This window comes from Oryx dammah, unplaced genomic scaffold (genome assembly GCF_014754425.2).
Source record: "Oryx dammah isolate SB20612 unplaced genomic scaffold, SCBI_Odam_1.1 HiC_scaffold_29, whole genome shotgun sequence".
NCBI classification, from domain to species: domain Eukaryota; kingdom Metazoa; phylum Chordata; class Mammalia; order Artiodactyla; family Bovidae; genus Oryx; species Oryx dammah.
Genome location: NW_024070213.1, coordinates 9125536 through 9196420, shown reverse-complemented (window position 1 = coordinate 9196420; position 70885 = coordinate 9125536). Strand labels below are relative to the sequence as shown.

Genomic DNA, 70885 nt, shown 5'->3' with positions numbered 1-70885 from the left:
TGGAGAATCCCCAAGGACAGAGGAGTCTGGCAAGCTACAGGCCATGGGGTTGTAAAGAGTCTGAGCGACTAAGCACAGCACAGTGTTACTTTTACAAAGGATAGATTAACTTCTGTGTATAGGTTTAGATGCAGAGTACATCATGAGAAATGCTGGGCTGGAAGAAACACAAGCTGGAATCAAGATTACCAGGAGAAATATCAATAACCTCAGATATGCAGATGACACCACCCTTATGGCAGACAGTGAGGAGGAACTAAAAAGCTTCCTGATGAAAGTGAAAGAGGAGAGTGAAAAAGTTGGCTTAAGCTCAACATTCAGAAAACGAAGATCATGGCATCTGGTCCCATCACTTCAAGGGAAATAGATGGGGAAACAGTGGAAACAGTGACAGACTTTATTTTGGGGGGCTCCAAAATCACTGCAGATGGTGACTGCAGCCATGAAATGAAAAGACGCTTACTCCTTGGAAGAAAAGTTATGACCAACCTAGATAGTATATTCAAAAGCAGAGACATTACTTTGCCGACTAAGGTCCATCTAGTCAAGGCTATGGTTTTTCCTGTGGTCATGTATGGATGTGAGAGTTGGACTGTGAAGAAGGCTGAGCGCTGAAGAATTGATGCTTTTGAACTGTGGTGTTGGAGAAGACTCTTGAGAGTCCTTTGGACTGCAAGGAGATCCAACCAATCCATTCTGAAAGAGATCAGCCCTGGGATTTCTTTGGAAGGAATGATGCTAAAGCTGAAACTCCAGTACTTTGGCTACCTCGTGCAAAGAGTTGACTCATTGGAAAAGACTTTGATGCTGGGAGGGATTGGGGGCAGGAGGAGAAGGGGATGACCGAGGATGAGATGGCTGGATGGTATCACTGATTCGATGGACGTGAGTCTGAGCGAACTCCAGGAGTTGGTGATGGACAGGGAGGCCTGGCGTGCTGCGATTCATGGGGTCACAAAGACTCGGACATGACTGAGCGACTGAACTGAACTGAACTGAACTGATAGGTTTAGAATCATTTATGGGGTTAACTGTATCATCTCTTCTTCCAAGAACAAGTCTAAGGCTACACAGCAAGATGTATGCAAATTAACAAGAAGAAACTAAGGATGTGAGAGAAGGGAAATATGAAGCCCGAAAGGGATTGATGCCAAAAGCTCAGCTTCTCTGTATATACCGGTGCAGAATCGAATCACGCAGAGGGTTTTGGCTGAAGCAGGAAAGAAAAGCTTTATTGCTTTGCCAGGCAAAGGGCTTGGGAGTTTGGTAAGGAGTTTTATGGCAACAGATCATGGTGAGATTGCTGATAAGAGTAAGGGTGTGTGTAGGGTCTCTGATGAGCTTCTCTGATCCCTTTAATCTTTTTTTTTCTTTGACATATTTATTTATTTGGCTGTCTTGGGTCTTAGTTATGGCACATGGGATCTTTCATTGCAACAGGAACTTTCTAGTTGTGGCGCGTGGCTCCAGAGCCTGTGGACTCAGTAGTTATGGTGTGGAGGCTTAGTTATTTTGTGGCAGGTGAAATCCTAGGTCCTGGACCAGGAATTGAACCTGCATCTCCTGCATTTTGAGGCAGATTCTTAACCACTGGACAGTCTTTTTAATCTTTCCTCAGCCAAAGTTCTTGGCTGTACCTACCTTGATTAGCAACTGCTGGAACTGACCTTTTGGAACTCGGGGAAGGTCATGAAGGCTGGAGTCTTGCCTACAAGAAATGGGGGACAAAAAGGCCTCCATAACCGGGAACCTGACAGGGCACCACTCAGTTTCAGGATCACATCCAAAACACACATTATAGACCACTCTTCATGCCAGAGTAGTTCTTCCATTTGGCTTCAAGCCTCTTCCAGCCAAATACAAAAGATAAATATGATTAGTAACATGATTCACAACATCCACATGATGAAAACAAACAATGGCCAAAGGAGTCCACTGTGCCTGGAATAAGGCTTTAAAGAAATTTCTCAGGGAGATGGGGTTCTCCTAAAGGGATCAAAATGGGATGCATCACTCCACAGCGAATACACAGTTAAGCACATTTGTGCAGACCAGTGAAATCTGGGTGACACACCAAGCCCATCTAGGTGAGCTGTTTACAACAGGTCAAAACAAAGGAGTTAGGTTACTTGATCCCTGATTACTGATTTAATCCAAAGAAAAAATCCAGAGTCTGGAAAGAAGTGAACTGACTTTGTTCATAAATGGTCCTCTGTCATTAGTGTTTTCCAAAATGGAACTCCTAGTGAGGAATGGAAAAGGGTCCACGTTTTGCTCAAATCATTGAAGGGCAGTTATTTTCTACTGCTAGGTAAAACCCAAGGTGTGGACCAACCTTGGCAACAGGAGGTTAGGGGGACCAGAAAAGCAGAATGGAGAAGCACAGGGGAATTCCCTGCTGGTCTGGTGGTTAGGACACAGCTGTCTCACTTCTGGGGCCCCAGGTTCAATCCCTCTGCTTTCTTTCATAGCAGAGAGGAAAAAAAAAATGGAGAAGTATGAGGGCAAGAGGGAAGAGAGGACTTGAGTGAGGCAGTTTTGTCATGAGTGTATTTCAGTGTCCATCTCTCTTGTTGTTATTCAGTCCCTCAGTCATGTCTGACTCTTTGTGACCCAATGGACTGCAGAACACCAGGCTTCCCTGTCCTTCACCATCTCCCTGACTCAAACTCATGTCCGTTGAGTCAGTGATGTCATCCAACTGTCTCATCCTCCCTTGCCCCCTTCTCCTCTTGCACTCAGTCTTTTCCAACATCAGGGTATTTTCTAATGAGTCGGCTCTTTGCATCAGGTGGCCAAAGTATTGGAGCTTCAGCATCAGTCCTTCCAATGAATATTCAGGACTGATTTCCTTTAGGATTGACTGGTTTGATCTCCTTGCAGTCCAAACGAACCTCAAGAGTCTTCTCCAACACCACAGTTTAAAAGCATCAATTCTTTGGCACTCAGCCTTCTTGAAGATCCAACTCTCACATCCATACATGACCACTGGAAAAACCAATTTTGACTATATGGACCTTTGTCAGCAAAGTGATGACTCTGCTTTTTAATACACTGTCTAGGTTTGTCATCTCTCTTGCCAGACCACAAGCTTCATGGTGGCCGAGACTGCAGGGCCTAGCTCCGAGAAGGCTCGGGCTGTCATTTGTCAGATGTGGGCATGAACGCAGCGGGCCCCACCTAAACTTCATAGCTTCAAAGGCTGCCTCCCTTACCCACTGAGGCAATAATGCTCCCTCTTTGACAAGAGCTCACATCCTGACCTTTTGTGCTGTCACTGATTGTTGCACAACCACCTGGCTCAGCTGACAGGGCATTTGGGCCAGAGGGCCAGTTAATATGAGCTTGTGGCATGAGGGCAGCTCCATGCCCCCAGAACGGGAGGCTGGGCACAGAGCCTCTGGGTCATGAAGGCTCCTCTCCCAGCTCCTCCACCACCATCTGCCAAGGTGATACCCCACAGAATGGGAGGGGGCTGGCCCAAGGCACCTGGAAGCTCCTGCTCCTGTGTGGGCCCAGCCTGGTGAAATTCTACCGGCCGCTGCTGGGGCTGCAGGCAGCCATGGCAAACATGGCTTCCCACTGCCTGCCTCTCTACATGCTGGGCTTCTGCGTCTTCTGGGGCAGCAATCTACAGGTGACGGGGGTGCTCTTCCTGGCCCAGAAGCTGTGCATGGAGGTGCTGCTGCCCGCCCAACAGACCGTGTGGCACCTGCTGACCATCGCGCGGGGCTGGGGCCTTCAGCTGCTGACCACCCTGATGCACAGAGCCTGCCGCTGCGTCCCGTGGCTCCAGCGGCACTTGCGATGGGAGGCCCACCTCGCCCTGCTGTCTGCGGCCCAGTGTGCCTACTACAGCCTGGTCGACTTCCACCACGAGCACAGCAGGGCCTTGGAGCTGCTGCCACAGGCTGTGCTGCAGCAGACGGCCGTGTCCCTGCTGCTCCGCTGCCTGGAGAGGCTGGGGGTGGCCACAGGACAGGTGGCTAGAGCCATGTGGGGCGGTGGCCTGCGGTCCCTGGGATGGGCCAGGCTGTGCAAGGCACCCTCCGAAGATCTGGATGCGGTCACCACCGTCCTTCCAGTGACCACCATTCCTTTTAGCCAGCGCTTCCCTGGGCCTGACCCGGCCACCCTGAGCGGGCTCAGGCCAGCCTCCGTCAGCCTGTGCCTAGTGGTTGAGGACAAGGATGCCAGCGAGGGAGAAGGAGGCTGCAGTCAGGGGGCCAGCAAGGTGCCCATTAGCACCAGGTTCCATAGCAGTAGCACAAGCAAGATGGACTTCAGATCTTCATCCAGGCAAGCCCTCGCACAACAAGTCAAGGCGACCTGTATTCTTATTGTTCTTCTGTATATCTACGCCGCGTGTCTCTTTGTGCAGGTCTTAAAATAAATGACTAAATGTGAGCCAGCCTGCGAAATGTCCATGTTTACCTTCGTCAATGAGAGATTGACTGGCATCAGATCTGTTCACTTAAGCCTTTGCTGGGCCGGGGGCAAGGGTGGGTGGTACTCAGTATGCAAGACACATTGAGTGCCAGGGCCTGGGCAAGGGGGCCTGGTTTCAGCTCTGTCACTTCTATGTGTCCTTGGCAAAGTTCCTTGACCCTTCTGGGCCTGTTTCCTTTTCTCTAAAATGTGGATAAAAAAGCTCCAGGGGGAGGGGATATATAAAAATTAGTCATTTGTAAGTTGTAGAATGTTCTTCCCCCTCAATTATCCTAACAGAGCATACAAGGCCTTCTTGGAGAACACTTCAGTCAGTTCAGTTCAGTTCAGTTCAGTTGCTCAGTCGTGTCCATGGGGTCTTTGCGACCCCATGAATGACAGCACACCAGGCCTTCCTCTCCGTCACCAACTCCTGGAGTTCACTCAGACTCACGTCCATTGAGTCAGTGATGCCATCCAGCCATCTCATCCTCTTTCGTCCCCTTCTCCTCCTGCCCCCAGTCCCTCCCAGCATGAGTCTTTTCCAATGAGTCACCTCTTTGCATGAGGTGGCCAAAGTACTAGAGTTTCAGCTTTAGCATCATTCCTTCCAAAGAAATCCCAGGGCTGATCTCCTTCAGAATGGACTGAAAGGACATAAAAAGAAGACCAGAATAAAAAGGGACATAGTTCATGGGTGAACTAACCTAATGTCTTAAAGGAATCAATTTTCTCCAAATTATAAAGTCATTAGGATTGCAACCCAAATCCCAAGGCATTTGGGGTGGGCGGGGCGGAGGGGGGGGAATACTCATAAACTGATCCTAAGATGTATATGGAAAATCAAGGTCCTTAAAATTTTAAGGCATTTTAAAAAAAGCACAGCCAAGTTGGGAGCCTTGCTCTACCAAATATTAAGACATATTACAAAATCACAGTAATTAAAACAATGTGGCAGAAAAAGCAGGCAGACAAACAGAATAGAATGCAGAGTCAAGACATAAGCTGGCTACAAAAGGGAACTTGGTACGAATGGGCACTTGGTACATTGAAAAGGTGATACCACAAATGAATGGGGAGGGACTCCCTGGTGGTGCAGTGCCCAGGGGCCTCACTGCCAAGGTTGGTTTTCAGTGGCTAAGTTGCGTCCAACTCTTTGCGACCCTGTGGACTGCAGCACACCAGGCTCCTCTGTCCTTCACTGTCTCCCAGAGTTTGCTCAAACTCATGTCCACTGAGTCATTGATGCTATCTACCCATCTCATCCTCTGCCACCCCTTCTCCTTTTGCCTTCAGTCTTTCCCAGCACTGGGGTCTTTAATCAGCTCTTCACCACTGCCAAGGGCCTGGGTTCCATCTCTGGTTGGGGAACAAAGATCCCACAAGTCCTGCAGCATGGACAAAACAACAAAACAGTAGGGAGAGCAGGGATTATTTAGCAGATAGAGTTGGAGAAACTGGTCCACATATGAAAAAATGAATGAACGTGGGTTTTTCTAGGTGGTTCAGTAGTGCTTTCCCAAAGACCACAGTTCAGCAATTCAGTGGCTCAGTCGCGTCTGACTCTGCGACCCCACAGACTGCAGCACGCCAGGCCTCCCTGACAGTGAGGCCTGCTTAAACTCATGTCCACAGTGAGTTTGCTTAAACTCATGTCCATTGAGTCGGTGATGCCATCCAACCATCTCATCCCTAAGACATGCCCATCTAAAACCTGTGAATGTGGCCTTATTTGGGGAAAGGGTCTTTGCCAAAGATACTTTGAACTGAGGATCTAGAGATTAGGTTATCCTGAATTAGGATGGGGCCTAACCCGAATCACCCCACTCTAGTACTCTTGCCTGGCAAATTCCATGGATGGAGGAGCCTGGTAGGCTGCAGTCCATGGGGTCGCTAAGAGTTGGACACGACTGAGAGACTTCCCTTTCACTTTTCAGTTTCATGCATTGGAGAAGGAAATGGTGATCCACTCCAGTGTTCTTGCCTGGAGAATCCCAAGGATGGGGCAGCCTGGTGGCCTGCCATCTATGGGGTTGCACAGAGTCGGACATGACTGAAGCGACTTAGCAGCAGCAGCAGCAGCAACCCTAATGACAGGCATCTTAATAAGAGAAGCTAAGGGAGGAGAAAAAGAAGAGAAGGCCATGAGAAGAGGGAAACAGATTAGCCAAGGAATGCTGATGCCACCTGTAGCCACCAGAAGCCAGGAGAGGCATGGAACAGTCAGCTTCTTCCTCAGAGCCTCTGCAAGAAACCAGCCCTGCCGACATCTGCTTTCAGACTTCCTGTCTCCAGAACTGCAGTAGTTTCTGTTTTTTAAGCCACCAATTTTTGATAATTTGTTACAGCGGCCACAGGAAACAATAGATCTTATCTTGTATCTCAGCTCTATAGAAGGTTCAAAAACATTTATAGCACTATACCAATGCAAAGGTTAGTTTAATGTGCTCGAGGCATTCATTATTCTTTGAAATAAAATTGGCTGCCACTTATTGAGGGCGGAATAGTTTTTTATTTCATTGGATTGTTCAAGCAACTCACTCTTGTATCATCTCCATTTTAAAGGAGCTTTCTCAAAAGAAGTAACTTCCTGGAACTTCCCTGGTGGTCCAGGGGCTAACACTCTATGCTCCCAATGCAAGGGGCCTAGGTTCAATCCCTGGTCAGGGAACTAGATCCCATATGCCCCAATGCTCCTGCATGCCACAACAAAGGTCAAAGATCACGAGTGTGGCAATTAAGACCTGGGGCAGATGATAAATTATATCAATATACATATTATTTATATATAAAATATAATAATTATATTAATATAATATAAATATATATTTGTATATTTATATAATATAAATTATATATATATATTTGGGCTTCCTTGGTGGCCCAGCGAAAAAGAAACTGCTTGCCAGGGCAGGAGACATGGGCTTGATCCCTAGGTCAGGCAGATACCCTGGAGGAGGAAATGGCAACATCCTCCAGTATTCTTGCCTGGGAAATCCTACGGACAGAAGACCCTGGTGGGCTACCTCCATGGAAGCCCATATGAGTCGGACACGAGTTGGCGACTAAACAACAAGAATATACCTGTTTATTTTTTAAAAAAGAATTAGGTAACTCCCTGAGATCATCCAGTGGCGCGCTCTCCTTCAACCACAAACCTTCCCCTCCCGCTCAGGGTTTCTGTGGCCATTTTGATGCCTCGTACTAGCACGCTGGTGTCATGCACGCGAGCTCGGCTGAGCTCCCTCTGTGTTCCCAGGCCTAGGTCATTTACCCTGTGAATGAGATCAGATGTGGTGATCTTGTAGACTTTCGCCTGTGCCATCCCCATTTATTTGTGGTTAAGCTGATACTTCTGCCTCCTCAACGCTCAACCCACTAAAGCCAGACCACAGTTACCCACCACCTGGATTGCTGAACCCATCCCCACATGCATCCTCATGGTCCCCCTCCTGCCCGTTCAATACATTCTTTCTCCACCCAGCTGCTAGACGGCTTTTACACCAAGAATCAGACCATTATACCACAGATTAACACCCTCCAGGGACTTCCCTGGTGGTCCAGTGGCTAAGATTCTGTGCTCCCAATGCAGGGGACCCGAGTTCGATCTCTGGTCCAGGAACTAGATCCCACATGCCATAATAAAGACGTCACAGGCTGCAACTAAAGACCCTGCATGATGCACCTAAGACCTGCACAGCCAAATAAATAAATAATTAAAAAAAAAGAAAGACCCTCCATGGACTTCCCTGGTGGCACAGTGGATAAGAATCCACCTACCAATTCAGGGGACACGGGTTCAATCCTGGTCTGGGAAGATTCTACATGCCACAGAGCAACTAAGCCCAAGAGCCACAACTACTGAGCCTGTGTGCTGCAACTACTAAAGCTCATGTGCCTAGAGCCTGTGCTCTGCAAGAAGAGAAGCCACCGCGATGAGAAGCCTGCCCACCGCAAGGAAGAATAGCCCCTGCTTGCCGCAGTTAGAGAAAGCCCGTGCCACAACAAAGACCCAAAGCGATCAAACTTAAATAAGTAAATTAAAAAAAGATCTTCCAGTGTCTTCCCATGAGAGCTGCAGGACTGCCACCTGGGACCCACCACATCCCATTTTCCTCGGGTGGCCCCTCTCACTGATCTCCCTGCTTCCTTCCACCTGAGACCCCACCCAAAGCAGAACCTTGAGATCTGCTTCTCTTCCTGCCTGGAACACAAGCTGACTTCTATTCTTGTTAAAGCATAAATTGTAAAAGATGATAAAATCACGACACTTGTACAGATATAAAATGAACATATGTCAAAGATTTTTATTTAGCTCATTAATTAACGAGGGAACCAGGCATATGCCACAAATGGATCAAAGTAGAACACAGAATCACGTAGTTATATGGAGGCAAGAAATGTTTAAATGAATTTACAAATAGACATAAAACTGGCTTTTTCTGCTGGGCTGGAAGGTGTCATTTCTCTGGACAGGGTTTATTTGCATGTGTACAGATAAGGCTTATTTCTATGGCTATCCTTTATCTACAGTGTACAGAGCTGCAAAATAGTTTAAGGGCAAAGAAGAACCTTTAAACTACAAAGAACTCATCTCTAAGATTCTAGCTTGTCATTAAAAGGATAACTAGGGACCTCTCTGTTTTTTAGAAAAATAATTATTTATTTGGCTGAGTGGGATCTTACTTGGGTCATGTGGGATCTTTCGTTGTGGTGCAGGGACTGTCTAACTGGGGAGCACGGCCCTGGAGCCCTCAGGCTCAGTAGTGGTGGTTCACAGGCTTAGTTGCCCTGAGGCACATGAGATCTTAATTCTCCTACCAGGGATTGAACCTGCATCCTCTGCGTTGCAAGGTAGATTCGTAACCACTGGACCACCAGGGAAGTCCCAGTGATCTCTTTTGCTGATTCTTAATCTTTAACGGTAACCCACTTCGGTATTCTTGCCTGGAGAATTCCATGGATGGAGGAGCCTGGTGGGCTACAGTCCATGGGGTCGCAGAGAGTAGGACACGACTGAGCGACTTCACTATAATCTTTAAATATTCCTGTACTCTTCAGATTGTACCTTCTATATAATCTCTTAGGAAGCCTTCCCCAGTCACTTGATCTTGTAAACCAGTCTCTCTCCCCTCCTCAGACCTTATCCACACTGTGGATTTTAACTTAACTTCTTCAGTGCTAGTGCTAATGCTTAGTCACTGATGTCTGACTCTTTGCAACCCCATGGACTCCTTTGTCCATGGGGATTCTCCAGGCAAGAATACTGGAGTGAGTTGCCATACCCTCCTCCAGGCAATCTTTCCAACCCAGGGATTGAACTCAGGTCTCCCGCGTTGCAGGCGGACTCTTTACCATCTGAGCGATTAGGGAAGCCCAAGAATACTGGAGTGGGTAGCCTAGCCCTTCTCCAGGGGATTTTCCTACCCAGGAATCAAACCAGGCTCTCCTACGTTGTAGGTGGATTCTTTACCAGCTGAAGCCCAGGCTTTTCAGAGATGAAACTATTTTTTTGTTTTGTCCAGCACCAAGCACATAGGCAGGCTGTGTAAATATTTTGGACAAATGGAAGGGTGAGCCTTCCATTTTAGGGTATGTTTGTTTTAGCGTATACGTAGTTGGACCTCCTAGGTCTCTCTAACAAAAATACATTTCTCTTCCCTGGGGGTATGAGGATAAGGAGCCCTTTCTCCCAGAATATACAAAAGTGCAGTGTGTGTCCTGGCCTTCAAGTCTCTGGAACCTTCCTTTTTTGCCATCCCCCGGATGGTTGGATGACATCACCGACTCGATGGACATGAGTTTGAGTAGGGAAGCCTGGTGTGCTGCAGTCCATGGGGTTGCAAAGAGTCGGACAAGAGTGAGAGACTGAACTGAACTGAAACACCAAGCCCATCGCCCCCAGCATCTTAAGAGTTTAACCGGCTCTCCTAGTAGCCAATGGAGCCTTTGTTTCCTCAGGTGTAAAATGGGAAAAATCACGTCTAAATCAAGGAGTCACTCATTTATTCATTCAGTGAATACATGATAAGTGCCTGTTACCAGATGCTGTTAGACTCGTTATATGTAATTCATTATACAATTGTAGTATTTACTATCTCAGTCAATCTTCAAAATCTCCTGAAACTTTAGTAAGCAAACAATTCACCAGGCAGCTTTTTAGAAAATGGATTCCAGTTCAGGATAGGAGTGCCAAGGCTACTGGTTCGTGGAACACAGTTGTTTTTTTCTTTTTGGTTGTGCTGAGTTTTTGTTTCGGTGTGCGAGCTTCTCCTGTTGCAGAGCACAGGCTCTAGTACGTGTGGGCTTCAGCAGTTGTGGTGTACCGGCTTAGTTGATCTTCAGTTAGGGTCAAACCCGTGTTCCCTGCATTAGAAGGCAGATTCTTTACTGCTGGACCACCAGGGAAGTCCCAGGACACATTTTAAATAGCAAGGCCCTAAGTACGTCTTATTACTTATACCCATCTTATAGCCCAGGTCACTGAAGGTCAGAGTGGTTGAGGGGCCCACGGCTGGCAAAGGCGGAGAGGAGTTTCAGGGACAGAGTCCTTCACACTTGGCTGTACATTAGAATCATCCATGGAGATTTTTTTCACCACACCTCGACGCATGTAGGATCTTAGTTCCCCGACCAGGGATCAAACCCTTGCACCCTGCAGTGGAAGTGTTAAGTGTTAAGTCTTAGTCTTAACCGCTGAAGAACCACCAGGGCAGTCCCTGGACCACGTTTGGAACTGACAAGATTCCAGCTTGTGATTCATCCAGCCCAGCATTTCACATAATGTACTCTGCATATAAGTTAAATAAGCAGGGTGACAATGTATAGCCTTGTACTTCCCCAATTTTAAGCCAGTCAGTTGTTCCATGTCTGAATCTGTTCCTTCTTGACCTGTGTGTTAATATTTATACCACATAGACACATGGGAGAAACCCATGAGTAACTCAAAAGAGTGGCTCAACCTCAGGCTTATTTTGCACCTGCAACAAAGGACAACCGAGTTGTAGGGAAATGACGAGATGAAGGAAATGGCTGTAAGCTTCCAAGGTGGCAAATAGTGGGGAAGTAAATATTGGGTTAGTCAAAAAATTCATCTGGGTAAGATGCTATGGAAAAAGCTGAATGAACTTTTTGACCCAGTCAATATATGGGGGGAAATGAATGGAATGCAGTTTGTTTTCAGAGTCCTCCGGTGCTGTCTCTGGGCTAGGAGTCTAGAGTTGTCTCCAGGAAAGGAAAATTTATACCCTACAAGAGGGAAGGGGAAAGAGATTTTTCTGTATTTGCTACTTCTTAATTGTCTTAAGTCTTCCCTGGTGGCTCAGTAAAGAATCTGCCTGCAGTGCAGCAGACCTGGGTTCAATCCTTGAGTTGGGAAGAACCCCTGGAGAAGGAAAATGCAACCCACTCCAGTATTCTTGCCTGGAGAATCCCATGGACAGAGGGACCCAGTGGGCTACAGTCCATGGGATAGCAAAGAGTTGGACATGACTGAGCAACTAACACACACACACACACACACACACACACAGTTGTCTTATAAGTTCAAAAGGATTCTTATGTCAATGAGACGTGTTTGGGGGTGACATATTCTGGTTTCCTTCAATGATATTTCTGTATAGTGAAATAGTTTGCAGCCTGTTGACTAGAATTAGGTACATCTATAAACAGTGACTTGAGAAATACATCGTTAAGTAAAACAAGCAATTCATGGAACAGTGCAAATGCCATAATCCTACTTATTTAAAAACTAGATTAAAAAAAAAACTAGATGCATGTCCATGCACATATAGTGAGTAAATTAATAGAAAAATGACCAGAAGGTAACTTATCAAACTGGATACATTTGAGAAGTGTCATGGGCACAAGGGATGGGGTGCAGGTGTCTTTCCCAGATAGTTTTGTGTACCGGGCTCTATTCTTCACAAAAAATGTATCTGGTAATTATTTATACAACTTAAAAAATAAAAACCAATGCAAATTTCTGAGAAGAAACAAAACAAGAGTCATCTGGGCTTCTTCAAAATATAGATACCACCCCCGGGGCCTGCTGAGTCAGAAGCTGGGAGAAGGGGAAACACAGCTATGTGGTAAAGGAACCCCAGGTGATTTTGATGGGCATGCCCCATTAAGCACCACTCAGCTAGGGAAAGCATGAGCAAATCATTTAAGCATAAAATCCAAGTAACTGTATATGTCTTCGCTGTATACCAGAAAGCTCCTGTAGGATATTGCAAAGCTCATGATGGAAGCCTTGGTTGTTTAGTCCCTAAAGGGAAACAAGGGAAGTCGCTCAGTCGTGTCCCCACGGACTGTAGCCCACCAGGCTCCTCTGTCCACGGAAGTTTCCAGGCAAAAGGACTGGAGTGGGTTGCCATTCCCTTCTCCAAGGGATCTTCCGGACAGGGAACTAACCCCTGTCTCTTGCACTGTAGGCGGATTCTTTACCGCTGAGCTACCAGGCAAGCCCCAGGAAGAAGCCTTAGAGCAAATTCCTTTCCATCTCTGGAAAATGATGCAGTTGAACCAGAATCTCTTTCCTGGATGATCCCAGGCCCCTTCCGCTTACTTTTAGGATTCTAGATGGGCTGTGTTTCTAATCCAACCAATCAAAACCTACCACTGTGCTGTTAAGAACAAAACACCAGATAACAGCTCTCTTAATAAATACAGAATAAAAATAGAAAAATCACCCCTTGGTAATCCCTAATTGAATTAGGCAAGTATTGTCAAGAGACCTTAAAACCATTGGATGAAACACAGCTGAAAAACACTCTAGTCACGCAAAGTATCAGCTACAGATTGCTTATTAATCAGCAAGGAAAAGCGCACTTCAATATCAAGGAGAGACTGACGGTTAACACTTTAAGCCAACAGCAGATAGTGGGACAGTCTGGCATTGTCTCTCCCAGCTGGATGCACGCTGAAGTGCACGACATCATGTGTGAACTACTAAAGTCCAAATGTTTCAAATACATGTTGTCATGAGGAAACAGTGGAGAAGAAAATGGCAAAACACTCCAGTATTCTTGCCTGGAAGATCCCCACGGACAGAGGAGCCTGGCAGGATACAGTCCATTGGGGCGCAAAGAAGCGGCTGAGCACGCACTCACGCACGCATGAAGAAACAGACAAAGCATGCCTCTCTGGCTTTCACCTTCACTAGGCCCCTTCTCGAGCTCTCCCTTCAGCCCTCTAAATTTATTGCAACTCCCACAGACGAGGTTTGCAGTGTATGCAGAGGTGACACATATGACAACTACAACATAAAGCAGGAAGAAAGTGAAAGTCGCTCAGGTTTCTATTTTCACTCTTTGCGACCCCATGGACTATGCAGTCCGTGGGATTCTCCAGGCCAGAATACTGGAAGGGTTAGCCCTTCCCTTCTCCAAGGGATCTTCTCAACCCAGGAATCGAACCCAGGTCTCCTGCATTGGGGGCGGATTCTTTACCAGTTGAACCACAAGAGATTTTTTTTTCTTTTGGCTACACTGTGTCTTCGTTGCTGCAAGATGGCTTTCTCTAGTTTCAGTGAACGGGGAATGTGACATCCTGGAATGTGAAGTCAAATTGGCCTTAGGAGCATTACTATGAACAAAGCTAGTGGAGTTGATGGAATTCCAGCTGAGCTATTTCAAATCCTGAAAGATGATGCTTGAGAGTCCCTTGGACTGCAAGGAGATGCAACCAGTCCATTCTGAAGGAGATCAGCCCTGGGATTTCTTTGGAGGGAATGATGCTGAAGCTGAAACTCCAGTACTTTGGCCACCTCATGCGAAGAGTTGACTCATTGGAAAAGACTCTGATGCTGGGAGGGATTGGGGGCAGGAGGAGAAGGGGATGACAGAGGATGAGATGGCTGGATGGCATTACGGACTCGATGGACGCGAGTTTGAGTGAACTCCGGAAGTTGGTGATGGACAGGGAGGCCTGGCATGCTGCAATTCATGGGGTCACAGAGTTGGACATGACTGAGCGACTGAACTGAAGTGAACTGAGCGACTGAACTGAACTGAAAAGATGATGCTGTGAAAGTGCTGCACTCAATATGCTGGCAAATTTGGAAAACTCAGTAGTGGCCACGGGACTGGAAAATGTTGTTTTTTATTCCAAGCCCAAAGAAAGGCAATGCCAAAGAATGCTCAAACTACCACACAATTGCACTCATCTCACATGCTAGCAAAGTAATGCTCAAAATTCTCCAAATCAGGCTTCAGTGATATGTGAACCGTGAACTTCCAGATGTTCAAGCTGGATTTAGAAAAGGCAGAGGAACCAGAGCTCAAATTGCCAACATCCATGGATCATCAAAAAAGCAAGAAAGTTCCCCAAAAAAATCTATTTCTGCTTTACTGACTGTGCCAAAACCTTTGACTGTGTAGATCACAACAAACTGTGGAAAATTCTAAAAGAGACGGGAATACCAGATCACCTTACCTGCCTCTTGAGAAATGTGTATGCAAGTCAGGAAGCAGTTAGAACTGGACATGGAACAACAGACTGGTTTCAAATTGGGAAAGGAGTACGTCAAGGCTGTATATTGTCACCCTGCTTATTTAACTTCTATGCAGAGTACATCATGAGAAACGCTGGGCTAGATGAAGCACAAGCTGGAATCAAGATTTCCAGGAGAAATATCAATAACCTCAGACAGGCAGATGACACCACCCTTATGGCAGAAAATGAAGAACAACTAAAGAGTCTCTTGATGAAAGTGAAAGAGGAGAGTGAAAAAGTTGACTTAAAGCTCAACATGAAGAAATCTAAGGTCATAGTATCTGGTCCCATCACTTCATGGGAAATAGATGGGGAAAGTGTCATACTTTACTTTATTTTGGGGGGCTCCAAAATCACTGCAGATGGCGTTTGCAGCCATGAAATTAAAAGACGCTTACTCCTCGGAAGGAAAGTTATGACCAACCTAGACAGCATATTAAAAAGTAGAGACTTTACTTTGCCAACAAAGGTCCGTCTAGTCAAGGCTATGGTTTTTCCAGTAGTCATGTATGGATGTGAGAATTGGACTGTAAAGAAAGCTGAGTGCTGAAGAATTGATGCTTTTGAACTGTGGTGTTGGAGAAGACTCTTGAGAGTTCCTTGGACTGCAAGGAGATCCAACCAGTCCATCCTAAAGGAGATCGGTCCCGGGTGTTCACTGGAAGGACTGATGTTGGAGCTGAAGCTCCAATACTTTGGCCACCTGATGTGAAGAGCTGACTCATTTGAAAAAACCCTGATGCTGGGAAAGATTGAAGGCGGGAGGAGAAGGGGACGACAGAGGATGAGATGGTTGGATGGCATCCTCGACTCAATGGACATGAGTTTGGGTAAACTCTGGGAGTTGGTGATGGACAGGGAGGCCTGGCGTGCTGCAGTCCCCGGGGTTGCACAGAGTCGGACACGACTGAGCGACTGAACTGAACTGCGCTGAGTGAGCGGGGGCTACTCTCCAGTTGCGGTGCACAGGCTTCTCGCTGCAGGGGCTTCTCTTGTTGTGGAGCGTAGGCTCTAGGACACGTGAGCTTCAGCGGTTGCAGCACGTGGGCTCAGTAGTTGTGCACACGGGCTTAGTTGCTTCGAGGCATGTGGAATCTTCCCAGACCAGGCATAGAAGCCTCATCCCCTGCATTGGCAGGCATATTCTTAATCACCAGGGAAGTCCTAGGGTGGTGAGGTTTTTACATTGCACTTGTATCAGCCAAGGTCCTCCAGAGAAACAGAAACAACAGAACCAATAAAAATATATGTACAATTTATTTATTTTAAGGAATTAGTTCATATGGTCGTAAGGGCTGGCAAGTCTAAAATCTGAAGGGCCAGCCAACAGACTGGAAATTCAGAAAGGGGCTGATGTAATCTAAATTCCTTCCACTCTGAGAAGCCTTAAGGCTTTCACCTGGTGAGATGAGAGGCCCACCCACATTACTGAGGGTAATCTCCTTTACTTAGTCAAATGAGTGTATGTTGATCACATCTACAAAATACTTTCACAAGAACCTCTAGACCAGTGTTTGACCAAATAACTGGGCACCCTAGCCATTAGTAAAACTGCACCAGGGCATTTAATCACTCTGACCAGCTTCATCACTAATTCATTCCTCAGATGCATTCATGCTATTTTCTCCATCTATTGTGTTCTTTTTGTCAATGTTTATATTTCTCATTCAATACTTAAAGGAGTTCCCTGGCAGCCTAGTGGTTAGGATTATGGGCTTTCACTGCTGTGCCCTGGGTTCAATTCCTGGTTGGAGAACTGAGATCCTGCAAGCTGAGTGGCCAAAAAACACAAAGGTTCTGTTTGATTCACTTTATTTCTTTTTGGCTGTGCCAGATCTTAATTAGGGCATGCGAGATATAGTTCTCTGACCAGGGATGGAACCCAGGCCCCCTGCATTGGAAGTGTGGAGTCTTAGCCACAGGACCACCAGGGAAATCCCACCACCCTACCCCGGCCCCCGCCCCCTTCCCCACAACGGCAGCCTGTGGTTCTACTTTGTGATATTCAGCTGGTACATGAGTCAGTCTGGAGGGTTCTGGACAGTGGTGGTGGTGGCTGGGAAAGTGCTGAGTCCTAACCACTGGACCACCAGGGAATTCCCTCAACTGGGATTCTTGACCCAAGTGTGAACATGACGTCTCAGTGGTGTCAACACCGACTCCTTACATGACAGCTCAGGGCTGAGTGTTCCCAGAAGGGGAATGTGAAAGCTGTTTTTTTCCTTAAGTCCTGGCCAGGAAATGGCACGATGTCATCCTATTGATCAACGAATCTCAAATCTACCCATATTCAAGGGGAGGAGAACTGGACTCCGCTTCTCTGTAGGAGGAGTATCAAAGAGACCATTCTTCAGTGACCTGGTGCACAGTGGTGTTACATATATATGGAACAAATGATTCTGAATGTGCAACCGAGGCCTGGAGCTAACTAGATCTGTATGCGCCTCCTACCTCCCCTCCTTGGGAAAAGAAAGGGATTGCTATATCAAAAGCCATCAGTTGTTTTTTTTCAAATAAACTTTTTATTTTGTACTGGAGTATAGCCGATTAACAATGTTGTGATGGTTTCAGGTACACAGTGAAGGGACTCAGTCATACATATATATGTATCCATTCTCCCCTAAACTCCCCTCCCATTCAGGCTGCCATGTATCATTGAGCAGAGTTCCCTGTGATATACAGTAGGTCCTTGCTGGTCATCCATTTGAAATATAGCATTGTGTACATGTCCATCCCAAACTCCCTATCTCTTCCCTCCATTCTCCACACCCCTCTCACCCTGCCACCTCAACCATAGGTTCCTTCTCTAAGTCTGTGAGTCTGTTTTGTAAATAAAAGGCACATTTTTGTTTATTCAGTTGAAAGACACTGCCAAACAGCTCCCCAGAAAGGTACCTTTGGCAAATTTTTAACATTATCGTTAGGCTTTGGTTCATCCACTCAAATACAATGAATGCATTTTTTGCCCAGGCAACTCCACATTCAGAGAAAACAGACCTAACACCTACAATACTAAAGTAGCCTCCAGGGGGCAGGAGAGAAGGAGCAAAGGCGGGTTACAGCTCGGTCTGGGCTGGGAACTGGAATGTCCAGACAGAACAAGGCAGCTCTAGGTTTGCAAAAGCTTGACCTACAAAGGACAACCTGACTTCCTCCTTCAGCTTTGCTGCTAATGCAGAACACATAAATACAGACAGCAGAAGAGGAAGCTGTTCCTCTGACCTGTGACGATAGGTAAAAAGTAGAGGTTCCTAGTAAAGTCAGGAAGCCACTCCCATGTAGGGCTTTGTTTAAGAAAATACCTACCTACCCTGTCGTACACACCTACCTTGAAGACCAACGGGGCTGGGAGGCTAAAAGCCTTTGTGTCAGGCACTATTCCAAGCACATTTTGTGCATTCTCTCATTTAATCCTGGCGGTAATCCTCAGGGATAGGCACTAAGCTTATTTCCAGTTTTCAGATGAGCAAACAGGCACAGAGAGTTGAAGCCATTTGTCCAAGGTCACAGAGTGAGCGGAGGAGGGTCGGGGGAGCCAGGATGCCCACCCAAGAATATCTCAGTCTGAAGTTCAAGTTCCTAAATACTACCCTTTCTGAGATTTTTTTCATTAGTGTGATCAAACTTTACTGCTGGAAGGGCTAGGGACAGTCTCTAAACTCTTCACACTTATGGTCCTATGCCTAGCAACAAGCCTAATGCAAGGTGGGCTTCAAAGAAATATTTACTGAATAAATAAATAAATGAGCATGGCTCACTGATCTGAATATTATTCACGGATTCAGACCATCAACCTTGCTCACTTTTCTCTCCATAAAAAAATATAGGAATAACTTAAACACATTGAAAATCACCCTTTTTATGGACATTTTTGCAAAATTTGACAAACATATATGGTCAATTGTGTAACCATCACCCCAGACAAGATATAGGATGATTCCATCATCCTCCCAAATTTCCCTGTGCTTCTTAGTAGTAAACTCTACACACACACACACACACACACACACACACAACCTCACCCCCAGCCCCTGTCAACCACTGGTCTGTTTTTTGTTCCTAGAGTTTTGCTTTCCCAAGAATGTCACATGTAGGAAGTCACACAGCCTGTAGTCTCTTGTGTTTGACTGTATTAATTGTTCATTCCTTTTGATTCCTGACTAATATTCTATCGTATGAATGTTCCACAATTTGTTTATACAATCTACAGTTAAGGAGCATTTGGGTCATTTCTGGGTTTCAGCTATTCCCAATGGAACTTCCATAAACATTCCTGTGCAGGGCTTTGTGTGAACATAGCTTCTCATTCCTCTAGGATCAATATCTAAGAGAGGAATTGCAAGGTCATATGGCAAATGTGTAGTTAATTATATAAGAAGCTGCTAGCTTGTCTTCCTAAGTGGCTGTACTATTTTGTATTTCCACCAGCAAAGTACAAATGTTCTAGTTGTTTTAAATCCTCATTAGCACTCAAAATTGTCAAATTTTAAAAATGTTAGCTATTTTAATAGGTGTGTGAAATTACAGTATCTCATTCTGGTTTTAATTTGCATTTCCCTAATGACTAATGATGTTGAGCATCTTTTCGTGTGCTTATTTGCCATCTGTATATCTTCTTTGGTGAAGTGTGTCTGTTAAAATCTTTTGCCCATTTTTTTTAAAGGATTGTTTTCTTACGATTGACTTTTTAAAGTCCTTTATATATTTAGGACACAAATGCTTTGTCATAAATATGCTTTGCAAATATTTTCTCCCAGACTGTGGTTTGCCTTTTCAGTCATTCTCTGAACAAGGTTTTTGGATGAGTGTTCTGAATTTTGATGAAATCTAACCCATTGATTGTTTTCTTTTATGGATCATGCATTAGGTAATATATCTAAGAACTCTTTGACTAACCCAAAGTCACAAAACAATTTCTGTTTTCTCTTAGAAGTTTCATACAACCATAGAATACGATTGCTGTATCAAATGAGATAACGTATGCAAAGCCCTTAGCTCTGGGCCTGCTGCAGAGTTAACATAAGAATCAATAAACAGAGTCTAAGATGGATATTTGTGTATGAAATGTTTATAAGAGGTACCCTCACACCCACCACATTTCCTCTGCACAGATCTGGTGTCCTGTCATCACAGAATTCAAGATATTCTGTCATCACCCGGACAACAAAGGCCCCTGCAGATAGATACCCTTATCCAGCCACCTCCTGGAACCAGTGGGGACAAGGAGGCCCTGGGGACTACAAGTCATCCTAAGAGCCAGACTTGGAAGCCATCATCCTCACCGCAGTGAACAGTCTTCCATCCAGCCTCTGTTTCCATGATACCTGGAGCTCTAGGCCAAGCAGTGACAGGGTGATGGGGGCTAGGGTCTGTTTACTGAGCACCTACTGTCACAACAGACTGTGGAAAATTCTTAAAGAGGTGGGAATACTAGACCACCTTACCTGACTCCTGAGAAATCTGTATGCAGGTCAAGAAGTAATAGTTAGAACTGGACATGGAACAACAGACTGGTTCCAAATCGGGAAAGGAGTACGTCAAGGCTGTATATTGTCACCCTGCTTATTTAACTTATATGCACAGTGCATCATGCAAAATGCCAGGCTGGAGGAAGCACAAGCTGAACTCAAGATTGCCCGGAGAAATATCAATAACCTCAGATACACAGATGATATCACCCTTATGGCAGAAAGCGAAGAACAACTAAAGAGTCTCTTGATGAAAGTGAAAGAGGAGAGTGAAAAAGTTGGCTTAAAGCTCAACATTCAGAAAACTAAGATCATGGCATCCAGTCCCATCACTTCATGGCAAATAGATGGGGAAACAGTGGAAACAGTGACAGACCTTAACTTCTTGGGCTTCAAAATCACTGCAGATGGCGACTGCAGCCATGAGGATAAAAGATGCTTGCTCCTTGGAAAAAAAGCTATGACCAACCTAGACAGCATATTAAAAAGCAGAGACATTACTTTGCCAACAAAGGTCCATCTAGTCAAAGCTATGGTTTTTCCAGTGGTCATGTATGGATATGAGAGTTGGACTATAAAGAAAGCTGACCACTGAAGAATTGATGCTTTTGAACTGTGGTGTTGGAGAAGACTCTTGAGAGTCCCTTGGACTGCAAGGAGATCCAACCAGTCCATCCTAAAGGAAATCAGTCCTGAATGTTTATTGGAAGGACTGATGCTGAAGCTGAAACTCCAATATTTGGCCACCTGATGTGAAGAACTGACTCCTTGGTAAAGACCCTGATGCTGGGAAAGATTGGGGGCAGGAGGAAAAGGGGACGACAGAGGATGAGATGGCTGGATGGCATCACCTATGCGATGGACAAGAGTTTGAACAGGCTCTAGGAGTTGGTGATGGACAGGGAGGCCTGGTGTGCTGCAGTTCATGGGGTCGCAAAGAGTCAGACAGGCCTGAGTGACTGAACTGTGTGCCAGGCCCTTGGTTACAGCAGTGAACAAAGTAGACAAAATCCACACACTAGCAGAGGAAGACAATGAACAAATAATAATAATTACTGGAAGCATGGTGGGCTGCACGCCCAGTTCTGTCCCACACTTTGCAACCCCATGGGCTGTAGACTGACAGGCTCCTGGGTTCATGGAATTTTCCAGGAAAGAATACTGGCGCGAGTTGCCTTTCCTCCTCTAGAGGATCTTCCTGGCCTAGGGATTGAACCGTCATCTCCTGAAATGCCAGGCAGATAATTTACCACTGAGCTACCTGGGAAGCCTGCTGGTAGGGTGGGGGTAGGCAGGACCCCTCCAAAAGAATTTATTGTCCTTCTTCTGCCTTTGCTTCTGAGCCGAGTATCGCTGACCCCTCCAGGCTGGGAGTGGAGGACACACAGGACTTGAGCAGTGAGCGTAAAAGCAAAGTGGAAGGCTAGGAGGTTGGGCGAGGCGTGGGGAGCTGTGCTTCAGAAGGCTCTCGAGAGAAGGGTTATTCATTCGCGGTTCATTCATTCGAAAAGTCTTCCTGCGGCACCTCCTGTGTCCCAAGCACCCCATAAGGAGGACAAGGGCGGTCCCTCCTCGCTCATTATATTGGGGGCAAGACAGATCGCCAGGAAACCAGCAAACAAGTAAGGAAGGTGGTTTCATCCCAGACCCCGTAGGCTCGGAGCGGGCAGTGATGGACGCAGGGCTGCCCGGTCCTGGGGGACGGCGACAAGTCCTACATTTGCTGCACACACACACACACCCCCTCTTCTTCCCCCCGCCCCCTCTACTTAGCAAAGAGGTCACCACGCCGGCGACGAGCGCGCCCTCCGCCGGGACCGCAGAACCCGCGCCCCCGCGATCGAGGGCGCGCGAGGCCCACCCCCGCGCCCGCCCGGCTCCCTCCGCGCACAGCGCCCCCTCGCGGGAGCCCTCGACCACGCAGGTGGCGCGAGCCGGGGAGGGGGCGGGGGCGCCGCGCACGCGCACGGGCCGGCGGCGCGCGCCGAACGGGGGGCACCGCGCGGGTGCAGCCACGATGGAAGGGGGTGCGTACGGAGCTGGCAAAGCCGGGGGCGCCTTCGACCCCTACACCCTGGTCCGGCAGCCTCACACCATCCTGCGCGTCGTTTCCTGGGTAAGGACGGCCGGGTGGCCCGGCCGGACTCGGGGTGGGGAGCCGGGGTGGGGGGTGCGGGCAAGGGCCGAGCGCCCGGACTGACGCCAACTCCCCCCGGGGCACCGGGGGACCCGGGTGCGGCCACTGGTGGGGAGCCGTCCGCCCAGGGTTCTGACGCCCGCCCCTCTTTCCTTCCCGGGCCCCCGGACGGGGGTGCCCAGCGCTCGCGGAGGCTTTCTTGCTCCCCAACGCCTGGCTTCCCGGTGACCCTACTACTTCTCCCCCGCGTCGCGGTGACCTCCAGGCCGCGACCAGGCACCTCACGGCTCAGGCTGCGTGCGGCCGCTTGGGTGGACTGGCGACCGTGGGGACCAAACCCTGGTTTCAGGTGGCTTTTTTTTTTTGACGGGGGTGTGTGTGTCCGTGAATCACCAGGTGGCCTTGTTTTTGAGAGTGGGGGGGGGGGTGAATCAGGGCGTGGATCGTCTCGTGGGGGTGCACGCGCGCTTGCCATGGACGTTCAAGGAGAAGAGGGCAGGAAACCGGGCTTTTGTGGCTTAACCTGGACAGTGTGGAGCGACGCGGCGGGAGCCGGATTCCTGGCTTCCACTGGGAACTGCCTTTCCCGCAGCGTGACCTTGGGCTGGAAGCCACCGGAGACATGTTCACGGGAAACGAGTAGTTAAATTCCGAGATGGGCAGCGTCACCTCCTCTGGCTTGCCTCAGTTTCCCTATTTGTGGCGAGATGGGAGGAGCCTCCTTGAGACCTCCTTGGGCTGGGGACAAGCCCTGAATACACCTGGATGCCCCAGCAGTGGGGCGTGGGAGCCAGAGAAAGGACCCCTGCCCACAGAGAAGGGCAGAGAGGCCCGATCTGGACCTCCAGCCTGGTGAGGGCAGAATACCCCAGTGCAGAGAGCTGAGTTGGGGGACCCTGTTCAAAGCTGGGGTTGGGGAGAGGATGGGACAGAACCAGCACACGGCGAAGGGTCCACATGGCCTGGGAGGCGCCCCCAGGGAAGGGAGGCCTGCCCCTCTCTGGAGATGGGTATCTGGGGCTCCCTCGGGTTGCCCAGGCCCACTCACTAGAGGCTCTTGCCTCTGCAGGCCTGGGGCCCCTGCCTGTGGGCCTATGTTAGAAGTGCCTGGACTGGGGACGCTGGGCAGGGGCCCTACCAGCCACCCCAGGGGGTGCACCTAAAGCCAGCTGAGGCCAAGGCATGCTCAAGCTCCCTCACTTCCTGGATTTTCAGGGCCATATTAGCGTGTGATGGGTGGGACCGTTGGGTGTTTATCTCCTGGCCTCCCAGAGGAAAAGGGAGCTATTTACCTTTGCTTTGTCTAAAAACGTTCAAACCTGCCTCTGGTGCCTCAGGAAGCGTCATGGCAACATTTACACTCCAGGCTTCTCAAGTGCCCCCCAGATGGGGAGCTCTCTGGGGGCAGGGAAGCCCGGTGATGGCCCACGGCCAGGCACCCCAGGGGTACATCTTGGAAGGTTTGTGGTGCCAAGTTCATTCATCCATGTCGTCTCCAGCTCCGCAGAGACCCTGGCAAATCCTCGGCAGCTCTGGGGGACACCTGCCTGACCAGGTGGGCTGGCTCTGTGCTCTGTTTCCCTCACCTGGCCTCTGGGCCGCTGGCCTGGGAGGGTGAAGTCACCGGCTTTGTGAGGCGGTGTGGGTGTTTTGTCTGCCTGGGTCACTTCTGCTGGTGATGGCTTCATTTAGCAAAGCTTTATTGAGTTGGCTAGGCCCAGAGGGAAGGTGGCATGACTCAGACACATCCCTTTAGTGCCAGGGAGCCTCCGGTCCTGCCGGGGAGTGAGCCAGGCACCCCCAGGCAGAGAGGCTGGGAGCGCTTGGGGAGGAATCAGAGAAGCTTCCTGGAGAAGGTGATGTCAAATTGGGCCTGGAAGAATGAGGAGGGTTGACAGGCGTGCACATCCAAGCACAGGGAGGACCTTCCAAGCAGAAGAGAGAAAAGGTCACTACGCACCTACTGTGTGCAGGACTGCACTCACGATTGCTCACCTATTTCCCCCGGAGACACACTTGAGGCATCCGAGGTTCGGAGAGGCCCAGGGTTGCTGAGCATCGCAGTGGCAAATGGAGAGGGTTTGAACCCAAATCTTTCTGTCTCCAAAGCACAGTGCTTTCCCTGGATCAGGAAGCATTTGGAATCCTGAGCTCTCAGATTGGGGAAGGATAAGGGTCATCTGCGTCCACACACCCCCATCCAATACCCCAAAGGCCCCCACAGCCTCCCAGCCCTGCTCACTACCTTTGCGTGAGCAGAGGCGTCTGATACAGGCTGATTGACACTTTTTAAAATGTACATAGGTTTTTTTCCTGATCATTAGAAGTAATATCTGCCAATAAACAGAAAACACAAGTCACTTGTGATGATTGTACAATGATATATACATACTTAGCACCACTGATCTGTACACTTAAAAATGGTTAAGGTGGTAAATTTTACATTATGTGTGTGTGTGCTCAGTGGTGCCCGACTCTTCGTGACCCCATGGACTGCAGCCCAGCATGGCTTCTCTGTCTGAAGGGTTTTCCAGGCAAGGTTATTGGAGTTGCCATTTTCTATTCCAATGTTGTATGTATCTTACCACAAAAAAGGAAGAAAGGCCTCTGTAAGAAGGGCCTCGTAAGAAGGGCCTCTGTCTCCTTCCAGTCTTTCTCAAAAACACGTGGTGTCCTGAGACATTTTAACACGCTGGGGTCATGTCCTGGACACATGTGCCGACCTGTCCTTTGCCCTCGTGTTCCTTCTGCTCCCCACAGAGTCTGGCAGGTCTTAAGCTTCACCTTTGAGCTAGTGGAGTCTGAGCATCCATCACCGATTTTCCCTGGTTTGCCAGAACTTTCATGCCTTCTACACAGGAAGTCCCATATCCTGGGAGCAGCCCTGTCCCAGACAGACAAGACGGCCGGTCACTCTGTCCAGGATTCCTGTGCTCCCCAGACCCTTCTCGCAGCCCTGGAGAGCCCCTGGCATTGAGAGCACATGGGCTCTTGATTTTGTAAAAATCTGTAGAAGATCTTTGTTATTTCTGTTATTTATTTGAAAGTGGGCCCCCAAAGCATGTAAGCTTCAGGGAGTCACCAAACCTGGACCTACCCTAGAACCGGAGCCCCCAGGCCCACAGGACCCCCTGATCTCATGACTGAGGCTTTTTCATCTCCTCTCCTCTCCACCCCTGTTCGCCTTCCACTCCCCTAGCTCACGCCCTCCCTCAACATGTGAGGGTGATTACTCACCACTGGGATTGAGAAACTGACCCTGAGGGTTAAGGTAGGGAGGGAGCTGATGAGTCCTCTGGTAGATTCCAACTTGGATCCTTCCTGACCTGGGCAAGGTGAAGTTCAGGTAGAGCAGGTAGAGCTCAGAGCTGCCTCCTCTGTGCTGCCTGGGGGAACAGGAGGTCTGGTGCCAGCCGTGGCCCGCCCTGTGCTTCTGTCTCCCCGTCAGAGGTGCCCAATCTGGCTCTGATCCGGCAGCCCGTCAGTGACCCCTTTCTTTGTCCAGAGCCAGGTGAGAACAAAGGAGTTTTAGCAGGGAGCTGCTGCTGCTAAGTCGCTTTAGTCGTGTCCGACTCTGTACGACCCCAGAGACGGCAGCCCACCAGGCTCCCTCGTCGCTGGGAGCTAGCTGATTTCATATGAAGGCCCTCCTTCTGTTTGAAATGTACATCTTTACTTTTAGAGCATTGAAATGACCCATGGGAAAAAAAATAGTGGCGCTGATGAATGAGAGGTTTTCTTTTTCTTTCTGGATTAATGCTCTGTTTTGACACAAATTAAACAATAAACTGTTTGAGGTATTGCTGTTTGCAGAGTTGATCTCGTAAGGGCTTTGGCTTATAACACTCAGGATGCTGTAAGTAGAGTGGGACATCTTTCCCGCCAGGACAGAAGTCAGGGGCAAGCTGGAGGTGACTTGTTTGCTGTCTGGAGACAGAGACTGGGCCTGGGCCTGTCAGAGCCGCAGTTCCAGCCCAGCCCACTTGGGTCCACGTTCAGTGTACCACCCGTGGCTTCCCTGTCTGAGTTGCGGGGGCGTCAAGGAATGGCTTGAGGGAGCAGTTTTACACCCTCATTTTTATCAGATTCCCTCAATCACTGCAAGCAAACACTGAGTATAAAAGCTGAATTGGCAGGATATCCCTGGAGGTCCAGTGGTTAAGACTTGGTGGGTGCTTCCACTGCAGGGAGTCCAGATTCGATTCCTGGTTGGGGAACAGAGACCCTACACGCCACGGACTTGGACAAAAAAAAGCCGAGTTTGCTTTGCAAAGGCAGCGCCTTCAAAATTAGACCCCCTGTCTCTATTCCCAACCATTTGCCCTCCCTGTCCTGCCTAGAAATTCTGGAGCCTGCAGTGGCAGTGGGTAAAACAGGTCCAGGGTGGTGACAGAGCCTGTGGCCAGCTTTGGCGTTCATTCATTCCACAAACACCAAATCCCTGCTGGATGCCTGCCTGTATGTCCCACCAGCAATCCTCTCGTCCAGTGAAAACAAAATTGAATCGACAGGAACCATCCAGAAGGCTTGGAATGTGTCAAGGAAGAGAGGAGGAGATCCAGTGCAGAGTGGCTACCTCTGCCTGGGGGCGTGATTCCTGAGCTGATCCTGATAAAGAAGGTAGGGGAAGTGTATAGTCCAGTTGGGAGGAACAGCAGGTCTGAGTGGGCTTCAGAAACGATGCTGAGCTCTTGGGGACCCTGGGTGTGTGAGTGAGAGTGAGAAGTTGGTCCAGAGGCATGGGGGCAGGCAGGGGGGCAGCGCAGGGCAAGCCTTGGATGCCAGTTTCACAAGCTGCGCCTCATCTGAGAGCCATGGAAAGCCTCAGAGAGGGAGTTCAAGCCGAGAAAAGAGGCGTGTTTTGGAAGCTTCCCTGCAGTGGGAGGTGTGACTTTGGGTCAGGGTGGAGGTGTGACTTAGGGAGGATTCTGGGGGAAGGAGGCCCAGCAGGAAATGTGTGGAATGGTCCAACCTGTCCTCTTCCAGCACCAGGCAAGGCCCTGCCACTTACTCAGGGAGCTGGGTCCGGGGCTCCTTTGGCATTCATCGTTGAAGTTCTTGAAATCTTCCTCGCCTGTGGCTGACCTCTGACTGGCTGGTCCCATCACTCTCAGGCCTAGGAGGGGGTCAGGAGAGGGCTGGTAGGTTTCTGCGTGTGTCTTGGGCATCTCGCGTCCTGGGACGGTGCAGGAGCTTGAGGAGTCTTGGGTTTGGCTTCAACCACAGGGCCGCCAGAAGGGGACGGAAAGTCCCAGCCTCATCAGTAGCATGGGATTGGGGTACCCGGGCTCCAGGGGATACCCGACTCGGTTTGTGAAAATGGACGTATAAAGGGCCTGCCGCCCAGTCCGCTCCTCTGGGCACAACATCCCTGTCCAGTGGGTTTCGTCCCTCCCCCCCCACTTTAAGTGAGATTGCAGCCTGCACCTGACTTTCAGGACGTGGCCCCTGCTTCCTGCTTTGGGGAGTCCCCAGCCGCACGGGGAGTCCCACATGGCCACTTGTGCAGAGCTGTTAGGTGGACCTGAGCCTGGGGAGAAAGAATGAAGACTGGGGGAGTGAGAGCGGAGAGAAGGAAAAGCCAGGCGGAGGGGGTGGGGAAGGGAAAGGGCAGATGGTAGAACTGGCATGGGAGTCGCGTTGGCACCTCCACCGGAAGAAGCAGCTGTCTGGTAGGAGGGGAGGCCAGGCTGGGCGTCAGGAGTGTCTGGGGCCCAAGGCCTGAGGCCACGTTCTGCGCCCACTCCGACCGTGACGGGTGGTGTGACTTGAGTAACAGGCCAAGATGGGGCCTCCGTTTCCCCATCTGTCAGATGGGAACAGGAGACAGGTTGGGCTGGTGAGTTCCCAGCCTTTCCACCCTCCAAGAACCCTCCTCTTGCTCCTAGCACATTGCAGGTGGGGAACTTTGAGACCAGTAAGTGTTTGAAGAAGCGATGTCAACCTCCCCCTGTCCCCCACCAATGCTTTGTGGGGGTCTGCAGAGCGGGCCTGGCCCTAGGGCCAGAAACGTGTGAGCTGGACAGTGTCAGCTGGAGCTGGCAGGGTGGCCCACGCCCTCCTAGTGTTTCTGGGGAAGCCCTCCCACCCAGGAGGGAATCGTGTTCACGCCCCCTCTGCTGGGGAAGATGCATGGGGGAGGGGCACCGCGGGGAAGGGGTGGCCTTTTGGCTGGGACAGTCCCAGGCTGTTTAGAAAGCAAGCGTCCAGGAGCCCCAACCTTCCCAGGCTCCTCAAACAGCTCAGGGTCCGGGGGTCAAGAGGACATGGTCTGTTCCCAGATCTCTGGCCCTCCTCTGAACACTCCCTGACCCCTTCCTTAAAATTGCAGGGTAACCTGGTCCTGCCCGGCCCTGCTTGCCCCAGCACAGGCCGCCTTCTTGGTGGGGACTACTCTTTGCTTCATGCCCTCCCTCCGCTGAGCCTGGAGATGGGACAGAGTCCTCCTGGCTCCTGAGGCTGCTTGCAGACCTTTCTCCCCCAGCTTGGAATCTCAGGCCAGCTCCGGACTAGCCACTGCCCTCACTGTTGCCCAGCCCCCGGGTCACTTCCCCTGTCCCTTGAAAATGCAGAGACTGCGCCGCGCCTGCCCGCCCGCCCCAGCACCGTCCTGCCTGCCTTCCTGGTCTCTGCAGCTCCCTGCTTCTGTGACCCTTCTCTCCGGCTGTCCTCCTTCCTCTCCACCTCAGCCACTCTCACCCGGCATACCCTGGTTCTGGCTGTCATTCTTGGTGAGAACTCAGGTGTCCGCCCCTCCCCTCCCCTCCCATCTTCCCAGCTCTCTCCCTCATGTCCTTGACCCAGGACCCTCCCGTGGTGCCCTGGCCCTCACCCCATCCTCTCTGTGCTCCTCTCCAGCTTGGGCTCCCGGGTGGTCTCACCCACCTGCTTTGGGCTCTAGCCTTCTTGCGTCGCTGCTGCGCTCACCTGGCAAAGTCCTGCTGGCATCCACCCTTGGCCTCCGCTCGCCCGCCCTCCCCCAGGCTCTCTCCCGTTCCGGTGGCCAGGCCAGCCTCGCAGGGTCCACCGGATCCCCCTTGTCACCTGCTCAAGGACTCGAGTTTCCTCTCTTCCTCCTTCCCTCCTTCCCCACTCTCGCCTCCATCCTCCACTCTGGCTCTCAGCTTACAAGCGCGTGTTCTTTCTACCCCCTCGCCCAGTCCTCTGGTTCTCCAGAAGGTTTGGCTGTGGTTGCTGTCCCGGTGTTCCTCGCTGGTTTTCTCTCACACGTGCGCCCCGTTCAGGCCCTTGCCCCCACCCCGCCACCTTGTCAAGATCGTCCGTGACCTTCAAGTGGCCAGATCCCACGGCCGATCATCATTAATGCCTCTCTCGGCCGCATCTGGCCCCGTGAGGGGTTTGTACGTCCTCCCGGTGGTTCCAGCAGCCGCAGGACTCTCACCTCCTCTTTAATGTGCCCGGTCTGTGCGAGGCTCACAGTCTAGCAGAGGGAAATGCAGCAGAGAAACCACTTAAGATCCGGAGGTGAGCGCAAGACCTAGAGTGAGGGGACGAGAAGACACTCAGGCCCGGGATGGGCTGGAGCGATGGGGCCAACCAGGCAGAGGGGGGATGTTCCAGGCAGAAGGAATGGCAGGGGTGGAGGTCGAGGCCGAGAGGTACCACGTGGTGATGTAAGTTCTGGGGGCAGGGACCGTGTCTATCAGGTCACAGTCACGTCCCCAGTACTAGACGGCGCCTGGCATTCCCGTCGGGGTTCACATGTAGGTGAATGAAGCTGGGAACTTCCCTGCCCCACCCTCCTTCCACCCACGTTCTCCATTCAAGTCTCCAGGCTTCAGGGCGAGTGGGTCTCAGTTTCCCCATGTTTAAGGGGGCTCCCTGCCCCACCGCGGTTGTGCAGCCACAGGAGCGGGAAGACGGGACGCCTTCGGATCAGCAGGCTGAATCTCAGTGCCTCAGGGACAGGGCCCCTGCCCAGCAAGTCCACTCCCACCCCCACCGCAGAGAGCACACATGGGAACAGCTTGCAGGAAGATTACGGCCTAATCTGCCGCAGGTCGCTTCCAAGGCTGCAGAGGGGGCGGCCGGGCCAGGGAGGAGAGAAGGGGGCCTGCCTGCCCCGCCTCGGCCCCGCGGCTCTGCACGAGGCTCTTGAGGAAGCCGAGTGCCCGCCCGGTGCCCGTCACGCGCCGCTGTGCTGGCTTAGGCCCTTCCCCTCACATGACTCCGGGGGAGGCAGGGCCCATTTCCAGGAAGGGAGCCTTTGCAGCCTGACTGGTCCCTCAGATGCCTGGCTGCCCCTTCATCCACCCTTCCCCTGGAGGCCCAGGAGGCAGAGATTTCACAGGGACGCTGGCAGGAAGGTGGTTCGGCTCTCAATGAGGGAGAGGACTTGGCAGCCTGTTGTTAGGGAGCGAGCTCCCCGTGGTCAGAGGTGTGTAAGCCAAGGTGCCAAGGAGAGAATACTCTTTCCACCCAAGTGCTGCCTGCAGCTCTGCCCGTCGTCCAGGCTTGCTGTTCACTCCCAACCCTCCCTCTGGGTCTGAGTTAGAGACATACACCCAACCACGGAAGCGATACATAAGAAAAAGAAAATACATAATGATGTTATCAAGAAAATAAATGGGTGTATTGGCAAATACTGGGAGTCAGGTCTAGAGGGCTTCTCTGAGGAAGTGGCTCTTATTGAGATTTGGATATTGAGAAGGAACCAGCAGGAACCAGCTTGCAAGACCTGGGGGACTCTAGGCATCCCAGACAAAGGAAACAGCTGTGCAAAGGACCTGAGGCAGGAATGAGCAGAGGAGCGAGCGAGAGGAGAATGGCAGGAAAGGAGGCCGAGCGGAAGGCAGGAACCCTGGGGGTTGTGGTGGGGACGGGGCTCTCTCCGTGGAGGTGTGGGATGCAGCAGGGGGTGACGTGATCTGGCTTAGGTCTAAAGAGAGCTGTCCAGCTGCGGTGAAGTGGATGGGGCAGGGGGCAGGAGTGGCGCACAAGGCCTGGGAAGCTGCTGTCATCGCCTGGCGACGGGACGGTGGCCTGGACAAGCGTGTGGGGCGTAGAGGAAGCAGAGTTGTTTGGGGAAGGCTGAAGAAATAGGCCCACGAGCCAGGTTGGATGGGGTTTGAGGACACGCCCACTCTGGGGTCTGAGCAGCAGTGTGCAGACGGATAAGGGGCTAGAGGTCGCTGAAGACTGGGAGAGACCAGAGATGAGACCAGAGGCCCAAGTAGGGGGACCTTGGGAATCCATCTTAGGGACTGGACTTTTTGCTCAGCCCAGGAGGGACTGAAGGCCTCCCTGGTAGTTGGGTTGGTAAAGAATCCGCCTGCAATGCAGGAGACCCCGGTTCGATTGCTGGGTCCAGAAGATTCCCTGGAGGAGGGTATGGCAATCCACTCCAGTGTTCTTGCCTGGAGAACCCCCGTGAACAGAGGAGCCTGGCAGACTACAGTCCATAGCGTCACACAGAGTCAGACAGGACTGAGCGACTAAGCACGGCACGGGAGGGACTGATGAGAGTTGTGGGGTGGTGAGTGCCCCCTGGCGGCCATCTGGAGCTGGCTTGGAGGAGGCTGGAGAGGTGGCGGCCTGGGTCAGGCAGCAACATTGCGGCCTGGGAGTGGAACATTGCGGCCTGGGAGTGGACAGCAGCCCAGACCGAGAAGTGGAGAGCCAGCAAGCAGGTCAGCTGGCTGCCTTGCAATGTGAGGCTAGGACCAGGGACTCTTCCCAGCCGCCCAATTTGGGAGCAGACGTCCCTGTACAGGGTGAGGCAGAAGATGCCATCCAGAAATAGCAAAGCTGGTGGGCAGTATAGGCTCCCGACCTCATCTCTCCATAGTTTATGGGGAAAGACTCAGCAGGTGCCTAAAGGTGTTTAAAGCCAGCCCTCTGGGAAGTTCCTGGCAAACAGCAGTGACCTCTGCCCCCACCTCCCCCTGCCACCCCCCCCCCCCGCCCACCCCACCAGCTGGGCCAACTCTCCCTGGAGCCCAAGTTAGCCTTATGCCCGGCAGTGGGCCAGGCCCAGGCTGCCAGCTCCGTGTGCAGACGTGGAGAAAAGTGGGCCAGGCCCCTCCTGCACTGTGGGTGGAGACAGGCGCGGGATAGCAACTGTCACTCCTGGGGCTCACCTGCTTCTGGAGTTTGGGGTCTGGAATTCACTTCCTCATGGGGAGGCAGCTGAAGGTTAAGGGTTGGCTCACATCCTGGGATGGGGCTAGCAGGGGCACTGAGCCTGGGAGACCTGGTGCCACACTGACCTGCTCCGGGTGGGCTGGCCATGGGCAGGCCAAAGTCTAGAGAAGCTTCAGCTTCCCTCTCTGTGAAATGGGCTGAGTAAACCTGCTTTGGGGGGGGGGGGGGGGGGCGGTGTTTTCTTGCTGCTGTTTGTTTATTGAAGTGTAGTTGATTTACAATGTTGTGTTAGTTTCTGGTGTGCGGCGGAGTGATTCGGTTTTACATATATGTTTATGGATTTTTTCAGATTCTCTTCCATTACATTATTACAAGATATTGAATATGGTTCCCTGTGCTATCCTGTAGGACTTGATCTATTTTATATACTGAGGTGTGCATCTCCTAATGTGTCGGGGGGTGTTTTTAGGTTTGTTTTTTTCCTTAGAGGTTTCGATGGGGATTAAATAAGATGATTTTCGTCGAGCACTCCCAGTGGATGCAGGGCCCCTGTGGAGGCTGTGGGTTGGCTCAGGGGCTCAGTGGGGGACAGACCCATAGATGCCTCCCAAGCAGGAGTATGTCCAGGGTCAGGGTCGGGGAGGGTGGCTAGGAAAGAGGGTGTCCCAGAGGGCGGCTGCAAGTTGCCACCTCCCAGCAGGGTCTCAAAGGGTGTGAAGGAGTTCTTTCCTATTTGAAAGATGGAAAAGGTGGGGAAGGGCGTTCTGGGAGGTGGGAACTGCTGGGGCAAAATGATCAGACAGCCTGTGGCTTTGCCCACACTGGCCCTCTGGGATGGCTCAATTGCGGGCTGGGAGAGGAAGAGATGTGAGGCCAGGCAGGGTCTGGCAGTTCTGGAGTCTCTGTCTCTGTGTGTCTGAATCCAGGAGCCTGAGATGCTGAGGTCCCTGCCAATTTATTTTTCTGAGTTTGGCATAGCTCTGCTCTAAATGCCATCTGGAATCTGGGTTTTCTTTTTTTTTAGACACAGGATTGGATTATAAAGATGGTGGGAAAAAAACAGCGTCTTGGCCCGGTTTACTTTGGTGCTTTTTTTAAAAAAAACATTTTCTTTAGTGCAAGGGAAGGATGTTGTTTTTCCTGTGCCTGCCAGTAACCAGGGGCCCCCCGAGGCCCCCGCCCGCATTTTCTCTTGTTTCCCAGCTGCTGGTTCTGCCTCCGCAGACCTGTCTCCAGTCCCTGCAGCAGATCTGCTCTTTGGGGTGAGCGTCTCCCTCCCATGCCTTTGCGGCTGTGGCCGGCATCAAATTTCATTTGGGTTTCATTTCCGGTTCTCTGGTGGCTGCCCTGTGTACACATTGCCGTCCCCGTAGATCCGGCCTCAGCAGGTTACCCCAGAGGATGCCCGACACAGGGCACCAGCCTTGGATTCAGAGAGACCCGGGTTTGAGTCTGCATCCACCCCAACCAGCCATGTGACCTGGGCAGGCCCCCGGGACGCAGGTAGAATGAGAATAAGGACAGGGACCTCGCGGAGTCAAGAGCATGTGCTTCAGTCCCATCGTGGGTCTGGAGGAATCCCTGTTCCTCCTCTGACTGTGGAACAGAAACCTGAGGCTGGGGCCTGCTTTTAGTGGGGGCTTCCTCCCACCCTCCCTGATCCTGACCCTTCACACACTCCTGCTTGGGATTCATCTGTGGGCCTGGCCCCCACTGAGATCCTGAGCAGCCCACTGAGTCAGGCGGGGAGACTGCGGCTAAACAGGAGTTCACCTGGGCTCAGAATGTCTGTAGGGAGTGTGGGCAGACTGCAGGGGCCTGCTTGTGTGTTCATAGCCATACTTCTTCCCTTCCTGGAGCCTCAGTTTCTTGACCAGCAGACTCTCAGCCTGGCCCGGGGAGGCTCCCTGTCCTGGCCCAGCCCTGCAGCCGGGGGACCTGGCATGACCCCCCACGTCCCCCTCCCCTCCCAGCAGTGGGCCTCTGTCTGCAGGTTCTGGTGACGTTCCCTCCACAGGACAGTCCCCTCCCACCCCTTCACCCCATCCCTTGACCCACACCAGCCCTGCCCCCTCATCTCTCACCTGGTCCCGCTGGTCCCCCTGCTTTTACCTTTGACCCATAGTCTTTTCTCCACCTCTCTGGGGTGATGCTTTTTAAAACCTAAGTCAGATCAAGTCACTCCCCTTCTCCTGAACTCCGCCTTTGAAGCCCTGGGTGACCTCACCTTGCTCATTCCCCTCAGCCATACTGTGTCCCTCTTCAACCACCAGACTCATTCCTGCCCCAGGGCCTTTGCACTTTCAGCTGCTTCTCCATGGAGCGTCTCTCCCAGATATCTCCATGGCCTTACATTCCTGCAGACAGGCGTCTGTTCAGAGCTCACTGGGTGACCCCCGTTCACCCAGTCTGTCTCCTCCTGTCCCGCTTGATGCTCCTTTAGGCTCCTTCTTGACTCAGCTCAGAAATCACTGCTCAGGGCTCTCTCTCTGATCGCTGCCACTTCCCTCCCATGAGTCACGGCCTGCATTATCTACTCCACTTGTTTAGGGTCAGTCTGGCACCTTTTGGATGCTCCAGGTAACAGGTCACTCCGGGTCACAGGCTGATCCTTGCATGCGGGACCTCACTCATTGCTCACAAAACGTCAGTGGTTTAGGTACTGTTATTGCCCCACTGTGCAGACTTGGAAACCGAGACTCAGAGAGGTTAAGTGACCAGCCTGAGGTCACCTGCTAGACAAGGGGCCAGGCAGATTCAGCACCCAGGCTAATGTGACCCAGGCTCTTGCCCGCTTGCTCCTGTCCCTCCAGAGCTGGTCAGCTCCTGACAGCTGTGTCTCCACGGAGGTGGTCACCCCTGGACGCCCCCTCTCAGCCCAACGTGAGGCACCAAGAAGCCTGTGACCTGTGATGAATGCCTTCCTGATGCCGCGTCTGTGGAGAAGAGGGCGGGGAGCTCTGAAGGACAGGCGGCTGGGAGCTGGCCCGAGGCCCCCTCCTTCCGCTCTGCCTGTGGCTCCTCCAGGCCCCTCGGAGGCTGTTTTGATCTTGCTTCGTCCCCTCTTGGGGACACGTCCTCGCCAGCACTTTCCTCTGGCCTCCCTGAGGACGCCCTGCTCCTCTCCCCAAAGAGGGCTTGTCTTAATGGTTCCTCCTCTGCGGTTGCCAAAGCCCAGACTTCCGCCAATCTGCTCCCCTCCCCCCACAACCTCCTCGAAGGCTGCTTTGTGGGGGCCCACCCTTGTTCCAGCCCCCAGGAGCATGTCTGTCAGGAAGTGTCCAGGGCCTCTGGAGAAGGCAGTTAACCCTACGAAGTTCCGGCCGCTCTGCTCCAGGTACTCGCTGATGTCGTTCTCCCATCAGCCCTGGAGGGAAGGTTAATTTTTACAGAGGACCAAGCTGAGGCTCAGAGAGGTTATGTATGTCATTAGCTGGAGGCCACACAGCATGAGGAGCAGGCTTGGGATTTAAATCCATCCGGTCTGTGTGACTCCTCATGTCTGAAGTCTCTCTCTAATCAAGAGGCTTTTAAGACCCCGGTTCGATTCCTGGGTCGGGAAGATCCACTGGAGAAGGGATAGGCTACCCACTCCAGTATCCTCAAGCTTCTCCTGTGGCTCAGCTGGTGAGGAATCCGCCTGCAATGCAGGAGACCTGGGCTCAATCCTTGGGTTGGGAAGATCCCCTGGAGAAGAACCCACTCCAGTATTCTGGCCTGGAGAATTCCATGGACTGTATAGTCCGTGGAGTTGCAGAGTCAGACATGACTGAGCGACTTTCACTGTCTTTCCATTTTGCTGGATCGGTGGTGTCTAGTGACCGAATCTGAAGACAGGGCCTCAGATTCCTGACCTGGCGCTTTCCTGGTAGGAGACTTAGACTGATCTCGGTCACAGTCCAAGGGGCTGTGCGAGTGGTGGACCCTGGAGCTGTGCAGTGCACGGCCCAGGCAGCCGGCTGTCAGAGCCCGCCTTCAGCTCGCGTTGGTGTCTGCCTTGCTCCTCTGGGCTGTGTCAGTAGCCCAGGGATCCGTCTGACAACCGCTTTGAAGTCAGGACTTCCTGCTTCTCCCCTCCTGTGACCCCGAACGCCAGACCTGCCACTCTGGCCCCACAGCCTGCTTTCCTGCTGATCCCCTGGGTCTCTGGAAATAAAGGGTCGCCCCTCCTTTAGGGGTCTACCTCCTGAGGCCGAGCCAGCTCGGTCAGGTGGAAGAGGGCCTAGGGCTGAGACTGAGGGGAACTGGGCTCCGATTCAGCCTGTACTCCCGACAGCAGTGTCACCTTCTCTTCCGGAACCTCAGTTTTCCTGCTCTGTAATTTGGGGGCAGTAGGGATCGCCCTCACTGTTCCATGGGGTGATTGTGAAGACCAGAGCCTATGACTGGGCAGAGCTTTGAGCCCGGACGCCTCCACAGGCCTGGGGTTGTGGTGACGTGTACTTTCCCAAGTCAGGATTGGCAGACGTGTGGCTCACGGGCCGCCACTGCCCACTTCAGTGCCCGTGGCTGAACCAGGACACAGCCTATCAATCCTTTCTTTTTTTTTTTTTGAATTGCAGAAAAAAATTGACATTACCCACAATGAGCCATTTCAGAGTATACAGTTCAGTGACCTTCAGTGCGTTCAGTGTTGTACAACTGCTGCCTGTCTAGTTTTGAAACTCTTCCATTACCCCCATAAAGTACCCCCATGCCCGTTAAGTAGTCACTCCCCATTCTCCACTTCCCCAGCCGCTGGTGATCTCTGGTCTGTTTGCCATGGTTTGCCTGTTAAGGGTATAATACATAAAAGAAATCATAATACTGACCTTTCACGTCTGGCTTCTTTCGCTTCTTTCTTCATCAGTTTCAAGGTCCCTCTAGTTGTATCAGAACTCTGCCCCTTTTAGTGGCCGAATAATATTCCGCTGTATGGATGTGCCACAGCTTGCTTCACCACTCATCTGGTAGTGGATATTTGGGTCAGAATCCTTAACACACAGTGTCATGAACCAGTGATCTCCAAACTTTAGATCATGCTCTCCTTTAGGGAAAAAATTTTGAGTCAGTCCTCCCATGAAGTGTGAGTGAATCTGAAACCCATGCACTTATGGTCAGTTAGCCTATGACAAAGGAGGCAAGAATATACAGTGGAGAAAAAGCAGTCTCTTCAATACGTGATGCTGGGGAAACTGGACAGCTACACATAAACGAATGAAATCAGAGCATTCTTTCACACCATATACAAAAACAGACTCACAATAGATTAAAGACCTAAATGTGAGACCAGAAAACATAAAACCCATAGAGGAAAATATAAGCAGAACACTCTTTGACATAAATCCTAGCAATATTTTGAGGGGATTTATCTCCTAAAGCAAAGGAAATAAAAGTGAAAATAAACAAATGAGACCTAATTAAACTTGAAAGCTTTTGCACAACAAAGTGAAAGTCGCTCAGTCGTGTCCGACTCTGCGACCCCATGGACTGTACAGTCCATGGAATTATAAACAAAACAAAAAGACAGCCCCACTGAATGGGAGAAAATATTTGCAATTGATAAGGCTGATAAGGGGTTAATACCCAGCATAGGTAAACAGCTATTACAACTCAACACACACACACACACAAAATCCTGTAAAAAAAAAAAAAAAAAAAAAACGCTGATTAAAAAATGGGCAGAAGATCTGAATAGACATTTCCCCAAAGAGGACATGCAGATGGCCAACAGGCACATAAAAAGATGCTTAGCATCACTAATCACCAGGGAAATGCAAATCAAAACCACAATGAGGTATCACCTCACATCAGTCAGAATAGTTATCATCAAAAAGAACACAAATAGCAAATGTTGCTGAGGATGTGAAGAAAAGGGAATCCTCATACACCTTTGATGGGAATGTAAATTGGTGCAGCTACTGTGGAAAACAGTACGGAGGTGTCTCAAAAAACTAAAAATGGAAGTACTGTATGACCCAGCAGTTCCACTCCTGGGCATATATCTGAGAAAACCAAAAACACTGACTTGAAAAGATACATGCACCCCAAGGTTCATAGCAGCATCATTTACAGCTGCCAAGAAATGGAAGCAACCTAAAGTGTCCATCAACAGATGAATGGATAGGAACTTTCCTGGTGGTCCAGTGGCTAATTCTATATTGCCAATGCAGGGGACCAGGGTTCAATCCCTGGTCATGGAACTGGATCCCACATGCTGCACTAAGAGTTTGCATGCCACAGTGAAGATCCCACGTACCACAACTAAGACCCCCATGCAGCCAAATAAATAAAAATAAATATACTTAAAAAAAAAACAGATAAATGGATAAAGAAGATGTGGTATATATATGCAATGGCATACTCAGTTCAGTTCAGTCACTCAGTTGTGTCTGACTCTTTGCAACCCCATGAACTACAGCACACCAGGCTTCCCTGTCCATCACCAACTCCTGGAGCCTGCTCAAACTCATGTCTGTCAAGTTGGTGATGCCATCCAACCATCTCATCCTCTGTTGTCCCCTTCTCAGGCTGCCTTCAATCTTTCCCAGTATCAGAGTCTCTTCCAAGGAGTCAGTTCTTCGGATCAGGTGGCCAAAGTATTGGAGTTCAGTGTCAGTCCTTCCAATGAATACTCAGGACTGATTTCCTTTAGGATGGGTTGGTTGGATCTCCTTGAAATCCAAGGGACTCTCAAGAGTCTTCTGCAACACCACAGTTCAAAAGCATCAGTTCTTCGGCACTCAGCTTTCTTTATAGTCCAACTCTCACATCTGTACATGACTACTCGAAAAACCATAGCTTTGTCTAGACAGACCTTTGTTGGCAAAGGTCTCTGCTTTTTAATATGCTGTCTAGGTTGGTCATAGCTTTTCTTCCAAGGAGCAAGCGCCTTTTAATTTCATGGCTGTGGTCACCATCTGCAGTGATTTTGGAGCCCCCCAAAATAAAGTCTGTCACTATTTCCATTGTTTCCCCATCTATTTGCCATGAAGTGATGGGACCAGATGCCATGATCTTAGTTTTCTGAATGTTGAGTTTTAACCCAACTGTTTCACTCTCCTCTTTCACTTTCATCAAGAGGCACTTTAGTTCCTCTTCCTTTTCTGCCATAGGGTGGTGTCATCTGCGTATCTGAGGTGATTGATAGTTCTCCTGGCAATCTTGATTCCAGTTTGTGCTTCATCCAGCCTGGCATTTCTCATGACATACTCTGCATATAAGTTAAATAAGCAGAGTGACAATATACAGCCTTGACATACTCCTTTCCCAATTTGGAACCAGTCTATTGTTCCATGTCCAGTTCTTACTTTTGCTTCTTGACCTGCAGACAGATTTCTTAGGAGGCAGGTCAGGTGGTCTGGTGTTCCTATTTCTTTAAGAATTTTCCACAGTTGTGACCCACACAGTCAGAGGCTTTGGCGTAGTCAATAAAGCAGAAGTAGGTATTTTTCTGGAATTCTCTTGCTTTTTTGATGATCCAGCGCACGTTGGCAATTTGATCTCTGGTTCCTCTGCCTTTTCTAAATCTGTCTTGGAATGGAATACTACTCAGTCATAAAAAAGAAGGAAAATTTGCCATTTGCGGCAAAATGAATGGCCTTGGAGGGTATTATGCTAAGTGAAATAAGTCAGATAGAGACAAATACTGTGTATCAGTTATATATGGAGTCTAAAAAGTGCAACAAACTAGTAAATACAACAAAGAAGCAGATTTACAGATATAGAAGATAATTGTGGTTACCAGCAGGGAGGGGCAATATAGGGTTTGGGGATTAAGAGGTACAAACTGTTATGTATAAAATAAGCTACAAGGATTTATTGTACATCGTGGAGACTATAGCCAATATTGTATAATAACTATAAATAGAGTATAACCTTTAAAAACTGAATCACAAGTATATATTATATACTTGTAACTTATATAATTATACTTCAATTAAAAAATGTAGATTTGTTTTATATATATATTACTACTACACTGATATATCTAGTATGTTATAAAATCCATGTGTAGACATCTTAAAAATACAATTAAAAAAATGATGCTTCTCATATTTTTTCTCACACCTGCCATGGAGTCTCTACCCATCCAAGGTGTTAGCTAAGGACAAAAATGTATCTGGTTCACACTGAAATTATAGTTCCTCATTGTGGAAAAATTGGAAAGCAAAGTGAAGTGGGAAATGGGCAATTAAAATCCTCTGCATTAAAATGGATAATGAACAAAGACGTACTTTATAGCACAGGGAACTCTGTTATGTGACGACCTGGATAGGAGGGGAGTTTGGGGGAGAATGGATACATGTGTATGTGTGGCTGAGTCCCTTTGCTGTCCACCTGAAACTATCACAACTCTGTTAATCAGCGGTGTGCTTAGTTGCTCAGTTGCCTCTTCGCAACCCCCTGGACTGTAGCCCACCAGACTCCTCTGTCCGTGGAATTCTCCAGGCAAGAAGACTGGAGTGGGTTGCCATTTCCTTCTCTAGAGGATCTTCCCAACCCAGGGATCGAACCTACATCTCCTTTGTCTCCTGCATTGCAGGCAGATTCTTAACCCGGTGAGCCATCGGCGAAGCTTAATCAGCTATGCTTCAATATGAAATAAAAAGTAAAAAAAAAGTCCTATGCAGCTGCACCTCAGGTTCACTGCAGGCCACATCTGAGGCTCTGTCTTCCTGTCTTGTGTTTGTCCATTGACTGTTTCATCCTCAGAGTTTCAGGGGAGGTGAGAGGCAGGAGGAAGAAGCATAGACTTCAGAATCAGGTCGCTGGGTTTGAAGCCAGCTCTGCCGCGTCCCAGCTGTGTGACTCTGGGCACATAAACTGACACCTTCACCTTCCCTGTCTCATCTGCAAAACCCCAGCGATACTGATTGTATTCGTTAGCTGTTTCTGCGCCACAGCACACCCCCAAATGTAATGACTTAAAACAGGCAATGTTCGGGGACTTCCCTAGTGGTCCAGGGGTTAAGACTCCGTCTTCCAATGCAGAGGACGCTGGTTCAATCCCTGGTTAGGAAACAGATCCCACATGTGGTGCAGCAATTAAGCCCACACACCAAAACTAGAGAGAAGCCTGCACGCGGTAACCAAGATCCTGCAGTAACCAAGATCCTGCACGCTGCAACTAAGCCTTGATGCAGCCAAATAAGTAAAGCACACGTTAAAAACAACAACAAAAGCGCCTGTATTCTCTCAGTTTCCATGGCCAGGAGCCTGCTTAGTGAGGTGCCACTGCCTCGCACATAGAGATGTTGGCCAGGGCTGTGGTCTCATCTGAAGGCTGAGGGTAGCTCTGCCGTCAGGCTCACTTACATGGCGCTGGCAGGCCTCATTCCTTGTGGGCCGAGTTCCCTGTTGGCTGTTGCCTGGAGACTTCCCTCAGTTCCACATCCGTATGTTTCTTCATAAGGCAGCTCCAAACCTGGCAGCCGCTTCCCTCAGAGTGAGCAAGGAGGGGCCGGAGAGGATGAGCTTGACCGAGGCCGGGTCTTTGTAATCTTCTCACACAAGTGACATCCATAGTCTGTTTTGTTGAGAAGCAACTTGCTAGGCTCAGCCCTCAGTCAAGGGGAAGGAGATAGCACAAGGATGTAGATACCAGGAGGTAGGGTCAGGAGGGACCACCCCTGCTGGCAGCCAACTCAGCTGAAATAGACCCGTCTTGGAGATTGTTGGGAGCGTTAAAGGAGGTAACGCCTGTTACGCTTGGGGTCCTGCAGGTTGCCCTGTAATTGACAAGGTTGTAACTGGTGTATTTGTTCCTTTGTCATTCTTTCTGCTTGTCAGTGCCTGGGCATCAGGGAAGGGTGGGACCAAAGACAGGGCCTGAAACCCCAGAACAGCCTGTCATTCCACAGAACCCATGATGGGGCTGGCTCATGCCAGAATCAGCCAGGGGTTTGCAGGCGTGGCAGTTCACCACCTGGAGGGCTGAGACTGCTTCTTCTGGGAGGCTGGGTCCAGTCCTAGAGGAACCTTGGTGTCAGGGCCCAGGAAGGCCTCTTAGCACCTGACTGGAAGGGGAGTGGGGCCACATCTGTGGTTGGGGGGGCGGGTCCTCGGTGCCTCCAGCTGGAGAAGGAAGTGATTGACCCCACCTGTGCTCTGTGACCCCAAGCAAGTTTCCCTCCCTCTCTGGGCCTCCCCCTCTGACCTGCGTGCCACACCTCGGCCCTGTGACTGTTTGGGATGAAGAGGGCTCACAGAGGGGCAGGCAGCCCCTAGGAGGGGCCTGCCCGGGTCTCACGGCCACCCCCACCCCTCCCGTCGCCACAGGTGTTCTCCATCGTGGTGTTCGGCTCCATCGTGAATGAGGGCTACCTCAACAGCCCCTCGGAAAGCGAGGAGTTCTGTATCTACAACCGCAACCCCAACGCCTGCGGCTACGGCGTGACCGTGGGCGTGCTTGCCTTCCTCACCTGCCTGCTTTACCTGGCCCTGGACGTGTACTTCCCCCAGATAAGCAGCGTCAAGGACCGGAAGAAGGCCGTCCTGTCCGACATCGGCGTCTCGGGTGAGCCCCACCCCAGTGGGTACTGTGCCCCCTCCCGCCGCCAGCAGCACAGAGTCTGCCGGGGGCTCTCCTGACCGCGGTCCTGCTCAGCCTCACACACACCTGGGAGGTGGCTGCCACCCTTCTGCCCATTTTCCAGATGGGGAAACCGAGGTGCAGGTGGTTGCAAAGGGACAGACTTGGGGTCACAAGGCTGGCAGCAGGGTTGTGTAGGACCAGGGCGGGGCCCTAGACCCCAAGACAGCTCACAGCTCATGGCAGAGTAGGAACACAATATCCGGAGGGGGTTCCTCTGCTTGCACTGGCCTCCTCTGGCCCCTCTCCCTGGTGGAGCCCTGTGAGTACTAAGCTGAGTGATGGCCGAAGGCCCTGCACACATTAGGTGCCCTGGGAGGGTCAGGACTTGGGGCTGGGGAGCTGCCCTTGCCCTTCAGAAGCGGCTTTGGCAGAGGTGCCCTGGCCTCTGTCTCAGTGAGTCTGAGAGGCTGGAGGAGGCTTGGGCTTGGTGTCCCTGGCCTGGGGCTCTTGAGTCTCTGTCTGGGGCCCCTCCAGCCACTTCCAGGACTCTCAGGATGTGCCTGGTCTGCAGGCAGTGAGGCCTGGGGCCCCTTTGATTTGAAGGTACAGATATGCCGCGAGTGGTTCTCAAATTGTGCTCCACAGAGCCCCAGGGCTCCCCAGTAGTGCCTCTGGGAGGGGCTGGGCTCTAGATGCCAGCCCTTGGGCACGCATGCTCTTCATCCAGAGCAGCTTTGGGCCTCTCTAGGTAGACTGTGGGCATCCAGAGAGGAACTTGTCCCCACAAGGCTCCCACCCCTAAAACTCCCAGACCTGGACTCTCAGAGGAACCCTCAGCCACCTCAAGGCTCCGTGGGACTGTAAATAGACGTGTCCCCTCGTCCTCCCCGGTCCAGTTCTCTGGGAGGCTGCAGCCAGGTTGGGGGTGGGCTCAGGTGGCCGCCCCTCACAGAAGAGCTGCAGGCCTCAGGCTGGACCATGGGTCAGTCAGGGATTAAGCCGGGAAGCCTGTGCTGGCTGAGCTTAGAGCAGCGCGGCCGAGGCTCACTGACTTTTCTCTGTCTCTCCCTCTCTCCATCCCTCCCTTTCTCACTGCCTGCCCCTCCCTGACTCTGGTCTGGGCCTGGCCGCCTCCTTCCCCGGGGTCTCTCTCCTGCTCCGGGTCTGGCCGGCCTCTCTGTTCTCACTTGTGCTTCCCCGCGCTCCCCGCACTCTGACCCCCCCACCTCCTCTCCCTCTGTGGATGGGGAGCGTGGGAGACGCACCCTTGAACCTTCCCGGTTCCTCGTTTTTTTTTCCGTCTCCTCCTCCCCACCCGCCCTCTCCGCCCACGTGGGCTGCCTGGTCCTGTGCCCACCCCAGCCTTCTGGGCCTTCCTCTGGTTCGTGGGCTTCTGCTTCCTGGCCAATCAGTGGCAGGTCTCCGAGCCCAAGGACAACCCGCTGAACGAGGGGACGGACGCGGCCCGGGCCGCCATCGCCTTCTCCTTCTTCTCCATCTTCACGTGGGTGAGTATACCGTCCAGCCATCCCACACCTGCCCGCCCCAGCCAGACTTCTGGGCCTTTGAGCACAGCCAGGGTCTCTGTTCTGCTTCCCGCCTCAATGCACACAGCGGGGCTGTTCCCTGAGGAGGGAGACCACTGCCCTTTGCCAGCCAGGACGGTCGGGGGTGATAGCAGACCCTGGCTCTGGTGCAGGGCACCCTTCCTGTGGAAACAGCTTCCCCTCCTAACCACTCTGGTCATTGGGTGGTAGTTATTTACTGTTCCCTTTTACAGACGAGAAGGTTGAGGCCTAGATGGGAAGATAAGGCTTTGAGGTTCAAGGCTGAGAAAGAGCAGAGGCTGAAAGTCAGGAGACCTGGGTTGAATCTTGGGGCTTCTCCTAATTTTCTGGGCCTCTGCCTTCCTGTCTGTAAAATGGGGAGATTGGGTTTGCAGTGGGCTGTGTCACAAACACAGGTGTCCATCTGGCAGGCAGAATGAGAGAAGGCGTGAGTGGACCGGGCAGCAGGTGTACAGCATCCTGAAAGGGCACCCTCTACCCAGGCCCTGTTCTGAGCAGGAATGGGGACCCACAGAGGCCAGGGCTTCTGGTTTTCCCAAGGAGGCCAGGAATCTGAACTTCTATGTGGATTCTGATCTTTGTGTGTTAAAAATACATGTATATTTGACCTCCACATATATATGTAGGTCAAAAAAAGCATGTCTCTGGGCACCCCTGGCCAGAGGTCACCCCCTTTGTGGATTTTGGATCTGATGGTCTCGCGCGCCGGTCGGCATGGCAGCGTGACTGTCCCCTCCTCCCACTGGCTCCCTGTCCTCTCAACATGTTTTTTCTTCTCCCATCTCCCTCCTGCAGATGTCTCGGGTCATGTAGGCTCACTTTCCCCTTCCCAAGGGTTCTCCCTTCCCTTCCCACATCCCCCTCCCGTCCAGGCCTTCGAGCTGTCCTCGGCCTTCTGCAAGCGCCCCCCCTCCCCCCGCCCGGCGCTGTATATAGGCACCGGCGCCGGCCACTCCTGTGAGACTGTGCTGCAGCCAGCCTTCCCTGTTCCCCTCCTGGGCCCATCCTGGCCAGATTTCTTCTTTTTGTGGACACCTAGACATCCTTTTCCCCTGGGGCGGGGCTTGCAGAGGAGGAGTGAGTGAGTGGTCACCGGGACTTCCAGGGGCGGAGTCTGAATGGCTGACTGACAGGTGCCGACCTGCGCCCTGAAGCCTGCGCCCTGAAGCCAACCCCCTGATGGCGCCTCTGCCTGCCCCTTCTTCTTCCGCACCGGCCTCACCCCTGCTCTCTCCTGGCAGAGCCTGACCGCAGCCTTGGCCGTGCGGAGATTCAAGGACCTTACCTTCCAGGAGGAATACAACACGCTGTTTCCTGCCTCGGCATAGCCGTAGGCCTGCACAGCTTCCAGAAGCAGGAAGCCCTAAGTATATGCCCAGTGGCAAGGTTGAAGGGCAGCCCACTGCCTGGACCAGCCAAGATGCCAGGGTGTGCAGGGTAGCGGAAGGCTGGCTAGAGGGGCCAGTTAAGGCTCACCACTTCCTCATCACCTCCTTTGTTGATTCTTCATGTGTCTGTTCATTCAGTAAACATTTATTGAGCAACTGTTCTGTGCCTAGTGATGAATCACAGGTGGTTCCTGGCCCCAGGATGGGGATGGGAAGATAGACAAACAGAAATCTCTCTCAAATGCATTGCCACAAGCTGGAGGTGGCTCCATAAGGGCTGAGAGCCCCTCCCACAGCTGCAATACGAAGGCCAATTTTACAGTCCCAGTGGAGGCTGGCTGCCAGAAGGGGCCTGGCCCAGCACAGCAGGGGGCTCCTGTCTGACTCTGCTCTCGTGCGCTGTGGGACCCTGGGCAGAGCCACGCACCACTCTGTGCCTCAGTCTGCCTCCCTGGATTGAGGAGTGATAATGAACCAACCTCTCAGGGCTATTGTGCAGATGAAACGAAGGTTGGCACAGGGCTTGGCACAGAGATGCTCAATAAATGTCAGTTCTTTTGTTCATTCATTCATTCTCTCCAAGGAGTCAGGGACACCTTCATAACTTCTCCTTTGGGAGTGATTCCTGTGTGGTGAATCCCCGATCTTCCAAAGGACCTTGGCCTCCAGTCCTGCACAGGTTCGCTCCTTGTGGCCCTCAGCTGCCCTGGAACACAGACTGGCCCCCGGGGCAAAGCCCTGTGTAGTGGAGATGCCGCAGAGAGTGCGCCTGCTCTGAAGAAGCAGAGCCAGGTGGACCACTAGGTCCCTGGGCTCTGAACAGAACTCCCAGCTTCACCTCTGCCCCCAGGCCCAGCAGGGGCCCACACCCCCTCCACGGTTCCTGTCTGTGGCTCTTTGAACTGGATGGCTCAGAGAGTCCTTAACTTAGCTGGGGTGAAGGAGTGACTGCACAGATAGCACTAGCTGCCTGTAGCCAGAGTCCTGCCCTGGAAGGGTCTGCAAAGGTCATCGGCTCCAGGCCTCTGCCTCCGTGCAGGACAGCAGTAGAGCCAGGGAGCTCGGGAGGACCATGTCTGCAGAAATTCCTCTCAGGAACTCATTCATCCATTCCCTTTGTGCTCTTGTGGACTCGCTGATGGCTCAAGGGGGCTGAAGACGTGGTCTCTACCCTGGGTGGGGGAGGGGCTTTCCACCTCCCTTCCCCAGGCTCCTGCATCTGGGCACCCTGTAGCCAGGACCTCATACCAACATCATGGAAAATACAAAAGGGCCGCTCCTGATTTCCTCAGCCCACCTCCTTGAGGTCTGGTCTGCCTTTTCCAGGCCCCTGGCACTTTGCCCCTGCCTCTCACCTGTTGGCCCTCTTAGGTTCCTGGTTGACTTAGTGCCTTGTCAACTGGCTGACCAAAAGGAAGGAGATGGGGAGGGCCCTGGCCTAGGAAGGGGCAGAACCTCTGTGTTCAGATCTGGCTTCTGGCACTGACTCTGCCATGAGGCCCCCTTTTATAGGCCTCAGTCTTCCTGGCCCCCAAACAGAAGTATGTAGAACATAAGCATTTTCCCATCACAGGCAGATGACCTTGGTTGGGAAGACCTCTGGAGAAGGCTTTCAGCATAAACCTGTAAACACTGTCTTTTAATGACAGGTTTAATTTATTCCCTAGCTTGGTGTGATCAGTTTCATTGTCCTTAATAATAATGTAATTGCTTTCACTTAAAAAGGGTTTCCCACTTATGTGTATATGCTGTAGACAAGTCTTTCCCAACTGAGTTCTATGTAGAAAGGGCTTTAGTGGTCAGATAAGTGGTTGCTTGCTTGGGGATCCCAGCATACATGAAATAATCAGAGCTCTGATGACTCCTGTGGTCCTCTGTTTAACTCAGTTTCCCAAACTTATTTGATTAAGCATTTCAGTTAGAATTAGGTTCAGTAGCAAATGACAGAAATCACAAATGACAGTGGTCTAAGAAAAGTCTAAGTCTGGGAAGATAGTCCAGGGCTGGCATAAGTGACTCCAGAAGTCGTTAGTGACTGAGGCCTCTTCCAGCCTTACAGTTTGGCTCATGGACCTCATGGTCCATTATGGCAGCTACAGTGCCAGCTCTCACATCTGCATTCCAGGCATCAAGTCAAAGGGTGAGAAGGGAACTTGGGGTTGACCCATTGGCTAGAGCTTAGTGATATGGCTATGCCTAGCTGCAAGAGGGACAGAATAACTTTTAGGAGAGGCCAACATTTATCTGTCCCACCAAGAAATTTTTTTCTCCATCCCATCTAACATCCTAAGAACACAGTTGGAGAAGGATATTATGGGGCTTAGGCCATTTTAACACTCCAGAGTGGAGACTCTAGAAATTTTTTTTGCCCTCAGTAACCTTTGGCATTAGGGGTCATCAGGCAGGTGATCTCCAAACTTCTTATTGGCTGGACAGTGTGGTTCTGGGCTGGCTTCTGAGGACAGCTTTCCTCCATCCCCCCTCAAGCGTGTTTTGAGGATATTTAACCCTCTTCTGTCCGTGTCCTGTGGACTAACCTCTACTAACCCAGTGCTCTTGTCTGTCTCTCCCCTAACCACCCCCTCCCGCCTGTCCTTGTCCCTGCCAACCCCCGTCCCCAGGCGGGCCAGGCTGTGCTGGCCTTCCAGAGGTACCAGATTGGCGCCGACTCGGCCCTCTTCTCCCAGGACTACATGGACCCCAGCCAGGACTCCAGCATGCCTTACGCCCCCTACGTGGAGCCCAGCACCGGGCCAGAGCCCACCAGCATGGGCGGCACCTACCAGCAGCCAGCCAGCGCCTTCGAGCCCGAGCCCCAGGGCTACCAGTCGCAGGGCTACTGAGCCACAGGGACCACCTGCCCCCCGCCTGCCCCTGAGCCACCCCAGCTACCCCCTGCCCCCTCCCTCCACACCCAGCCCCCCTGCTCCCTCCCTGGCTGCCCTGCCCGGCACCTCCAGGTGGTTCCACTGAGGTCCAGGGCTGCTCGGGTAGGCGGGGCAGTGAGGTGCTGGGGGTGTCCACATGTGTGTGCAGGTGTGCGGCGCCCTGGGGGTTGCGTTCATTCCTTATGTCTGTGAGCCTTCATTGAGCACCTACTGTATGTCAGGCCTGTGCTTGGCACGAGTGCTAAGACAGATGGTCCCCGGAGACGAGGAAGAGGGGATGTGGAGGAGGCCCTGCTCTTAACCAGAGGTAGGAATGGAGAGAATCTTCCACCGGGAGGATGCTGGGAAGGTTTGACTGCAGAGTGTGAGTACCCGCAGGACACTGGGGGCTGTCATCTGCTAGGAGTGACACCCCTGCCCTGCTCGGAGTGTTGGGCCATCTCCATTTTATGCTTGAGGAGACAGGCCTGGCGAGGTCAGGGTCACTCAGGCAGCCAGTGATAGAGGTGGGGCCACCACAGGCTGCCCGACTACAGAGCATCTTCTGTCCCCCAGGGTCCCCACCATCTCCCATCCCCGAGCCCGGAGCTCCGCCGCTCAGTGCTACAGTCCCTCTGGGAGGCCTTGGGGACCTCAGCCCATGAGACACCCTGATTCTGCTGCAAGCCAGGGGCCTGCTCTGCCCCGACTGTTCCGCCCAGCGGGACAGCCCTGCCTCCAGGCCCCTCTCCCCACATCCCGCTGGCCTCTCCCCTGGCTGCCTTCCCAGGCAAGAGAGCCGAGCGGGCCGGCCTGGCTCCCACGTACCACTCCGAGCTGGGTGCATCCTCCCAGGAGCTCCAGCAGGCCTTCACGGCTTCCCGACGGATTGACCACTGTCCCTGACTCTAGGAGTGGCGCGCTAAGTCCCTGCCTGGGGCTGGGTGGACAAGGAGGCCTGGAGGGGGAGTTCCCGGCCCAAGATCACAGTGAGTGAGTGGCAGAGCTGGGCTTGCTACCTGAGCTACTTCGTCCCAACCACCCAGCAGGTGCCCCCTTCCCTGCCCCCGTGACCTCCCAGGAAACAGAACTGATCTGGGACACTGTGTCATCTTTCCTTCATCTGGGGTCAGCTGGGGGCCGAGGGGCGGGGACGGCCAAGCCAAGGCCTTCCAGAAGGCCTGCCAAGTGACTGGGCTCCCTGTGGGAAGACAGGGCTCTAGACCCAGCTTGGCCTACGCCTGGAAGCTGCTGCTGTGGGACAGACTGTCCCCAAGATGGGTGGCAAGAGCCCCTCGGGCGTGGAAGTCTGGGGGAGGCCGCAGGCCAGGGGAGAGGGTGGCAGGTGTCCCCCGAGGCACGGGGAGGGTGAGGAGGGACTCTGGATAAAGCAGGCTCTACACTGAGCCTTATGGGGTGGGCAGGCCTTGAAGCGGGGAGACTGTGGGGACAAGGCCCACCGGCCAGTGCCTCAGGGAACGGGGCAGCAGGATTGTGGGTGGGTACCGTGCTGGGTAGTTCCCGCCACCAGCCCCCACGAGAACCCTACGAGGCAGGTCATAGCCACTCACTTTCCTGTTGACTCAGCAGTGATGGGGCATTCGTGGCAGGAACGCAAAGGGTGGGGTGTCTGCCCTCGAGGAGCTGACTGTCCTCAGAGATGAGTGTTAAACCAACTGCTGGACCCTGGGTCTCTTATGGGGGCCAGGTGCTGTGTGAGTACAGCTGTATGGACTACAGGTCCCCACGGAGGGGCCCGGAGGACGGCAGGTGTTAGCATGCCAGTGAGGGAAGGAGCAGGAATTTCCTTGGCAGAGAAGCAGCATCCTTGCCCCCACTTAGCAGAAGGAGAAACTGAGGCTCAGCACGCGAGTGAGTTGGCAGTGGAGCATGGATCAGGTCTGATCAAGTCCTCCCAAGGGGCAGCGGTGAGAGGAGAGGACCCCAGACAGCCGGGTGACAGCTGCTTGTTGGGGACTTCAACTTTCCACATCTGGGAAAAGGGCTCCCCCAGGGTGGCCCAGGTCAGGACAGGCTGGGACTCTGGTGTCCTCCAAGTTGAGCAGTGGAGCCTGCACTAGACCAAAGGTTTGCAAAGCAGGTCAGGGTGCAGGTGGATGTGGTCTGTTTCTGGCAGAGAGAAGTTTGGTGTCCACACAGGATGCTATGAGAAGTCCTCCCCCTCGTCCCCTCCCTGCCAAAACCCTCCCTTGCTGGGGAGACCCCAGGGTGCTGCCTGTCTGTTCCCCTGGGCACTGACCAGCTGCTGGTGATGCTGGGTGAGAGAGCAAGGTGCTGGGTGAGAGAGCAAGGTACTGGGTATTTATTACAGAGTCTCCCTGCCACCCCAGATTGGTAAGGTTTACCAGACCCCCTGCCAGGAATGGGGGTGCTGAATCATTTCACTCAGCATTCCCCACTAGTCCTGGGGTGCTGCCCAGGCAGGACCCCATCCGTGGTCAGGCTGTGCCCTGGTGGGTGAGAAAGAGAGGACCAGAGATGTGGAGCGCAGGACTTAATTGAGACCCAGGGCTCCTGACTCTCCTTCTGACTGGTTGGTGGGGAAGTCTTGCTGCTTCTGTTGGCTAAGGACAATCCCCTGGAGACCTCAAGCCTGGAGCCAGTGCTCACAGGTCAGTGACACCCCCTTTCCCTCCCTGCTGCCCCCCCCCCCGCCTTCCCCCTGCTTCTGAGCCTTTCCTTGGAGAAGGGTACCCCTGCAGTCTGACCTCACTGAGTTTGGACCCCCTCCTCCCATCGAGTACAAGAGAGGGTCAAGGAAATCTGGGTTCCACACCAGTTTAGAGCTTCGAGGACCCTTACAGGGGCGAAGTCTGGGCCAGGAAGACAGTGACTTGTCCACGGATGAGCACAGAGCTAGAGGCTCCGGGTCCAGGTCTGCAGCCTCCGATCGTGCAGTCGCAGGTTGTCTGCCTGGATGTGGCTCGTGCCACTCCTGGGGGTGTGACTGTTGGGGCTAGCTCAGAGGGTCCCAGCATCTGCTCCCCACTCCAGCCTTCCCAGACTGTTGGGGGTCCCAGGCTTCCCCCATGTAACCAAGACCCGCTCCCCCCGTACTACCCCTTGGGAGCCCCCAATCTTGGCCCAAGACCCCTTTGATTCTCTATGGAGCACAAAGGGGGAGCACCCCTCCTAACAAAAGTTTGTAGGAGGATGGACGTGTCCACCCATCTCCTGGCGCTGTCTCTCAATGTGACACTCCCCGTCCCCAGGTGCCCACAGCCCTTGTCTGGGTGCCCCCGCCTTGCCCGCAGCGTTACTGCCTGTGTATAGTATAAATATATATATTTTCTATATATAAGATATATAATATAAGGCTCCACAAATATATCTGTGTGTGTGTGCGTGTGCGCAGTGAATGGCGGTCCCCATCCTGGGCCCCCACTCTGGACTCCCCCACCACCTGGTTAAGTCTCTCAAGAGTGAATCCAGTGGCCCCGTGGCACCCTCCTCTATGACATCTGTCCATTTGTGGTGAACCAAGTGAAGGTGGTGACTTCTGGTGACATAGTAATAAAGTGAAGACTCAAAACCCACCAGCGGATGCAGAGCGTCTTGGTGTTTTTTTTTGTTCTTCGTGAGTGTGGCTTGGCATTTCCCTATCGCCTCTGTCTCCCCTGACCTGGAACATGCTTTATTGTTCATTATTGTTTAGTTAAAATGTAAAATCATTACAGTTGAAGCCAGTACCCCCCAACTTGACTTGTGCACACGCACACACACCCCATCGCCAAATCGTAGCCTGGTCCCTTCTAGAGGCAGCCAAGATGAGGAGTGTGACCTCATTCCTTCCAGACCATTCCCATGCGCTTATGTACACACATGTTTGCAGGACACTGTTTTTAAAGTTAGCTGCCCTGAGCTGTTTTAATACTTAAACAGATCCTGTAAAGTGCCAGACTCTGTACTGGCCTTAGGAGTTCAACAGTGAACCAGGTAGACAGTCCCTGACCTCACAGAGGTGGCCTTCCAGCAGGGGAGATAGATGTTAAACCAACAGGCAAGCAAAAATCTCAACTGCGTGAGTGCTGAGTGTCAGAGATGCAGTTTAGACCTGAGCCCCTCTGAGCAGACGACCCTTAACCTGAAGCAGACCCCTGGGACATGGTGGGACTGGGCTCCAACCCTTTGGGTTTGGCTAGACCCTGGGCCTCACTGCAACAGCCTTTCCCCTCAGTCTTCCAAGATTTATAAACGATGAGATGGTTGGATAGCATCACTGTCTCAGTGAACATGAGTTTGAGCAAACTCTGGGAGACAGTGAAGGACAGGGAAGCCTGGTGGGCTACAGTCCATGGGCTCACAGAGAGTTGGACACGACCGAGCAGCTGAACGGCGGCAGTAGTCACATTGTTTTCCATTTGCACTTTCTGTCCTTGAATCTCTATTCAGGCATTCCCTCCACCCTGCAGTGACCAAAGCACTTACCACATATGTTACCTGTCAAAAGACTTCAAAAATTGACAATGAAGGACTCAGATCTGCCATCTGGGGTGGGGGTGGGGGAGTGATTCAAAACACTATGTCTTGGGTCAAGAAGATGGGTCCCCAAAAGGGCTGAACGGGACATCCCAGTGGAGACTGCCAGCTTTCCAAGATGACCAGCCCTCCACACTGATGTGGGTTTTCAAAAAGTCATCATATGATGGCCATTCACTGGACTGGAGGGAAGTCTGTAAAAGCCTGAAAGGCTTGTCACAGTCAGGACAATTGGGGGAAATGCGAAAATGCTTTAAAAAAATATTACTAGTTTTGAGAATCAGGGCCACTATATAATTTTCAAAGCCCAGTTCAAAATTAAGTGCACAGCCTCTTTGAAAAGCAATAAAAGGGACTTCCCTGGTGGTCCAGTGGCTTAGACTGTGCACTCCCAATGCAGGGGGTCCGGGTTCAATCCCCAGTCAGGGAAATAGATCCCACATGCTGCAACTAAGACCCGGCACAGCCAAAAAAAAGCAATAAAAAACCAGTACAGTTAAAGGTACTAGAATATAAAGATTTTTCCTTTCAAAATATTTTATTACTTATACATAAGGGGTAATAGGGATACATGAGTAACTCTATAAACCTAAAATTGCAAAGCAAATTTTCATTGTCATAAAGTTATATAATACAATACACCTTGTTAATATGATATCTGACTATTAAACATTTTTGACTCACTTTTTTGCAAATTCATTTACCAAAACACATACTTTTGCCAGTATCATTTCAATTGAAATAATGGAAAGCTATGACAATCATTCCTGGCTAATTCAAGATCACAATTTTTAATAATTTTTAATTTTGAGAATTTTAATTTCTGCTGCTGCAACTGTTGCTGGAGTTGTTAATATTTCATAGGCTGTCACATTAAGAGAAATTTCTAATAAACTTTCAAAATATAAGTTGAAGCACATATACAGATAATGATTCTTGTGGAACCACTTTCTAAAAAGATTTAACTCTTCATGCAAATCAATTTCATGTAAGTCTGACTTGTAATTTTAAATGTAAATTTATACAGTGACATTTTAATGTTTTCCCCAACATTTTCTGTAACTTACGGAAGTTGTATAAGAAACTGAGAGTGACTTCATGATTTGTATATAATTTTAATCATCTGTTTATACATTTGCTTGCTCTACCTTCAGTTACAAGGAAAAATTAATTTAAAAAATACCTTCCTCACTAATAATGCAACTTCACTTGAAAATGGAATTCCTTTCTATTGAAGATGGTCTGTAAATTTAATTTCTATTTCTAAGCCTGTGAATCCTTGCTTTGCAATGCCGCAGCAGTTTTCAAAACGAGAAGTTCAGGCTCTGAAGAATTCTAATGCCTCCCTGATATGCTTTATAGCAACATCCACGTGTATGCTTGGGTTTTGTAATAATTTACTGACAGTTTACTGCAAGCGTCCTGGCAGCTCTTTCACAGACTTGGGCTGCAGCGTTTATATTTCTGTAGTTGCTACAGGATCCACTTCCATGTGGGGTCCCTTCTCATCACAGCCTCGATGGACCGCAGCCATCTCCTACTGCTGCCAGTCTGGGCACAGATCCTGGCCCCTTGCAGCCCCACAGTGTCTCAGATTGCCCAGCCATGTGGGTGCACGCCCGGTGGCCAGGCCAACTGCTCCTCACCCAGACTGCCCACTGCCCGCCGTTCTTGTTGGCCAGAGCCTGCTTGCCGCCACCTGCTGTATCTTCTCTGCTCACACACGTGCTTTGTCGTCCCGTTGGATTTCTCTTACAAAACAAGCTCAAGGAGAAACTTGTTAAGAATTGCAAGATGCCACATGCAGACAGTAAACCGAAAACTGGATCCCTTCCGAGAGCAGGCCCCTGTGTGACTGCACCGGTCACATGCCCGTGAGTTCAGCGCCTCTCCATTTCCCCTTTATTTGATTCTGAATCTTGTTTTAAAAATCATTTTATTTATTTATTTCTGGCTGTGCTGGGTCTTTGGTGCTGCACACAGGCTTTCTCTGATCATGGCAAGCAAGGGTTAGCCTTTGTTGCGGTGTGGAGGCTTCCCATTGTGGCGGCTTCTCTTGTCGCAGAGCACAGGCTCAATAGTTGTGGTGCACAGGCATGGTTGCTCCAGGGCATATGGAATCTTCCCAGATCAGGGATCGAACCTGTGTCCCTTGAGTTGGCAGGTGGATTCTTATCCACTGCACCACCAGGGAAGTCCAATTGTGAATCTTTTTTTTTCTTCTCCTTTTAGTCTCCTTGTCAGGTAGACAGCTACACTTGACTGGGCCTGTAATATTGTGCTGTAATAAGAAACGTATACTTAGTCTTCACCTAATCCGAGTTCCTGACCAGCACAGAGCTCCTAAAATCCTTGGAATTTCTGAATGATCTGGGTAAGAGAATTGTCTTTTATGTTCATAATAAGCCCCTTATAACCACACCTGAGCAGATGTTCATGAGGTGACTTGGAAAGCCCCTAAGGATGGGGGATTGTTTCGAGGGGTATCAACCCTGTGATTAAAGGGTTGGAACTTTTAGCCCTACCCGCTGACTTCTGGAGAGAGGGGAGGGGGGCTACAGATTGAGTTCAATCACCCACGGCCAATGATTCAATCAATCATGCCTATGTATTGACACTCCATAAAAATCTTAACCTAAAGGGCTTCCAAGAGCTTCTAGGTCAGTGCTGGGTAGATGGCAGACCCAGAGATAGTGTGGAAGTCCTGCAACCCCTTCCACATGCCTTGCCTTCTGCGTCTCTTCCATCTGGCTGTTCCTGAAAGGCATTCTTTTATGATAAATAGGCAGTAATAAGTAAGGCAATATCTGGAGTTCTGTGAGCCATTCTAGCAAAGTATTGAACCCGAGGAGGAGACCATGGGAACCACTGGTTTATATCCAGTAGCTCAGGAGTAGTTTCTGAAGTTAGGGCAGTCCCTGAAACTGTTCTAACTTGACGGATGGGACCCTAACTCCAGGCGCATAGTGTTATAACCGGATAGGGGACTTTCCTGTTGGCTCAGTGGCAAAGAATCCACCTGCCACTGCAGGAGACACGAGTTCGATCCCCGGTCCAGGAAGATCCCACATACCTTGGAGTCGCTAAGCCTGTGCTCTAGAGCCTGGGAAGCACAACTGTTGAGCCCACGTGCCACGACTACCGAAGCCCAAGCACCCTAGAGCCCGTACTCAGCGACAAGAGAAGCCACCGCAATGAGAAGCCTGTGCCCTGCAACGAAGAAGAGCTCCCACTCGCTGCAACTGGAGAAGACGCCTGCACAGCAACAACGACCCAGCAGAGCCAAAAATAAATAAAATTATTTAAAACCAAAAAACCAAATAAGATTTGGTTAGGACACTCAGCTGGTGTCAGAGAATTGGTCGGTGTGGGAAACCCACATACCTTTGTTGTCAGAACTGGGAGTAGAAGTATAGAAGAAAATTGTTATACCCTTTGGGGCCAGCTCTATGGTAGGCACTTCGTAGAGTCTATTTCACTTCTTTTACACCTGTGGATAGAGGCACTAAGCTTATTCCATTCTGCCGAGGAGGAGCTGGGCTCCGCCAGGGTCACACTGAGGCAGAGCCTGAAGTACTATAGGGCCCCACCTGCAAAACCCATGCTCTTAGGCATTTTGCTGCCTTTTGTTGAAATATTTGTATATATTTCCAGTAATTCACAGATCCTTAAAGGCGTTTATGCAGCAATTCCCCCGGCTCTGAATGTTTAAGCCATCCACCCTCTGGGTTCACCCATCTCTGCTGTCTTCCCAAGCCTGTCCCAATTACATGTCCTAGAAAATGCTACTTCAAATGCTGAGAAAACTTCAACAAAACCAAAAGCTTTTTTTTCCTCAAACTTTTTCCAAATCCACAGCCTTTTTAAAAGTCACATCAGTTGGGCCACTGGCATCGGCTGAGCCCTAGCTGTCAACATGGTAGACGCCCAGGCCCATCCTTGGCCTTCTTCTCCATCCACACTCGCTTCCTGGGTGAACCCACCTGGTCTTGTGGCTTTAAACATCCACTGTAGGAATTCCCTGGTGGTCCACTGGCTAAGACTCCGTGCTCCCAATGCAGGGGTCCTGGGTTCAATCCTTGGTCAGGGAACTAGATCCCACACACTACAAGAAGATCAAAGATCCTGAGTGCCACAAGCAAGAGTACGCATGCCGCAAGTGAAGATCCCAAACTCCAGTGAAGACCTCACACGCTGCAGCGAAGATCGAAAATCTTGCATACTGCAGTCAAGACCCGTCTCCAGCCTCCTGCCATGACTTCAACCATTGCCCAACACCCCCCTACCCACCTTTTGTTCGTGCTGTCCCCTTGGTCCAGAACGCCCTTTCTCCCTTCTCTGTCTGCCTAATTCCTCTGTGCTCCTAGACTCAGCTCCAAGGTCACTTCCCCCGTGAAGTCTTCCCTGATCACCCGCTCCCACCTCCCCAGCACTCTATAATTACCATTTTCTTCCCGGGGCTCACCCATCCAGTCCTCACGGCAAGGTCACCTTGGCTGAGATGACTAACAGGCCAGAAAAGCAGTTTGGTGGCCCAAATGGCAAAGGCCTTAGCACCTTCTGTGAATCTGGAACTGTTCCCAGAATCCCAAGATCAAACGGTAGATACGTATGGCATGAGGAGGGGGCAAGTGGGGCTGGAGAAGGGAAGGAGAAGGGACAAGAACCGACACATTTGGAGCAGATTCTGTGTTCTCGTGCTAAAGGCCCTGGAGACGCTACTTCATCGTTAAATCCCTGGGAGGTAAGGAGTTTAAAAACAAAAGAACTAGTGTATAAGAGTTACAAAACTAAGAAAGGTAGCATTTCAAAGCAGTTCAAGAGACCATTCAATAAAAGACTTTAACATGAAATTGGCTATGTATATGGCAGCAATCAAGTTGGATCCCTTACACAACACTAAAACTCCAAATGGAACACGTTAGTTGCTCAGCTGTGCCTGACTCTTTGCGACCCCATGGACTGTAGCCCACCAGGCTCCTCCATCCATGGAATGCTCCAGGCAAGAATACTGGAGTGGGTAGCGGTTCCCTTCTCCAGGGGATTTTCCTGACCCAGGGATCCAACCGGGGTCTCCCACACTGCAGGCAGGCGCTTTACCACACAATCATTTAAGTGACGATTTATGTGAATTGGGGGTAGGGGAGGTCTTTGTCAGCCGAACACACCAGGCAGTGACCAGAAAGGAAAATACTGAGAGACCCGACTATGTAAAAGTGTAAACGCTTCATATGTCAACAAATAAAGTGAAAACGAAAAACCGGGGAAAATATTTCCTACATGCTACCAGATAGAAAGGGCTTCCCTGGTGGCTCAGCAGTCAAGCATCCTCCTGCAATTCAGGAGATGCAGGTTTGATCCCTGGGTCAGGCAGATCCCCTGGAGGAGGGCACGGCAAGCCGTTCCACTATTCTTGCCTGGAGAATTCCGTGGACGGAGAAGCCTGGTGGGCTACAGTCCATGGGGTCGCAGAGAGTCAGACACGACGAGCGACTGAGCACAGCACAGCACAGCACCGAAGTGCAGGTTCATAATCTAAGCAGACGATTCACACAGTGAGAAATGTAGATGGGCCAAAGTTCCGTTTTCCCAGTAATCACAGAAATATGAGTTAAGTCGAACTGAGGTACTGTGTAACATTTACCAAATTATCTGGGACTTTCCTGGTGGTCCAGTGGCTAAGATTTCACGCTCCCAATGCAAGGGGCCCAGGTTTGATCCCTGGTCAGGGAAATAGATCCCACATGCAACTAAGACCTGGCATAGCCAAAGAAATTAAATAATAATGAAAGTGTCATGAGGTACCATGGGAGAGTGCACTGCATAAAACTGCTGATGATAGAAACTGTCATTGTATAGGTTATAAACAGCTTTTGCATTCTAGGGCAAGAGAGGGGATCTGTTACAGAGAAGACCCTCCCTTTGTTCCGAATTGTTTTGCAAAGACCCTTTCCTCCAGCCCTCTTAGTCAGGCAACTGCGAAGTAACAGCCCCCTGATGCTCTTGGGGTCGTTCCAAGCTAGCTGCTTTAGACTAAGGTGTTAAATATTCTAATCCATTATATAAACTGGGTTAGGTAGTTAAAGGACGCCCCCAGCCCCAACCCCAAACTCGATTTTGGACTGCTCTCTGCAGGAAGGTGCAAGAGCAGGAGCTGAAGCACGCTTTAGATGGGAGGCCAGGATTTTTCTTCCCTGCGGTGTTGGCTGGGGTGGTCTGCATGCTGGGCAGTAGGTTGCACGCTGGGGAATAGGGGTCCAGTCAAGGGCATTGAACCCCTAGCCAGAGGCCGAGGTGGCCTAAAAAGAAAACAGTCACGTGGCCCCCGTGGAGAATCCCAGACTGTGGACTTTGGCAGCAGCGACCTCCAGTTTAAATCTGCCTTTTGTTCTCCCCAAACCTGCAGTCAGATTTTTATTAGGTTGGTGGTAGCTGTGTTTTAGGGAATTCAGGGAGAGTGTTGAGCCTAGAGAAGCCATCCTGGGAGCTGAAGCCTGGAGATGTCAGCAGATGGCAGGAGGTGACCCATTTCTGGGAAGAAGGGCAGTGGTCCAGAAGAAGGGAGGTGGCTCAGGTGATGAGTGGCAGCCAGGTCAGAGCAGGATACAGGAAGCATGGCTTGCAAGTCACTGGGCAAAGTGAACATTTGAAAGCTTGGTCTCACGGGCTGTGTTAAAGAGCAGTGTTGCCCAAGGGCCCAAACCCCAGAATTCCAGGACCCTTGGCTTTGTGTCGGAGGCAGGAGAACAGCCCTTTATGCTGGGTGACTGGAAATGGCAACTGCAAACTGGGAGACAACTTTCCAGTTGCAGCAAAATCCTTAAAAATGTGCATACTCTGATCTTAGTTCCCAATCGGGTTGAACCTGGGGCCATGGCTGTGGAAACACTGAGTCCTAACCTCCGGACTGCCAGGGAACTCCCAATAGCTCATTTCTTTTTATCTTTGATGATATTCCATTGGTTGGATGTCCCACAGTTGTTTATCTGTTCGTCTACTGAAGGACATCTTGGTTGCTTCAGTTTTGGCAATCATGAATAAAGCTTCTATAAACATCCATGTGCAGGTTTTTGTGTGAGTGTAATTTTCAACTCATTTAGATAAACACGAAGGTGCATAATTGCTGGATCATACAGTACAACTATGTTTAACTCTGCAAGAAACCACTAAACTGTCTTCCAAAGTGTCTGTGCCGTTCTGCACTCCCACAAGCAATAAAGCAAAATTCCTATGGCTCTACATCCTTGTGAACATTTGGAGGTGTCCACGTTTTGAATTTCAGACATAATAATAATAGATAGATAGATGTGTAGGGCACCCCACTCCAGTACTCTTGCCTGGAAAATCCCATGGGCGGAGGAGCCTGGTAGGCTGCAGTCCATGGGGTCCCAAAGAGTCGGACACGACTGAGCAACTTCATTTTCACTTTTCACTTTTATGCATTGGAGAAGGAAATGGCAACCCACTCCAGTGTTCTTGCCTGGAGAATCCCAGGGATGGGGGAGCTCGGTGGGCTGCCGTCTACGGGGTCGCACAGAGTCGGACACGACTGAATCGACTTAGCAGCAGCAGCAGCAGCAGTGGTATTTCATTTTTGTTTAATTTGCAGTTCCCCAAAGACATGTGGGGGACTTCCCCATTGGCTCAGTGATAAAGAATCCACCTACCAAGCAAGGAGATGTGGGTTTAATCCCCAATCTGGGAAAATCCCCTGGAGAAGAAAATGGCAACCCATTCCAGTATTCTTGCCTGGGAAATTCCATGGACAGAATGGACAGAGGAGCCTGGCAGGCTACAGCCCATGGGGTCTCAGAAGAGTTGGGTACGACTTAAGTGGCTAAACAACAGCAGTGAAGACATGTGGATCATCTTTTCATCCACTTATCGCCATTTCTGTTCCAGGTTTGGGGGATTCCCAGGTGGTGCTGGTGGTGAAGAGCCTGCCTGCCAGTGCAGGAGATGGAAGAGACACAGGTTCGATCCCTGGGTCAGGAAGATCCCCTGGAGGAGGAAATGGCAACCCACTCCAGTGTTCTTGCCTGGAGAATCCCATGGACAGAGGAGCCTGGCGGGCTACAGTCCGTGGGTAGCAAGGAGTGGGACGTGCGCTGAGGGGAGGGGTTCTGTTGGAGGGCTACTCCCCCCGCACTGTATCAGTTAGCCTTTGCTGTGTTAACGCACTTTTCTAAAACAAAGTCACACATCTGTAGGTGTTGTGGGTCTCAGCTGATTGTGGCTGGGTGAGGCTGGGTGCTTCAAGCCGCACGGCTGGAGCCTGTTCTGTCTCTCACTGTGGGTTTCCGGGTCTGCTGGGGCGGCTCTGCTCCATGGTCTCATACCTTCTTTGGACCACTGTACCCAATTTAAATATAATTTTGATAAATGCATTTCAATATGATGGATCTCCTTTATAAACTTTGGTATATTATTTTGTGCATTTTAAAATACTATTGGGGGGAGTGGTGGTGGAGGCTCCTCCTAGTTGTCAGAGGCTCAGAGAAAGTTAAGAAATCTTAGTCTACAGGAATTTGCAATGCAACTTTGAGTTGAATCCTGAACAGGAAACAACCAAGACATCACACAAAGAAAACTGGTTAAGTAATCTTGGTTTTACTTTTACAGTGGAATACCATAAGGGAAGTAAGAACTTTCTTGTAGAAGAATAACAAAATAAAACATTAAAATTACATTCAGTGGAAAAAAGTTTATAAAATAATACATACAGTGCTATCCAATTGCTTTCCTGTACCCCTGATAACCACTGATCCACTTCTGATGACTAGAGCTTTGCCTAAGAATTACTCATTAAAGAAAATAAACAATTGATAAGATGCTCAGAGGGCTTCCTTAGTGGTTCAGATGGTAAAGAGTCTGCCTGCAATGCAGGAGACGCAGGTTTGATCTGTTGGTCAGGAAGATACCCTGGAGAAGGGAATGGCAACCTACTCCAGTATTCTTGCCTGGAGAATTCCATGGACAGAGGAGCCTGGCGGGCTACAGTCCGTGGGGTTGCAAAGAGACGTGGACTCAGTGACTAACAAACACTTTCACTTTCAAGATGCTTAGAGAAGTTAGCTGAGTTGCCTAAGGCTGGGCACCTCCTCTGGGAAACCTTTTGGATTTCCACCTCTCCATCCTCTTTATTCCTCCCCACTTCCACCCCTTCCAGCATATTACATCTGTGACGAGGTTCTGGGGCTTAGGACTTCAAATATGAATTTGGGAGGACATGATTCAACCCTTAACAACACTGTCACAGAGTAGGGGGTCACAAAGACAGCCCCTGAAGCAAAGGAGTGCCACTGCTTCCTAGCTGTGTGACCTTGGGCAAGTGACCTAACTTCTCTGGGCCTCAGTTTTCATGACTGTAAAATGGGGATTGTGTGTATCGCTGACAGCTGTCTCCAGCTGCTGCCTTTCCAGATCCACCCTCATGTTGCTGCTGAGGTTGCAGGAACATGCTGCTTCCAGCCAGTGACTGAGCAGAGGTCCCCACGAGACACATGGTGCCTTTAGCCAGGACTTCCCAGGTGGCCTGGCTGACACTGTCCTCCGACTGCACTACCAGCCATCTGAGATCCTTCCTACCCCACCCCCCGCACTGGCCATCCCCCAGGCGTCAGACTTTCAGACCTGCATCATAGTCTGATGGCATATCCTACCCAAAGGTAATAGTAACACGTTCCACAGGGGTAGTTATGACAACCCTGCACAAGAAGTCATATGTGTAAAGAATTGAGAAAAGCGCTTGGCACTTGTTTGGTGCTCAATAAAAGTTTATTCATTCACAAAGCATTTATTTGGTATCTGCTGTGTGCAAAACACTGGGGTTGCAGAGATGAGTAAAACCTAGTCCTTTCTTTCTCTCTTATTTTTTTTAAAAATTTATTTAGTTAGTCATTTGGCTATACCAGGTCTTAGTTGAAGCATGTGGGATCTTTAGTTGCAGGATATGGGATCTAGTTCCCTGACCAGGGATCAAACCCAGGTCCCCTCCACTGGGAGCTCAGAGTCTTAGCCACTGAAGCACCAGGGAAGTCCTTCATCCCTGGTATCGGTCTCAGCATCTCTGAAGAGGTAAACCCAAGTGCATGGAGAAATTGAGAGCAGGGTATGGGGCAGGGGTGAGCATTCTGGAAATGACTTAAAGGAGTAATTTAGGAGAAATAAAAAGCTACAAAGGTGAGGATGCCCAGGGCACTCTCCACCACTCACAATCCACCCTGCACCCAGGAGTCCCAGTGATCAGAAAGATCACCCTCAAATCCAGATCTGATCACATCTTTCCCCAGCTTCCAGGCACCTGGGTGCCCCCCAGACTCCCACGGTCACGAAGCATCACTGGTCCAGCCCTGCCTCTGCTGCAGCTTTGGTTCAATCTCACCAACACCAAGGGCTTCCCAGGTGGCGCTAGTGGTAAAGAACCTGCCTGCCAGTGCAGGAGACATAAGAAACAAGGGTTCGATCCCTGAGTTGGGAAGATCCCCTGAAGGAAGGCATGGCAATCCCTCCAGTATTCTTGCCTGGAGAATCCCATGGACAGAGGAGCCTGGCGGGGGTCCATGGGGTCACAAAGAGTCCGACTGAAGCGACTTAGCACACCAACACTGAAGCCAGACAGACCATCGCTTTAGGCTTCAGCCCCCGCCTTTCTTTCTCTACCAGGTCTACCCCTTGCAGGTACCTCTGCCTGGAACATCTTTCCCTTCCCTGTCATCTGACCACCTCCTATGTATCCTTCATGGGCTTCCCTGATAGCTCAGTTGGTAAAGAATCCGCCTGCAATGCAGGAGACCCTGGTTCAATTCCTGGGTCAGGAAGATCCCCTGGGGAAGGGATAGGCTACCCACTGTAATATTCTCGGGCTTCCCTTGTGGCTCAGGTGGTAAAGAATCCACCTGCAATGCAGGAGACCTGGGTTTGATCCCTGGGTTGAGAAGATTCCCTGGAAAAGGGAAATGCTCTCCACTCCAGTATTCTGGCCTGGAGAATTCCATGGACTCTATAGTCCATGGGGTTGCAAACAGTCGGATACGACTGAGCGACTTTCACTTCACTGTGTATCCTTCAGGCCTCAGCTAAGATGGCCCTTCCTCTGGGCAGCCCTCCCTGATTTCCTAAATCAGAGAGGTGGCTCTCTTCTGGGTCCCCCAGCCCCATGTCTGCCCTGTCACACTGCTCTGCCAGGGCCTGGCTCTTTGTTTTCCTTGCAGGACTGTGAACTCCCAGAGGGCAGGGACTGTGTTTACATTTCTATTTTCAGTTTTTCATTATGAAAAATTTCAGACATCTACCAAAAAAAAGAGAGAACAGCACCATGAAACCCCATACACCCATCACCCTGGAGCACACTGATTTTGTCCCGTTGGTTCACTCTCTCTCCCCCTTTTTTGCTTTTTTCCTCCTTTGCTAAAGTATTGTGAAGCAAATCACCCCCACCCCCATGTATTTCACTATGCTTCTCTAAGAAATAGAATGAATAGTTTTTAATCACATGAATGACTGCTGCAGAGCTGTTTATAACAGCTCCCAACTGGAAACATGCTTATTAGCTAACATTTGAAAATGAAGGGGTGACCAGTCAAAGGACTCTGATGCATCTCTTCAGAGGATCAGTATGAAGACCACAACAGCTTCCTGGCAAGATGCTCGTGACCAAGAAAAGCCCAGAAAAACAAAGAGCTCAGTCCAAGCTGGTCTCCGCACTCTTTTTTTGGCAAGCAGGCCAACATAGCTGCCTGGGTTCCCAGTCAGAACAGAGAAAGCAAAAAGGAAGGTGAGGATGAGGGTGGTGAGATGTGGGCGAAAATGCTCTTCTCCCTTCCAAATGTTCTTCTTTGTTCTTAACATCATCTTTCCAAGCTGTTACCTGCAAACCAGACTTGCTGTGGGCTGTGTGTGAGGCTGAACAAAGGACTGGTGGCATCTGCTGGCTCCGTGGGGAGCTGGCTGGAGCCACTGAAAGCCTTGCTGCAGACCTCATGACAAAGAGTGGATCCAAACTCCAGGCAGCCCGTCTCAGTTTCCAGAAGGTGGTCGACAAGCCACACGGCTGTTTATTCTTCTGCTGTCAGGGTTTTAGAAAGGCCGAGGTGTGGTGGCAGGAGTCATCTGATGTTCCAGGCCATGTGTGTGCTTCAAGTACATTGGGGTCCTCATCCCAGCCAGGTGGCCTGCCCACCTGGGCGCCTGGAGCTTGCTCTGCCTGTTTGAATGGTTACCGGGGTGAGTGGCTTTGTGATCTCTGTTCCTCTGGCACTTGCATTGATGACAAACCCTGACCCAGAGGGTTGTCCTGAGGAAAACAGGATCCACTTTTCAGCTTGGTTCCCAGGCACACTGACCTCAGAGGAGAAGGGGGCCTGTCCCCAGCAGACTTCCTTGGATCCACCCCTACTCCTTGGGAGCTCAGTTCAATTCAGTTCAGTCACTCAGTTGTGTCCAACTCTTTGCAACCCCATGGACTGCAGCACGCCAGGCTTCCCTGTCCAACACCAACCCCCAGAGCCTGCTCAAACTCATGTCCATTGAGTCAGTGATGCCATCCAAACATCTAATCCTCTGTCATCCCCTTCTCTTCCCCCCTTCAATCTTTCCCAGCACTAGGGTCTTTTCCAAGGAGTCAGTTCTTCGTATCAGGTGGCCAAAGTATTGGAGTTTCAGCTTCAGCATCAGTCCTTCCAATGAGTATTCAGGACTGATCTCCTTTAGGATGGACTGGTTGGATCTCCTTGCAGTCCAGGGGACTCTCAAGAGTCCTCTCCAACACCACAGTTCAAAAGCATCAATTCTTTGGCGCTCAGCTTTCTTTATAGTCCAGCTCTCACATCCATACATGACTACTGGAAAAACCATAGCTCAGCGTCCTGTAAACAGGAGGCGTGATGACTTCATACTTGTTCTCCCAAGTGCCATGCTGAGCCCAGTCTTCCTGCTCCCTAAAAAATCCAACTTGAGGAATTCTGGAAAGAGGACCCATCGGAGTGCATTGGTTAGGGGACAGGGATGGAAAGAGGCTTGGGGGTACATGTCTGGAAGCCCTAAGTTGCAGTTCCAGCTCCCCATAAGTCACTTGCGAACCTTAGGACTATCTCTCCCACTTGCCGCATCTACCAATGTGTCCGTTCATCTCCATCTCACTCTAACCAGTGTGATGCCACACGTAGTCATTAAGCAGCTTCCTGGGGGCCTGCGAGGAGACCCAGAGCTGACCTGCCATAGTTCCTGTCCTTGGAAAGGTCACTTCAAACAATAACTATGGTTTTAAATGATCAAAAAACGACTGAGGGCGTGATTTGTAGTGAGGGAATGGATGGGGTTTAGGGTAAGCTCCCCCCAAATATGCCACTTTGGCAAACTGATTATTTTGAATTAAAGTTTCTTGGAGAACAGCCAATGGGAGAACACGTGTCCCCTTGAAAGAAGGAAATAAATCTCCCACGTGAAGCTATTCTCTGTGTACCGGGACAAGAGGAGAAATCCTTATCTCCAGAAACATGAAATGCAAGGTCTCAAGGCCAAGAAGGCTGCCTAAACAAACTCTGTTACTCTTTCATTAACTTGCTACCCCAAGCAAAAAGCCTTTTGTTTTGTCCAAACTTCACAAAAAATTGTTTATTTGTCTGCTAGATACAAAAGCTGCCTGCTTCAGTCACTTTTTTGAGCTTCATGTTTGGGGCTCCTGAATGGATGAAATTAAATTTGATTGTTTTTCTCCTGTTGATCTGTCTTTTGCCAATTTAATTCTACTAGACCATCCAAAAAGAACCTAGAAGGGCAAAGGGAAATTCTTCCTATCCTAGAGGATCAAGAAAAATGCCAAGGGCTTTCATTTGCTAAGGGGCTTTGAAGATGGAGCAGAAGTTCACTGGGCAGGCATGCGTGGGAACAACAGGGACAAAGATGGTGGCAGGAAACACATGTGTTTGAGAAACTTGAAGCAGTTAAGCTGAGGCTGAGCTGGGAAGGGCCTTGGAGGGTCTGCCTACCTCACAGGGTTTCCAGGAAAGGTCTTGGCATCTTCTACTGATGTGTTTTTACCCACAATAGCAGGACACTTCTGAGGGCAAACTTGTGGATTCCCCCAGCAAACAATTCTCCAGTCCTCTGCAGATACCAGTGGGGCGCCCTGTAATTTAATTCATTCTAACACTAACCTGTAATTTAATTCATTCTAACACTAACCACTTGGAGTTAGTGCAGACCCCACTGGTTAAGAGGGTTTCCCAGGTGGTGCTACTGGTAAAGAACCTGCCTGCCAACGCAAGAGATGTAAGAGACAAGGGTTCAATCCCTGGGTTGGGAAGATCCCCTGGAGAAGGGAATGGCTACCCACTCCAGTATTCTTGCCTGGAGAATCCCATGGACAGAGGAGCCTGGCAGGCTACAGTCTACAGGGTCGCACAGAGTCACACAGCTGAAGCGACTTAGCACACACATACGCCACAGGTTAAGGGTCAAGTGCCACAAGACTGCCCTCCTTTTCAGTTGCAAACAGAGGGTCCTCAGCTTTCCCACATTTCTGTCCAGTTTGGCTATAAATCAGATCCCTTGACCCCCTTCTCCCATTCCATAATTTGCTGTAACAGCTCACATAAATCAGGGCAACACCTTACTATTGCTGGTTTATTACAAAGGACACAAACAGCTACACGAAGAGATACATAGGTAAGCTCTGTTAGGGTGCACAGAGAGCAGAGCTTCTGTCTGCACGGAGTTTGAGGTGTGCCACGCTCCCAGCAAGTGGATATATTCAAAACTCAGAAGCTCTCCAAACCCCTTCACTGAGGGTTTTTATGGACATTCCATTATCCAGGCATGAGTGATCGAATCATTGGCCACTGGTGACCAGCCCCTTTCCCCCCGCCTCAGGTGGAGGGTGGGGGCCCTAAAGCTCCAGCCCTCTAACCACACGGTTGGTCCCTCTGCAATCAGCCTCCATCCAGAAGTTATCTAAGAGCTTCCAGCCACATCGTTCATTATCTATAAACTCCAGTACAGTGAATAAGTGCTTGCTATAAATAATAAGATGCTCCTATCATCGCTGTCAGGAAATGTCAAAACTCTTATTATTTTTAATTTTTAAAAATTGCTTATTTTGTTTTAAAATATTTATTTATTTGGCTGCACAAGGTTTCAGTTGCAGCATGTGGGATCTTTGCTCATCACTGAGGTATGCTGGTTCTTTAGTTGCATCATGTGGGATCAGAAAAAGACTGAGGGCATGATTTGTAGTGATTCCCTGACTGGTGATCGAACTCGGACCTCTTGCATTGGGAGTGGGAGTCTTAGCTACTGGACCACCAGGAAGACCCCCAAACCCTTTGAGAAGCTCTGTGCTAGGACCTGGGAAGAAGGCGAAGAGTCAGAAGACTGGAGTTCAAATCCTGACATTTCTGTTGGCTGACTTGCTGAATTGGAGTTTTCTGCTTTATGAATTAGGATGATTACAATACCCATCTCACCAGGTTGGAGTGAGAAGTAAATAAATGTATGATGAAAAAACATCCAACAAGTTCCTGGCATCCAGTAGGTGCTCAATGTGTATGTATTCTCTTTTTAAAACAGTAAATTGTAATCTGAATGTAATTAACATCAGCACCTGCCATAGGTCAGGTCTTCCTGTGGCATCTCATTTAATCCTTGCAGTCATTCAGCCAGGTAGATTATCACTCCCATTCTACAGAGGGCACTGAGGCTCAGAGAGGGCGGTGGCTTGTTTAAGGTCACACAGGTGACAGGATTTGGGGCAAGAGTTAGAAAGAAGTGGGCTGGACTCCAAATCTTAATTTTTTCGACTTTTTCTCAATAGACAAACCACCAAGCCTCTCCTACCTTCATTGCAGAGACTGCACACAGCCTCTTGGTATTCATTTCCCAATCTTTTTCTGTAACAGCAACTTGTAGTTGGTCACTTTGTAGCTCCATTCAAAGCCTTCATTTCCTGACCTCCTTTTCACCAAGATGTGGTCATGGGGGCTAGGATACAGCCATTGAGATGTAAGGAGAAGTGTCAGGAGGCACCTCTGGGGTCTCCTTAAAAGAGAAGGGAGATTGTGTGCCAGGCTCCTTTGTCCCTGGAATTTTCCAGGCAAGGACACTGGAGTGGGTTGTCATTTCCTACTCCAGGAGATCTTCCCAGCCCAGGGATTGAACATCTCACGCATCTCCAGCACTGGCAGGTGGATTCTTTACTGCTAGTGCCACCTGGGAAGCCAGTGAGATTGTGTCTGTGTGTGCGTGCGTGCGTGCGTGTTAGGTTGTTTCAGCTGTGTCTGACTCTGTGCGACCCTATGGACTGCAACCCACCAGGCTCCTCTGTCCATGAGGATTCTCTAGTCAAGAATACTGGAGTAGGTTGCCATGCCCTCCTCTAGGGGATCTTTCCTGACCCGGGGATCAAACCTGTGTCTCTTATGTCTCCTGCATTGGCAGGCAGGTTCTTTACTACTAGCAGCACTTGGAAAGCCAGTGAGACTGCTTACAAGTAAATGTTAATTTGAAAAAAAAAAAAAAAAAAGGAGGAAGAAAATGCCATCTTCCTACTTTTCTCTTTCCTTTCTGCTGGCTGAACTCAGATGAAATGGCTGAACTCAAGGAGCCATCTCGGGCCGTGCGGAGCTAGCTGTGTTGGTAGGACAGCAAGATGGTGAATGACCACCCCAGTCGTAGACTGCCTCCCTCTTCCCCCTTCTGAATGTTAGCTCTTCTCTATTAAGCCTTTCTTTCAGCTTCTAAACAGGCTCAAGTTTCTCCCAAGCTAAAAGAAAAAAACCCTCCTTCAAATCCATGTTCCCTTCCCTCCCTCTCCTGAATCCACCAACTGGGAGGAACCACCTATTTTCAAGGTCTTCATGTCTCCATTTCCCTGCCACTCCTCAACTCACTGTATCTGGGTTTCTGTCCTACCATTCCATCAGAATTGCCTGGGTCAAGGGGCTGGGACGGCTAAATCTAATGGGCTTTCTTCGGTTATCTTCTACCTGGATCTCTCAGGAGCATGCCGTGTTGTTGCCCATGCCCCCCCCTCACCCTGGGTTCTGGGGCACCTCTGCTTCCCTTGCCTCTCCAGCTGCTCACCCCCTGCTTTGAGCTCTAGTCCTCTCTGTCTAAGGAATGATCTGATTCCTTTTCTTGCATGTCTCAAAAGCATCTCAAACTCAACACGTCCAGGGAATCCCCTGGCAGTCCAGTGGTTAGGACACCAAGCTTTCATTGTGGAGGTCCCAGGTTCAATCGCCAGTCAGGGAACTAAGATCCCACAAGCTGTGCTGCACAGCCAAAAACAAAGCAAAGAACAACAGAAATAGCATCAACACGCCCAAACTGAAAATCCTCCCTCTCCAGAAACCTAGCTGTTCTTGTCAGAAATCTGAATCTTTGACACATCTCTTCCCATCATCATCCACAACC

At 50.7% G+C, this 70885-nt stretch overlaps 1 protein-coding gene across 2 annotated transcripts; it reads left to right on the top strand.

The window, feature by feature from the left end:
• The first annotated feature begins 22357 nt into the window (after positions 1-22357).
• On the top strand, positions 22358-52538 carry SYNGR1 (synaptogyrin 1). Of its 2 annotated transcripts, none has more exons than XM_040233268.1 (4): positions 22358-22509; positions 42895-43132; positions 44513-44658; positions 48728-52538. In XM_040233268.1, exons 1-4 carry the CDS (start codon positions 22411-22413, stop codon positions 48947-48949), a joined length of 705 nt encoding a protein of 234 aa, XP_040089202.1. In that variant the 5' UTR covers positions 22358-22410; the 3' UTR covers positions 48950-52538. The 2 variants fall into 2 exon arrangements, with proteins under 2 accessions (XP_040089202.1, XP_040089203.1); XM_040233269.1 differs by lacking the exon at positions 48728-52538 and adding an exon at positions 45960-46674.
• Positions 52539-70885: the final 18347 nt, after the last annotated feature.

Coding starts and splice junctions, on each gene's coding strand:
- SYNGR1 (XM_040233268.1), top strand. CDS start 22,411: ATGGAAGGGGGTGCGTACGGAGCTGGCAAAGCCGGGGGCGCCTTCGAC. Junction 43,133..44,512: donor GTCCGACATCGGCGTCTCGG/GTGAGCCCCACC, acceptor TGCCCACCCCAG/CCTTCTGGGCCTTCCTCTGG. Junction 44,659..48,727: donor TCTTCTCCATCTTCACGTGG/GTGAGTATACCG, acceptor CCCCGTCCCCAG/GCGGGCCAGGCTGTGCTGGC.